We start from the raw sequence: 70,459 nt of genomic DNA on the forward strand, positions 1-70,459 counted from the left end.
AGACCCACGGGGAAGCCTGATTTTGAATTTGCTCCTGGGAACTAGAAGGCAGCACTGTATGGGAAGATCAACCTATATTCTTGAACTAGGGTCCTGGGTTCAGAGTTCTGAGGAGAGCTTGCTTTCAGCTGCAGCCTGTTCTGCTAAGTGTGTGTGGCCTCTGATGCCCCCCACCCCAAGTCATACTTAATTTATTACATTGCTCTCCTACCTCCCAGTTTGAACCCAGAACCTCAAGCATGCCAGGAAACATCTCTCCCACCTGTTTCCCCAGCCCAGACTGACCTTGAGTTGTAGCCCAGGCAGGTGACCCTCCTGCCTCCGATTTCTGATACTTGCTTATAATGACAATCATATACACCTGACTTCATGACTTGTCAGTGTGTGGAGTAGTGGAGTATAGGCTTGTATTGGCCTGTGAGGTTGGGGCTGCTCACCGTGTGTGTGTGTGTGTGTGTGTGTGTGTGTGTGTGTGTGTGTATGTGTGCATGTGTGTGCGTGTGTGTGTGTGTGTGTGTGTGTGTGTGTTCTCGTGCTAGGGGTTGATGTATGGTGTCTTCCTCTATCACCCCCTATCTTGTGTGGGTTTTGTTGTTGTTGTTTTGGTTTGTTTTGTTTTTTTCCAGACAGGGTTTCTCTGTGTAGCTCTGACTGTCCCGGAACTCACTCTGTAGACCGGACTGTCCTTGAAGTCAGAGATCTGCCTGTCTCTGCCTCCCAAATGCTGGGATTAAAGGCATGCTCCACCACGGCCCGGCCCTCTGCCTTGTTTTTGTTTGTTTGTTTGTTTGTTTTTTGAGACAAGGCCTCCTTTGTAGTCCTGGCTGTCCTGGAACTCACACTGTAGACCAGGCTGGCCTCGAATTCCCAGTAATCCTGCCTCAGCTTCTCTAGGGCTGGGATTAAAGGTTTGTGCCACCCATACCCTGGTTTCCACCTTGTTCTTAAGAGTCAGGCTCTCTCACAGGACCTGGAACTGACCTCAGTCTTATTGGCTAATCAGCGACTCTTCTCAACCCTCATAATTTATTTTCAAAACATAAATCCAGATTTCATTTGGGATCCATTGTTTTAGAGACTTTGTGGTAGCTCTTAACATGCACCCTTTTTAAAAGCAACCATCCATCTGGGGGGACTGCAGGATATCTATGTGAATTTAGGGCCAGCTAGAAAATTTAGGCCCTAGGCCTATTTCCAATCAGGAACTTCGGAACTGGTGTAATACTACGTCTGCAGCAACTCTTTTTACTAAAAACTGTGAGTGGCAGGAGGCATCACACTCCAACGAAGTTGAAGGAACCTTACACGGTCCTATGCCGGGCAGGGTATGTGTGGGTGGGAACCTCTCGCCGCGCACGCGCACTCGCGCTTAGGGTGGCCGGCGCACGCGCACAGGTCTACTCCCCGCGAAATGGAGCGGGTGTTGGTGGACGCGCTTCTAAGGCAGAGTCAGGAGCCCGGCGCGTTGTTGGGCGCGCTGTGCGGCGGGGAGGCGAGTGCGGAGCGGGCCGAGACCCTGCGCCTGGTGCTGCAGCGGCTGGAGGAGCGCGGCGCGGGCGCCGGTGCGCTGGCCAAGGCGGCACACGAGGTGGCCAGGGACCATCTGGTGCCCTTACTGCTCGCGTCCCAGGGCGGAGGGCCTGCGAGGCCCCGCGTGCTCCGAGCGGCGAGTGCGGCGCTGCGCTCCTGTGCGCGCCTGGCAGGACCGGAACTGGCAGTCACTCTGGCCGAAGAAGCGCTGAGCGAGCTACCGGGCGCTCCAGCCGTGGAGCTGCTGGCCGCCGTGGCGCCGTGTTTACGCGCGCCGGAGGATGCCCCGCTGCTGCGTCGCCTGGGGCGCGCGTCTGTGGAGCTGGCGCTGGCCGGGGACGCGCCGCCGGCCGTGGGAGCGCGCCTGCTGCCCGCGCTGGCACAGAGCGCAGAACCGGCTCTGCGTGCGGCGTGGGACGCGCTGAGCTCCGTGGGACCGGGAGCTGAGGGCAGCACTGGGCCAGAACTGCTGGTACTGAGCGCACTGGCCGAGAAGCTGCTGCCCAACCATGAGCGCCACGGGGATCTCGACGCTCGTCTCTGCGGCCGCTTCTGGAGAACCGTCCAGGCGGGGCTGGGCCGCGCGCAGGACGGGCTCACGCGCAAGCGCGCGCGCTACCTGCTGCAGAAGGCTGTACAGGTGTCTGCAGAGCTGGCGGTGGACTGCTCCTGCGGCCCCCAGGACACAAAGGGTACCCACTTTTCTCTCTTTCTAAAAAAAAAAAAAAAAAAAAAATAGTGTGTGTGTTTGTGCGCGCGCGCGCGCGTGTGCCTGTGTAAGTTTATGTGCACCACGTGCGTATGCTTGGGAGGGCATCAAATCCCCTTGAGCTGGAGTTAAAGGCAATTGTGAACTACCTGATGTGTGTGCTGGGAGCCAAACTCCAGTCCTCTAGTAGAACATCAAGTGCTCTTAACCCCTGAACCATCTCTCCAGACTGGCACCTACTTATCTCTTTGCCCTAGCCACACTCTGCTTCCTCAAACCAGCCTTCAAGGGGCGTCCACCTCATCCTGAGCGGATTTGACACTTGCATGCGGTACCCTACACCGGCCTCCTCCTGCACTTTGGGAAGAGTGGACCAGTGAAGGTTAAGATACCGCACACGAGGTAGCATGTTCTGTGTAAGACCAAGCCTGCTCCACGCCTTTACATCCTGATAGAAAAAAAGGTTGACATCCGTATCAAACTGAAAGAAGGGTGCTGTGTAACCCAAGTTAATGTTTGAAACTCGAGGTACAGAATTAAATATTAATCCCTTGACATTCCCTTTAAGAATATTAGGAACAGGGTTTGTTAGTGCTTTCTAAACATCACCCTTAAGTCATCGTGTGTGTGCACACAGGCCTAAAGTCAACAGGTGTTTTCCTTGATTATTCTCCATTTTATTTTTGGGTCAGGGTCTCTCTCTCTCTGAATCTGGAACTCAGGATTCAGATGCTTTCTTTCTGAAGTCTGGAATTGTGCTCCCTCATGGTCTCTGCACATTTGTGGTTTTGCTCCATCTTTGCTGTCTCTGCAGGGATGCTCTCTTGGGGCCTCCTGCATTCAAAGCAGAGCTGGGACTGTAAACAGCTTGGTTTTGTCTTTACGGCTTGAGTGATAGTTTGCTCAGGTCCAGCTTCTGTGGGGGAGACATTTCCATCCACATTTTAAAGGCTTCCATCCATCCATCTAGAAGCTGGAGGTGCTACTCTTGTTGTTTTGAAGTTGAGATAATTCTGGATCCTGCTCAAGGGCAGTCTGTGACTTCTCTATAGGGTACCAGGGGTTTAGGGTCCTGGCATCCTGGAACCTCCTTTTTTATCCATGTGCACCTACACAGTCTGGAAGGCAATGAGCTTTGATTTGGGGAAGTTTTCTTGAGTAATCAGGTGGTTATTTCCTCCCTTGCTTCCTCTTTCCTTCTCCCTTCTTGACTTGGAACCTCCTGGACTTTACCATCCGTCTGTTTGTCTGTCTTAGTCACTTTTTCTATAGCTGGAATAGAGACTATGGCCAACAGCAACTTGTGGAGGAAAGGATTTATTTCAGAACACTTCCCTCAGGTCACACTCCATCACTGAGAGAAGTTAGCAGGAACCTGGAGACAGGAACCGAAGCAGAGATGATAGAGGGGTGCTGCTTATTGGCTTGCTCAGCCTGCTTTCTTAGACAACCTAGAACCACCTGCCCAGGTTTGGCACCACCCACAGAGAGCTGGACCATCCATCATCAATCATGAGTCAGAGATTTCCCCCAAAGGCTTGCCTACAGGCCAGCCAGATAGAGGCCGTTCTCAGTTGAGGCTTCCTCTTCCTGGGTGACTCTGGCTAGTATTGAGTCGACAAAGCCCAGCCCGCATTGAAACTTCTTCAATAGATTTTCTAGAATTTTGATGTTTCCTTCACTCACTGGTTAATTTCTTTGGTTTCCAGTCTTTTCTCTGCGTTTCTTGTTTCTATGGCCAGATTTTAAGTTTTCAGACTGTTTGGGGATAACCCCTTTCATTTTACATAGCATCCTGTTCTGATGTGTGTGAGCAGACCCCTCCATGGCTCAGCCCGGCTTATGATCTCCAGCCATAAGCAGAGTCTTGCTGCCTAGGATTTCAGGTTGTTTATTTTTTTTCCTTTTGGTGGGGGGGGGGTGGTGTTTCAAGGTAAATCAAATTATTTCTTGGCTTTCCCAGTCAACTAAACTTTCTTTTTCCCCCAGAGTCAGCTTAAAATTTCAAATTTTAAGTTTTGTTCCTTTGTTTGTTCCTACATTATTTTTGTTTTTGTTGTTTCAGTTTTGTTGGGATTAGCCTCTGCGAAGTCCTTTACTGTAGAGTCTTGGGGAAGAAAGTAGAGTTTGGGCATCCATAACAGTAATCTTAAGGAAACAAAGCACTGTTAGACAGGCATGGTGGTACATGCTTGGCATCCCAGGGGAGGCAGGAGGTCCTGGAGTTCAAAGCCATCCTTGACTATAGAGTAATTTCTAGGCTATCCTGGGAGATTTTTGTCTTTAAAAACTCTCAGCCCAAATAAACAGAAACAAAATTTTAAACTCAGAGTAGCCAAAAAAAAAAAAAAAAAAAAAGCAAACAACAACAAAACCAAACCAAAATTAAATTTAAAATTTCTTTCTGAGTTTCCCAAGCTTTTAAAGTCTGTTCCCAGGGCTGGAGAGATGGCTCAGCGGTTAAGAGCACTGACTGTTCTTTCAGAGGTCCTGAGTTCAATTCCCAGTGACCATATGGTGGCTCACAACCATCTGTAATGGGATCTGATGCCCTCTTCTGGTGTGTCTGAAGAGAGCGACAGTGTACTCACATACATAAAATAAATAAATAAATCTTTAAAAACCAAAACCAAAATACATTTTAAAAGAAGAAGAAGGAGGAGGAGGAGGAGGAGGAGGGGGAGGAGGAGGGGGAGGGGGAAAGTCTGTTCCCTTCATGATTGGTGATCGCACTATTTGGTAACATTAGAATTAAGTTAAGAACTGTTGTTATGAAGGACTTAACCAAGTAGCTAAAAGAACTGTTTCTCCCCCCCCCCCCCTTTTTTAAAATTCTGTTAGGTCCGAGCCTATTCTGGTGGTCTGAGAAGAAAAAAGATGAGCTCCTAAAGTTTTGGGAGAACTATATCTTGATCATGGAAGTTTTGGAAGGAAACCAGGTACGCGCTCTCCTATCTTAGTGGATTTTATAGCCCATGGGTCTTTCCCAGGCATTCACAGGAAGGCTGGCTTATGTAAGCATGGCCAATTCCTTTGTTTTCTGGCATAAATACAATTTAAGATAGCATGTAAGTTATTTCAGGAAATGAAAGAATGCTTTCAGTGGATTCACATGATTGCTCAAAATTTAGTCTCACTTAACTTCCCTTGGTATTCTCCAACTGTTATGTTGTGGGGTAGCCCATCCTGTTACCAAGTGTAGACTACTGGGTCCATGCCCGGGCTTTTGGATTTAGTTCATCTGGAGGAAGGCCTGAGAGTGTGAACTTTGGATGAGTTTCTAAGTGATAACCTTGCAGCTTCCCTGGTGTAGAGAGCAGTAGTCTGTTAAGGTCCCTTTCGGTAAGAATGTCAATATGTAAGGGCTCCTGTCTATAGGGTTCTTAGAGGTTCCCGTCTAAAAGAATCCCATTCTGTAAGGTTCCTCAGATGTAAGAGTCTCCATCTATAAGGCTCCTGTGTGTAAGGGCTTCTGTGTGTGGTTCTCCATCAGTAAGCTGCAGACCATGGGTCAGATAAGACATTAGTGGGTTAGCTAGCCATGGAGTCAGTGTGAGGTGTATGTCCACAGTACCATACCCCTGTCTGGGCTAAGCATATAGAGATACAGGCTGGGGAAATGGAATTCTTTCTAAATTCAAATATACTTCTAGGGTTGCATCAATAGGTTGATCCATAAGACTTATTTATTTTAGAAATTTAGATTTAAAGTTATTTTGAAATATGTGAAGTCAAACTCTAGCTGAGTTGTCACAGCATGGTCTAAGAGACACAGGAGCACCGAGCTCTGAATCCAATCTGCTCCCCGTGTGTGACCCCGGACAACCGCAGGAACTAGGGGCAAGTTTCTGTGCCTTTTCTGCCTTTAGTGTTCCAGCCTTGCCCGTCTCCTGGGTCAGTCGAGGATCACAGGGTCTGAGTTAGGATATTCCCCGTGGAAATCTTCACGGCATCGAAACTGGGGGGCTATACTGTGTTCCCCAGCTTTGCCTGCTCAGCCTCACAGATGTGGATCCTGCTTTAATTCAGACCTGGGAGAAGCAGGCTCCTGACACCTGTTTTTGACATGGTTACAAGAGAAGGACTACCGTGATGTGAACAGGAAGCGTTCCCTGAGGTTTTAAAGGCGTAATGTGTGATTTTTCATGAGATTCTTTGCTTTTGTTTTTAGATCCATGTCATAAAGCCAGTCTTACCAAAGCTAAACAGTCTGTTTGAATGCGCAGTGTCAGAGGAGAATGGTAACGACGACTTTCTGGTTCTGTTTATTTGCTTTAATAACATCGATAGTTCCCTGATCTTATAACTAACCATTATTTATCATAGAGGATTTGGGAAAACCACTGAACAGTGAGGAGGGAACAGGATCATGTTGTCATAGCACCAGCAAATAGTATTGGCCTTTGGTGTTGAGGGTTCGCTCTGTGTTCACGCTGCACCCTCAATCTGTCTCTTTAGAATATAGCTTTAAATGGCTTCAGTTATTTAAATACAATTAGTTTTTTTAAAAAGCAGTTTATTATAAAATTTCAAAAGATTTCCTTTCTTTAGAGAAAGGAAAGAATATGTATGATGAACCAGGAGCCTGACTCTGTCAAAGCAGAAACACACAGTGGGTGGCCTGCATTGGTCAAAGCAGAAGCACACAGTAGGTGGCCTACCTCTGTCAAAGCAGATGCACACAGTGGGCAGCCTCGGCTCCTGGGTCATGTGCATCCTCTGCTGATACCTCTCCAGTAGCTCAGCCTTCCTTCATTTCATCTGTAAATCTCAGTGTCTGTCCTTAACTGTCCTTAGTGGCCCAGTAGGTAAAGGGCTTGTGGTGCAAGCATGAGGACCAGAGTTTAGATCATCAGTGCCAGTGTAAAGACCTTGTGGGTCTGATTACCCACCTGTAATCCCAGCATTCCTGAGGCAGACACAGGGAGCCCTGGGTGAGCTGACTGGGTAGATGAGCCAAATCTGCAATCTCTGGGCTCATCAAAAGACCTTGCCTCCATATATAAGATGGGGAGGGATCAAGAAAGACACTTGACGTCAACCTCTGGCCTCTACACACATGGTGCCTATACACATGTACACGTACCCCTACACACACACACAAATACACACAAATAAGAAATCGCTAATGTTTTTGTGATAGAGCTGGTTTTTTTTTGTAAATAATAGCCTTTAGATATGAATGCATGCTTTTAACTGCTTCCCAACCTTATTGTCTTAATATACCTTTTAAATATATAGACACACATCTATCTTTTGTTTATTAGACTGACGGGGTTAGTTTTTGATAAGTATTTTGAAGTTCCTAGGAAGAAGACATTCAAGGCTAGGACTTTAAATGTGTCTTGAACCCTTTTCACCCCTGAGTCGGGGCGTGGGGGTGGGGGATGTTTGAGAAGATGCATAGCAAACCTGGAGCCTCCCAAAGTGGCTCTGTGAGCTTAAGCTTAGGCCAATGATACAGCTAAATGCAGGCCAGGGTCTTTCTATCTGTAGGAGCAGGAAGGTGCTGTGTCACGTGTTTATGCACGAGGACGAAGGAGGGGGGCTGGTGCCTGCCCTGGGTAATACCTCACTGATAGTTTGACCCCTTTGGAATTGGGCTTTATTCTGTCAAAGGCCGTGGCTGTTTTCTGACTCAGTTTTCACAGACCAAAAGCCTCTCTTGAACGGAGCCCCACCATTTTTTTTTCTTGAATGCTTGCTGTTAAAGTGATGCTCTCATTCTGTGCTTTGCCCATAGCTCTTGGCAAACCAGACCAAGTAGCATTGACTGGTTTTGGAATTTACCATTGCCAGAGAGTGAAAAGGCAGGTTGGGGTAGATTACCAACAAGCAATAGGCCAACGTAGTTACAGAAGACCGGGAGATTAAAAAATGATGGTCTTTCTAACATGGTTAAATACAGGCTAGTTTAAGAATCAGAAACACCTTATAGAGGTACACATTTATTCCGTTCCTCTTTTTCCTTTAGATTCATTTTTATTGATGTGAATGTGTGTGTATTCCTGGGTGATATACCACATGCCTGCAAGTGCCCTTGGAGGCCAGAAGAAGGTATTAGCTTTGCCGGTGCCGGAGTTACAAGTGGGTGTGAGCCGCCTGACATGGGAGCTGAGAATCGAGCCCCAGTGCTCTGGAAGAGTGGTGTGCACTCCTAACCACTGAGCCATCTCTCCAGCTCCTCATTCTGTCTTTTGTTGTGGACTCAATTATATTCGTTTAACAGTCAGTGACTGTGTGCAAGCATGGGAGTGAGGTGGGAGAGGGAAACAATATTTTCTTTCTTTTTAAAAACTATTTATTTATTTTTATGTATGTGAGTACACGGTTGCTGTCTTCAAACACACCAGAAGAGGGCATCAGATCTCATTACAGAGGGTTGTGAGCCACCATATGGTTGCTGGGATCTGAACTCAGAACTTCTCAAAAGCAGTCAGTGCTCGTAACCACTGAGCCATCTCTCCAGCACGAAACAGTATTTTCTACCATATATATATATATATATATATATATATATATATATATATGCACATACATACGTATATATACATATATACACACATATATACGTATATGTACATATATGTGTGTATATATATATACATACACACACATATACATATACATATATATTTTTTTTTTCATGAAACAGTTTTGGCTCTAGGTCCTATAAAGAGAAGAGAGAAGGGACCAAAATGAGTTCATGTGAAGGGGAGGTTAGGTCTGACATGGGGGTGACACATGACCTCAGAGCTAGGAGCTGGCCAGCCCTGTGCTGGGAGCTCTGTGAGGATAGTGGGGATACTGAGAAAAGCAGGTCTACAGAGGCAGGAAGGCCAGTGTCCACCTGTGCCTTGTTCAGAGTTTCAGCATGGTAGGAAGCAGCTATTCAAGGGTTTTAAGTAGGGGGGGAGTGTGACGGTTTTAGATTCATGTATGCAATGGCCTCAAGTGGGGTGGGGGGAGGATGCAGTGAGCCACTCCGATGTAAAGTCCCATCTGTACACACAGGGACGTGCTTTCATGAGTACTGTGCTGGCTGCAGCAGCTGGCTGCATCCAGAATGCTGAACACCCAGGTGACTGAGTTCTGCGAGCTCTGTGTGTGTCATTAACAAGCTCACTGCCACGGCGCTCTCATGCTCTTAGTGTGGCTGTCTTGTACACGCATCTACTTATCAGCAGCCTACAGTCTCCGTGCAGAGATCTAAAGCAGAATCATATGTCAGCATTGGGTTCTTGTTCCCACAGGATGCTGGCTCTTCCATCCCTCCTGGCACACGTGCATCTACAAAAGAATGTTTGAAAGTGAGAATAAAATTCTGGCCAAAGAAGGCGTGATCCACTTCTTGGAGCTGTATGAAGTGAAATCGCTTCCTTATTCCCCGGAACTCTCAGAGGTAATGGCTTCTCATCTTCTTCCAATCCTTACCTTCATCAGAACATAGAGGGTAAAGGCATGCCTCTGTCACATGCATCAGAACATGGTAAACACATGCCTCTGTCACATGCATCAGAACAGGGGAGGTAAAGGCATGGCTCTGCCATATGCATCAGAACATAGTAAACATATGTCTCACATGTGTCAGAACACAGGAGGTAAAGGCATGCCTCTGACACACATGTCAGAACATGGTAAGCACATATCTCTATCACATGTGTCAGAACATATGAGGTAAAAGGCATGCCTCTGTCACATGTGTCAGAACAGGGGCGGTAAAGGCATGCCTCTGTCACATGCACCAGAACACGGTAAAAACACATGTCTCTATCACATGTGTCAGAACAGGGGAGGTAAAGGCATGCCTCTGTCACATGCACCAGAACATGGTAAACACATGTCTCTGTCACATGTGTCAGAACATGGTAAACACATGTCTCTATCACATGTGTCAGAACATATGAGGTAAAAAGGCATGCCTCTGTCACATGTGTCAGAACAGGGGAGGTAAAGGCATGCCTCTGTCACATGCACCAGAACATGGTAAACACATGTCTCTATCACACTCAGGAGGTAAAGACATGCCTCTGACACACATGTCAGAACATGCAGGAATAGGAGCTGGAGGCAAGGGAGGGAGAAAGCAGAGTCCCTTGCATGGAGGCTGGGAGGCAGCGCGGTGGCGGAATGTGGTGGAGGAGCTTCAGAGAGCCTGTGATACAGACAGGGAAAGCATGCCAGGCCTTGGCCAGTGAAAAGGAGATACAAAAGAAGGAAGAAGGAATGCTATGCTTTTCTGAGTTAGGACTCGGAGGGGTGGGCAGGCCACGGGGCTGAGCCTCTGGGAGCGGGTACGTCCAGGTGAGCGTGTGTCAAGTTCTGCTCTCTGAGACGGTGTCTCATGTGTCATCTGTCCTTTAAAGCTCTCTGTGTGGTCGAGGATGGTTCTGAACTTGGTTCCTTTTGCCTCCACTTCCTGAGTGCTGGGATTGTGTGCACACCACCACACCCAGCTTATGTGGTGCTAGGGACTGATCCACAGCTTCCAGCATGCTAGGTGAATGCTGTGGCAGCTGAGCCGTGTCCCCAGGCTCTGTCTTCCTGTCACCTTTTCTGTTTGGGGAAAGCTGAACGGTGGTCACATTAGTCAGGGTTCTTTAGAAGGACAGAATGATAGCATGAATAAATACTGAAGGGAAATTTATTAGATTGGCTTACATTAGTGGCTGTCCGCTAGCTGGGGAGGTGTGAGGGTGTGTACCTCAGAAGTCTAATCTGGTATGGAAGGCCCAGATGCTTCTCGAAGAGCCACTGAGCATGTCTGCTGGAAGCTCAGAGAAGCTGGGCTGTGATGGAGGAAAGAATGGCGGCGGCAGTGACAGCCACAGTAGCAGCTACAGGGTTGTTGAACTCACAAGTGAGAGGTGAAGACAGGCAGGCAAACTTGGTGTCCTCTCTGTACCTGGGTGGTTGCTGAAAAGGTGCTGTCCATATCCAGGGAGGGACCTCTGCTTCAGGTAATCCAATCAGAACTGCCTCACAAGGTGTGCCAGAGAGTTGCCACGTGGCTGAGTCTTGATCCCAACAGACTCAACAGTGGTTACCTTCACAGTGGGCTCATCTGAGTCATTTCTCAGCTGCTGTCTCACAGAGTTTACAGTCTGGCAGGGAAGCTCTCAGTGATGCTGCCCTGGAGCTACGTGTGGGGAAACCCTGCTAACTAAGGTCGAAGTCCACCATGTTCCTCTGAATCGCTGCAGTATGGGAGACTCCCTTCATTAGAAGAGCTTCTCCTTTTCTGACCTCATCCGGGGAACTTTACGTCCCTCACACTTGCCTCTACCAGAGGAATGTCAGGCAACCTCAATGAGTTTATAGGATCTATTTATTTCTCCTGACAAAACCTGTTCAGCCCGCACCTGATATTCCTGAAATGCTTCCCCATGCTCATGAGGCATTCCAGGTACTGGCCTTGCCCATCCTGGATGTGCCCCCCAAAACTTGATAAGCCTTCAGTCACCCTAAGTAAAGTTGATCTGCCTCCTGATAGCTGGTCCTGGTGTGGTCATTCACCTTACATACTCACAGGACTTCCGAATCCCCTGTTCGAGGTGGATAGTAAGAGGGCAGGGAGACCCACACTGTCTGTGTGTCCTTTGCCATCTTTTGTCTGAGCTCTGTCTCTGCCTCTGCACCCCAGCAGCCTCACACAGCTGGGCCCTGTGGCTCCCTCCCCTTAGAGCCGATGGCTAGACTTGCATTAGGGTCCTCTTCACCAACCTGCTTTTTCTGTCTGAACTCCATAGTACAGTACCTGAGATGCATTCTGGCCCCTGCACTTTAGGTAAGCCGGGGCTTTTTGACCGGTGTCTAGGAGTGTTTTGGGGAATGTTAATCCCTCCAGGTCTCAGCACAGTCTGTTCAGTCTTCTTTCGAGGAATCTTTGTTTCCTTGTCACTATCTGCATTCCCTACCTAGTTCCTCATCAAGCTTCGTTGTCCCTGGCCCACCCCCCAAGGCCCTGCAGGTAGCTGCATTCTGTCTGTGCCCACAGGTCCCTCCTCGCATGAACCTGCTCTGCTCCTCAGATCTCCTGAATCCCTGTGTAGAGCAAATGCAGGTCCTGCCCCCTTGCTGCAGCTGGACATTTACGACAGCTCCCTGACTTTTCCCTTTGTAGTTTATTACTGGCCCGCTGATGGATGCCCTCTCAGAGAGCTGTCTGTACAGCAGGTAAGTGCCATGCTATGTGTTGTTGCTGTGGGGCTCGGAATCAAGCCCAGTGCTTTGTGCACTCTAGGCCATTGGCACACCTATTCTCTTCCCTAGCGGCAGTGCTGTGCATCTCAGCACATACTTGGTGCTGTGAACCAAACTTTTTTATTTTGACTTAGTTTACAGTTTTCTAGAAGAGTTTGTGGCTACTGCTGTATAATCAGCACATGCTAATGTCCGATGGAATTTTCTTAGTTGTTTCCTTGTGTGTGTGTGTCTGCTAAAATGACTTACCCTCCTGTATGTTTCATCTGTCTGTCTGTCTGTCTGTCCATACCTCCCTCCTTTCCTCCTTTCCTCCCTTCTTCTCTCCCTCTCTTCCTTCCTCTCCCACCTTTTCTTCATCCCTCATTCTTTCCCTTTCTCCTTCGCTCCTTCCCCCCTCTTCCCTCCTCCTTCTCTGTGCCTCTCTTTCTCCCTCCTTCCTTCCTTCCCTCCTCCCTCATTCCCTCCCTCCTCCCTCATTCCTTCTCCCCTCCTTTCCTCCCTCCCTCTCTTTCTTCCTGGTTCCCTCTTTCCTCTTCCCTCTTCCTTCTCTTCTTTGTCCCTCCCTCCCTCCCTCCTCTCTCATTCCTCCCCCTCCTTCCCTCCCTCCCTCCCTCCCTCCCTCCCTCCCTCCCTCCCTCTTCTCAGTCCGTCCCTCCCTTTGTATTAAGAACCTGAGTTCACTCAGTGTGCCTGCTGTCAGACCCACTCCCCACAGCCCATTTTCTTTTTGGTATCTGACAGTGGCCACCATGGCTCATAGAGGTCTGCTCATTCACCTTGGAAAAGGTTAGCTAGCAGAATCTCGTTCGTTTTGTACCTTAGCCTTGTTTGGGGAGTTATCTATCACCTCAAATTGTCCTTTCAGGTCTCCCCTGCTTTTAGAGTTATGATGGCTTTCTGATTCTCATCACTTAATTCACAATTCTAAGTAAATTTCACTTAGGATGCCCCTAAAAAGAAAATCATCCCATTCCCCACCCTTTTCTTTAAAAATGCTAGCATCTGCCCAACTTACAGGAATATATTGATTCCCAGTGTCTGATGAGTAAGTATTGAAAGCATAAAATGGATTGCTGTGATGGAGTTTTGAGTCTCCGGTGAGTCATGTTGGCTGGAGTTCCACATCTGTGAGGCAGTGTGGAATCAGCACATGGCCTCTATGCTTTGGGAGAGTCGGTGCATACATTTATCACAATACCTCCTGGTTCTCTGTTGGGTTCAGTTAGCAGATAACACACAGCCAAACCCCACCATGGCCAAGTCTGTGTTCATGATTAAACACTACTGCTGTGTCACCCCTAATATTGTCTTCACTGTGAATGCTCTGTTACTTTAGACCTGAAGATGGGAAGTCACTGAATTACCTGTTGGGAACGATAAAGTGCAGTTTAAGTTGACCGTTTTTTGTTTTTTATAATGACCCCAGACTGATGTGTGTGATAAAGGAAGGAGAGAATCGTTATCATCAAAGGTCGTCACAGCCCTTCAATCTAACCGTCTGGAGTCCTGCTCCTTCTATGCAAACATCCAGATGTTTCCATGTTCAAAGAATCTCCAAATATTACTGGAAAATAAAACTCTGGTCCAGGGAGAAAAGAGCTGTCCAATTACTTTATTGCTGAGAACCAGGGTCATGTTGCATTTAGACTAACACCCAAATGTGCGTTTGTGAATGGATTTTAAGTTCATGTTTTTCTCCCTCTCTCTTGGTCCGCAGGTCCCCAGGGCAGCCGTTGGGAAGTGACTCTCCCCTGGGATTAAAGCTGCAGAAGTTTCTAGTCACTTATACTTCCCTTCTTCCAGAAGAAACAAAGAGTATGTCAGTAGAGATTTGAATTTACGTTTTAACTTTTAGCATGTTTTGGTACGGGTACCAAGTGCCATGTAACAGTTAGGATCAGCGCCATGCAGGTATCTGAGCACTGCTCTTGTGGTCTGTATACTGTCTTCTCCTCAAGCATCAGCAAGCAAGGTTGAACAAATAACTGGGCTCTAGAAAAAGTACTGGACAGTACCCAGCCCACGCTGGGTTCTCCTTTTCAGCAGAAAGATGTAGCTATGTAGCTAAGGAGCGCACATTTGTATACCACTGTGTCCTAGAGTCAGTGAACTTTCCTGGGTTGGGGCTTACTTTTTTTTGAGCCAAGTTTGGAAGTGGACATAAAGCAGTGAGCCTCTTGGTGCCGGGTGGCAGAGGACTTATTCCTCTTGGAGTTATATTGTCATACTGGTCTTTGTGACTTACTGACCTTAGGTATGGATTTTCTTTTTCTCTTATATTTACTCTACAAATTGCTTCACAAGATGACCAGTGGTGTCATCTATGCAAATGAGGTAAATATGGTCTGCAGTATCTTGTGATTAAGGTGGATCGTCTTTTTTTATTTATTATATCTAAGTACACTGTTGTTGTCTTCAGACACTCAGAAGAGGGAGTCAGATCTCATTACAGATGGTTGTGAGCCACCATGTGGTCGCTGGGATTTGAACTCAGGACTTTCAGAAGAGCAGTGGGTGCTCTTAACCACTGTGCCATCTCTTCAGCCCCAAAGTGGATCATCTCAGTGACTCTTTATAAAGTAGTTTCTTGAGAGGACAGTGGAATTGCTAGCTTTGGGTACCTGGGTTCCAGCCTCCTGGGTCTGCATATTGGCAGTATGAATGGCATGCCCAGCAGGGCGCCCTCTGGTGGCTGCCTGCCTGGTGTTGGTGGTAGGGGCCAGGAAGTGTGTGGGGTCAGTGTGAAGGAAAGCCTAAGACAGGGTTTATTGGGTCTGATTAGTGCAGCCATATGAAAACAGAAAACTTACCCACAGTTCCTTGTGGCTCCTCCACTCACCACTTCATAGAGAATATCATGTCTAGTTTTATGCTGCTTGCTTTGGAAGAAACAAAATAGATTATGTTTCAAGAAGCCTCTGGAATCATTCCCCCCCCCCCCCAAGACGATCTCACTAAGTAGCTCCAGCTGTCCTAGAACTCCTATATAGACCAGGCTGGTCTCGAACTCTGATCCACCTGCCTCTGCCTCCTCCTGAAAGCTGGGATCAAAGGTGTACTTCACCATGTCTGGCTGCTTCTAGGATTTCTTGATGAGAGAAAACAGTGCAATGAACAGATGCCAGAGGAGGAGAAAGCACCAACCCCTTGTGTCTCAGAATAGGACGTCAGCCATGGAATGAGACCCAAGAGAGGCATGGAATGGCCTTCCAGTGTGCCCAGGAGCTGGGGGCTGCCCTGGCAGTGGTTCTGGCCTTGTCTTGAGCAGCTCAGAAAAGTGGTTCCCATAAGCTAAAGCTTTATCTCGTGGTTGTTCATGCCTGCAATCCCAGTACAGGGGAGATCGAGGCAGATCATTGGTGTTTGTTATATTTAAAATTAGACAACTAACTCACTGTCTGTTTCCAAAATACTTCCCTCATTGCCAGAGGGGACCCCAGGCCCTGAGCTGGTCCTCACACACCAGCTTTCTCACAGCCTCTGCTGCATGTCTGTCTGTTGGCCTGTGCACATGTCTCCCTGCTGTATGCGTGCCGTGGTCTCGTGCAGGGAACTGAGCACTTGCTGGCCTCTTCATCGACCCGGTTTGTGTAGCCTGAGCTTTGTTTCTGTGGCTGAATCAAATTTCATCCTCACCGCATGGTGGGCTCTTCCTGTTTTTTTGTTTTTTTTTTTTTTAAATCCATTGCTCAGCAGGCATCTGTGTTCTCAGTGCAGGAGCCTGTATGGAGTCCTCCTAGTCACACAGCTAGAAGGGGGTTTTCAGGGTCACATTCCCTCCCCACCCTGACTCCACCCATCCACATCCCCACCAGTAGCGTGAGGAGTTCATTTTTCCCAGATCCTCCCAACATGTCGATATTCTTTTTTAGCCATCCTAGTGGGTCTGAGGTTTGTTTATGTTTCCTTATTGACTAAGGAAGCCAAGGACTTTTTCTGTGTGCTTATGGTGACGATAACGGTTTCAAACCGTTTCTTCCAGGTTGTTTCCTGTTAAAGTTCATTCAGAGGATGGCAGACAGACACTGGTGTGCAGTGCCGGTTTTGTTCCTGTCCAGGGCTTTGGCAAGCATACCCAGCTGTAAGGCCCTGGGTGGAGAGGGTCTTCTTGCCCTCAGGTAATTTACTCATGGTGTGTTCATTTGTTTGCTATGTAGTGTGTGTGAGAAAAATTGATATTTTTTATTTATATCCCATAACATATGGACTTAGGTTTTGACAACTTAAGGCTAGGGGTTTTTTTTGTTGTTGTTGTTTGTTTGTTTGCTGTTTTAAATTTAAGGACAAATATCAAATCATGATATTGACTATAAAGTGGTTTTTTTTTGTTTTTTGTTTTTTGTTTTGTTTTTTCTAGACAGGGTTTCTCTGTGTAGCCCTGGCTATCCTGGAACTCACTTTGTAGACCAGGCTGGCCTTGAACTCAGAAATCTGCCTGCCTCTGCCTCCCAAGTGCTGGGATTAAAGGCGTGCACCACCATACCTGGCAAAAGTATTTAAATATACATGAAATTTTTACTTTAAAAACATTTTAAAGTAAGTACTTTACTTTATGTCCTTTTGTTTGTTTGGTTTGATTCTCTCTCTCTCTCTCTCTCCTTCCTTCCTTCCTTCCTTCCTTCCTTCCTTCCTTCAAGACATAGATTCTCACTGTGTAGCCCAGGCTGGCTTTTGATTCACACAAATCCTCCAGTCTCACTTTCACAAGTGCTGAGAGATTACAGACATGAGGTATCATATCCAGTCTATCATTATTTTTAAAAGAAAGTTCATATTAGAATTGAATGGTATCTGGGTGTGGTGGCTCCCACTTGTAATCCAGGACTTAAGAAAATACTGGAGAGGAAACACAAGCCTGGGGCGGGTCTGGTCTAGAAGTTAGAAGTCTGGATCACATAGTGAGATTTTGTCTCAAGTTATAAAGAAAAACAAAAGTTGTGTTCTGCATAAGACCATGGTGGGTAACTGGCTCTGCAGCTCTTCTGGTGTTGGCCACTCCTGGTGACAGCCACTCCTTGGTGTCTTCTACTCCTGCTGTTTCCTGTTGACTGCTACTCCTGGTGATAGCAACTCCTGGTGACAGCCACTTGGTGCTAGCCACTCCCGATGACGGCCACTCCTGGTGATGGTCACTTTGTGTGTAGTAAGTCGTAGGCTGTGTAAGTCAGTGATAGTGGGTGATCAGACTTCTCCCGGCACTTACTGGTGTCCTTGTTTTGAACCAGGGATGTTCTCCAGTGCACCATGATCACACACCAGGTCCTCCTGAGAGGAGCAGCTCAGTGCTACCTTCTTCAGACAGCCATGCGTCTGGTGGATGTGGTGAGTGTGCCTGTGTGTACAGACTTACAGCTACCCGTACACACGAGTCATCCAGCCTGTGGCGGTGCTTGTCAAAAGGCCTCCTGACCGTGTTGGCCCTTGGTGTCCAGATGGAACTTGGACTTGGGAATGACTGGCACCACCCCAGGTGGCCGAAGTGGTGTGGTGTGGTGTGTGCAGGTTGTGTTGGTACTTGTGACATGGTTGGGTTGTGTTGAACAGTGGTTTGCTGTCTGGGGCTTGGGAATGCCAGCATTTGTGAGGCCTGGGCTGATGCAGAACCAGGTGCCAGGACAAACCTGGCCTCAGGGCCCTAGTCTACTTTCCTGGAGTTTTTCACAAACAATCTCACAGCCTGGTAGAGGGTCTGGGACCCAAGGTCTAGAGCCAGAGTCAGCACATGGCTGCATAGGACAGAGCGGTGAACATGGGGCGTCTTTACAGGCTAATGTGACCCCTGTTTAACCTTGGGATGCTTTGTTAGAGCAGCCTCAACACATCAGACGGTACAAATGCACATGCCATGTTGCAAATGGACTTCACTTAAACCCCACCCCACCCCACCCCCACCCCAGAGCTGTGTGTGCCCGACCAGGCCAGGTGCAGGGTCTTAATTCAGAATCTGTGATCTTTGGGCTAAGGAACACAGCTTTTTCTTCAGTTGGAGGTTCTTTTTGTTGCTTCAAAAGAATCTTTTTTTTTTTATTAGTAGTAATTAATTTTTATCGACAGTATGTTTTTTAAAAGATTCTCATTTTTTTCCTCAAAGATAATAGCCAATTTAAAAGAAAATGTACATTTAAAAAAATGTTACCCACTCTATAGGCAGAAGGATTGCCTGAGTTTGATACAACCTGGGGATAGATTATTCAGCCCAGGCTAGTCAAGACTACAAAGTGAGACTCTGTTTCAAACACTCCCCCCCACCAAAAAGAGTAAGAAAATACATATGTGTACACTTAAAAAAAAGGATTGACTTTTGATATAATAATAGATTGCCACTGAGTAGTCCCATTTATTTATTTATTTATTTAGGCATGAGTCTGTGTGGGGCATGCAATATGTATGCATGAATGTATGTGCGCATGTGTGTGTAGACAGATCCTTTCTGTTGCCCTTCACTTACTGAGGCTGCATCTCTTGCCAATTCTAGTAGTCTGCCTGCTAGGCTTGTCCAGGGATCCCTTGTCTCTGCCTCACAAGTTGTCACAGAGTTGGTCACCAACTTTGTTCAGTATTTATGTGGGTTCTGAGAATCTGAACTCTGGCCCTCACGCTATACACTGGCCGGGTCTTCCCAGCTCCTGGACTTCTTTTGAAACAATGTAACTTCTTGTCTCTTAACTGAAGACATCCTGCTTTAGTTGACTTGATGTTTCAACAAAGCTGTGATGTGACTCCAAACGTTTAAACTGAGCTTTTTCTACCTAGGAGAAAGTGTCTCTTTCTGACGTCTCAGCTTTTCTCTTGTCTCTGAGACAAGAGGAGTCTCTAGGACGTGGGACGGTGCTGTGGACAGAGGTAAGCTGAAAGCCAGCGGTTTGAAAGTTCTATAAAAGCCCCCTCTTCCCATGGAGCTGTCACTAACCACTATGAAATGCAACAGTTGCTTTCAAAATTATATTCCTCAGTGCCCCTCATACTTCAATGAATGGTGGCCCCATGAGATTGTATCAAGTTCTGATTTAAATTCAGTTTATGTGGAAGTCAGAAGATTGGATCAGGGAAATTAGAAATGCTTTGTTCTGTTACATTTTAAGAATAAAATAACCCTGCCATGGTTTTCCTGTGTAGCTCTGTGACTGGCTACGTGTCAATGAAAGATACTTTAAGCAGTCCTCACCTGGTGGCTCTGATGGACAGGAGGCGTCGTTAAATGCTTACGTGAAGAACCTAGTTCAGGAGTTCGTGAAGTCTCCGGGTTGGGAAAGTAAGTGTGAACTCTTCAGGGAAAGAATGTGCTCTGAAGTCACGGGCAGATTGACGTGTGAGCCATTGTGCTGTGTGAGTCTGAACTTCAGCCACAGGAGCAGAGCCGCTCCCTGCTGGCCCTGTGGGTTGGGAGACTTGGGGATATGTTGAACCAGTGTCAGTGTCGGTGTCAGGGGCTGCTCAAGTACCTGTGAGGACCCGCAGGGCAGGTGCGTGTGGGTTTCTAGTATGGAAACTCGTGCTGAGTGCAAATTATGCAAATAGGCATATTTTCATGATTTAGAAGCACCACGTTTATTGTGAACTGATGAACATGTTTATCTGATTGATGTGTGCGTACGAGTGTGCATGTATATGTTTGCATATGTCTGGCTGGGCACTGGTGCGTGCAGAGGCTGGGGCTTGTCATTTGCCCTCCTCTTTCTTTTTTTGAGGCTGGCTCTGACTGGCTGGCTGGGCTAGCAGCTTGAGGCAGGGTCTGATTGGTTGGCTAGTGTGGCTGAGGCGGGGTCTGATTGGCTAGTCTAGCTGGCAGGTTTCTCCTGGGGATATGCAGTTGATCTGATCTCCTGTCTGCCTGCAAGCACTGAGATTGCAGGTGGACCACCACCTCTGCCAGCTTTTACACAGCTGTTGGGAATCCAAACCTCAAACTCCTCATCCTTTTACAGCTGGGGCTTAACTGCCTGAGCCATCTTTCCAGTCCCCCCACCCCCACCCCCCAACCAGTTTTAGAGAGCGTACTTATTATTTCCATCACTCACTTGTAAAGACCTTTCTTCTCCTTTCCTTTATTCTTTTGCTCTTTCTGTGGTTCTGAGATTTAAAGCCCCGGCTGTGGGCAAGCTTGGGATGTGCTCTCTCACCGAGTCCTACTCCTGGCAGAGACTAGGCGAAGACTTGCAAGAACCATGTCAGCCTGCCGGAGGGAAGAATTCATAGAAACTCCTTCATCAGGATCCCTTTTACGTTTCTAATGCTTCCTCTTCATTAAGGACATTAGCAATAATAATTTGTGTGTGGGGGGGGCAGGGTATGTGCCTTTGGATCTGACACATCTGAGACTCCCTGCCTTTGTCTCAGATCACCATGTTTCATCTGGTTTTCTGACCCAGGAGTAAGTCTTAACCGACCAGGTAATTGTCGGTTGTAGAGTTCAACTACGTCAGCATCCTTTCCTGAGTGTCTCTCTCTGTGCTGTAGATTCTGAGGATCAAACTAGGTCATCAGGCTTGACTTCAAGCACCTTTATCCTTTGAACCATTTCTCAGGCCCTGAGAATGCGTCTTAAGCCCTACCTTTTGTTGTCTTACAGAAGAAAGCAGCTTCATGCCAGACTGGCTGGAAGCCAGGCTGACAGCGCTGATGGTCCTGTTGGCTGTGGACGTGGAAGAAGTGAAGACCAAGTTCAGGTCAGGGTTTCTTCAGTGCTAGGAGTGGTGGATGCATGGGGGAGAAAGAGGCTAGTTAGGTTTATCAGGGGCATTTAGACTTTTCAGAGATTGGTGGAGTCACTGACAGAGGCCAGAACCAGGACACTAGCCACACACTAAAGAAATGTTTAATTTACCAGCCCATTAATGGGTGTAGGGTCGGTCAGTGCTTGCAGGTTGGTAAACTAAATGTCAGATTTACAATTTAATGTTAAATTAGACAATGTATCGTTTTTATACTGGCACCAGAAAAATAGATGGTAAGATCCCAGTGTAAACTGTAAAGTGCCCTGATGGCAGTAAAAGTGGCAGTTAGGATGGGCTAGCCTCTGGGTACAGGGCAGAAGTGCCAGGGTTAAGTGGGACTTTGGCCTTATGTACCTCGACCTTGACAAACCACATCCCTTCTAGACAGTTGTAGTGCCAAAGGCATCCTTTGTAGCGTTTTTCATTTTGCATTTTTAAAAACAGTTAATGTGACATGTCTTTTACTAATTTATCCTTTTCTTTTTTTAATTTATTCATTGACAGTCATATGTGAACACGGATTTGGGTTTTTTTCTTCCCATTTCCATCTCTTCTCTTCTTGTTTGCTTTGCTGCAAAACCATTGGTCAGGACCTCAGCAGTTTATCACAGAGCTCAGTGGGCCCAGGCTTTGTGTCCCAACCCTGTGAGGGTTGCAAGGCCCAGACAGGTTCTGGGCATGTGCACCGTGCATGAAGTAACCTGTATGATCCCCGAGCTGACTTGCTCCACAAGTGCTAGGTGGGGCATCACCATGCTTTTGAGATGGCTGATGTGGGTGTCCTTTTACCATCTAGGGAAAAGCAGAGGACTCAGAACGTGTTGAGGATCTTCCTAGACCCCTGGCTGGATGCCCTAGGGAAGCTCGGCACCAATGCCTACATGCCCTTGCTGAGGACTGACCGGTGCCTCCAGCTGCTGGTGCGGTTGCTGCATTCTTGTGTGCCAAGACATCCCGGTGCCCAGGATGGTGAGGAGAGTGGGCTCTGCAATCGCTTGCTGGGGGTGTTTCTGGTGTTCAGAGTGAGAGTTTAAGCAACTTTGTGCTTTTTCTGCATGGTATTATTATTATTTTTTTTTTAAGGCTCCTGTTCATTCTGCAGGAACCCCTGGCTTCCATCTAGGGAAGACTCGCCTTTGCCCATGTTGTCTTGGCACAGTGGTTGAAGATTAGTTGACTGAAGTCGTGGGCCTGGAAACGTGGTGTTTTCTTGTTTGGGGGCTCCACAGAAATGGTGTCTGTGAGAAGTCCATGTGTCTTTTCCATGTAACATCCATCCAGGGGCGCGTTCCAGTGTGTGCTAACACCACAGCCCGCCCAGACTCCTCATGCTGGGCCTGTGGTATGGAGTTCTGGACTCTAGTGATTATCTTTCTAACAGTTGTTCATGAGCTCCTGGTATGTTTTGTGATAACACCGCTATCGTGTTAATAAAGCACCTTTTCTCCCACAGATGAGGTATCCACTGCCCTCCAGGGCTCCATCATGTCTGCTGCAGAGAGCGTGTCTCAGTTTGTGCTCAGGAGACTCACCATGAACGAGCTGCAGGACGTGAGTAACTTCGGGCTTCAGGAACTTCTCCTGCAGCCCGTCACAGCTGTGGCTTTCCCTTGTCCACACTCGCCAGATCACCCGGGAAAGGGACATTTCCTTGGTGTGACGGTTTCTCCAGAAACCACTCAGGGAAGCAGAGCCACCGTAAACTTCCTAACAGCCCAGTGTCGTGTGGTAAAATGCCCAGAAGCAGCAGTAGCTTAAGGGAGGATGGTTTATTTTGGCTCACAGTTTGATAGACTTGGATCTGTCATGGCAAGAAGAGATGGTTGATGGGACTGGGCGGGAGTGAGCTTCAGTGAGGACCGCAGGAGAGAGGGGTAACTGGCTACATCCTGTGGTAAACAGGAAGCAGTTAGATTCCAACCCTAAGGCCCACCCCCCCAGCAATCCACTTCCCCCAGTCAGATGGCAACTCCCAAGGTCTCACAGCCCCCAAACAGAGCCACTGCCTGGAGACAAGTGTTTAAACTCAGGAGCCCCCCAAAGTGTTCCCTACTCAAACCACTGCGCCTGGTTTCCATTCCATCTATGTTAGTGACTGTGACCTGAGCAGGCCTCAGTTTCCCCAGATGATATGTCTGTCCACTTACCGTGTTCAGAAAGTTTGACTATCTTGGATTTGAGGTCCTTGACTGGGACCTGGACCCAGATATTCTGAATGTCAGATTAAGGGTAGGACCAGGGCTGTGTGTGTGTGTGTGTGTGTGTGTGCGCGCGCGCATGCGCTCATAGGCTGAACTGCTGTTATTGTTTCTGAAGGGCCAGGCTGAAAGAGCTGGAGAAACTGGGTATTGGCACAAGACCTTTGCCAGCTTGGGCCCATCCACATCTGCTACGGAGGCAGGAAGGGCTCTCATGGTCCCACCCTTTCCTGGGGATTTCTCTGTGCTTAGCAGTTGCTGGGAGACGGAGATATTTCCATCAGGGGAATAGCCACTGGGAAGGTGCCTGTTCCCCCATAAGCAATCCATCAGCTATGCTCTTGAGACCTTGAGAAGGAGAGGTCATTGGAAAGAGGAGGGCCATTGGGAGTAGCCAGAAGACTGGAAAGGGAGATTCTGATGACTACACAAAATGCATTACAGAGGAATGAAAATACAAAGATACCCACTGAAATGTATATTGATACTTACTTTAAAAAAAGAATTCACTGAATAGTGTCTGCCTCCCAAGGCTTCCTCATCGATGTAGTTTCAGATGCTGTGCTGTGAAAGTGTCATGCTGGGACACTGTAAAGAAGGACATCTTAGCTTACACACAGACATCCTGGGCACTGCATGATGGGATGGCTTTCTCTTCAGTGTCCCCTTAGTACAGGGATTGCTTCCTGCCTGAATTCTGCTTGTGAGAAGTCACAGATCCCAACGTCCTTACGTGTCCTGATATTTGTTGTAGGTGGCGGATCTGGACCGATGTCAGCTCTACCTGACGGTGTTGTCTGAGCTCATCAGTCTCCAGGTTAAGCTGGGCTGGAAAGCAGGCAACCCCATCAGCCGGGTCCTTTCTCCTTTGAAAAACGCATGTGTTCGCCATCTGCAGGAGGCTGAGGACAGACAGGTAATCCTCCTGGGCTGGTGTGTGGTTATGTCCAGGAAGGAATACCTATTTGATTGCTCCGTAATATTTTGTAATTACAAGGATTTCCTAAATCGGATTGTTGAGATTCTGCCTGTATGTGCTAATACTATGTGTGAGAGTATAGCTGGAACACATCTGAGCTTTGAATGTGTGTATGTGTGTATCTGATCTTTCTCTTTTTCTTCCTCTCCCCTCCCCTCCTTCCCTCCTTCTCCCCTTTCTCTCCTTACTTCCATCTCTCCCTCTCCCCTTCCCTACTCCTCCCCTCTCCTTTGCCTCCCTCTTTTTTCCCTCCCTCCTTCCTTCCCTCCCTCCCTTCCCTTCCTTTCTTCCCTTCTCCTGGGGATTGAACCCAGGACCTCACACACCCTAAGCCAGGTCTAAATGTTTTTTCACTCATGACCCCTTTTCACTGAAAATTTTTCATAAACTTGGGTATATAGGTCTATAAAATGGGAACACAAATTAAGCATTCACAGATAATAAGTCATAAAGAAATTTATTTTAAAACAGTTCTTTGGTATGCATATAGTTTAGTTCTTTTTAAAGAAGAAAGCAAATTGTATATTAATGAGGTCAATATGATTGTCTAAGAGTATAATCCAAAGATATACTAATTTGTGATCACGTGTTGAAGAGCCATTGTAGGGACACACTAAAGTATCTGTTTTCTCAAATTGAGTCTATATTTCCGTAAAAGCTGAACTGTACATATAACACTGCCTATAAGATGCAGTAGTCTCAGTCTGCGCCCAGGCGTGTCTGGTACGTTCAGTGGCTCTCTGTGGTGTGAAGTCAAAGTGACAGTGTTTATGTTCAGAACCAAGGCCACCATGAAGTCCCACAATGATTGTGGACAAACAGAGCCACAACACCTTAGACTCATCACAGGTTTGGTTTTTCAGGTAATTTGGGGTCACCGTGTATTAAAAACCTGACTGTATCAGATTTTTTTCATGACCCCCACCTTTAGTTATCTAACACTCGTTGGGTCCCGACCTGTAGTTTAGAGTGCTTTTATGCTCAGCCCGTGCTTTATCACTGAACTGCATCAGGGCTCCCACCTCATCCTACTTAAACTATGAGATAGATTCTTCCTAGGTTACCCAGGCTGACCTTGAACTCACGATCCTCTTCCTTGGGCCTCCTGAGCAGCTGAATTTGTAGGCGTGTGACTTTGTACCCAGCAATTCTTCAGTCTTAAAATCACCCTGGTGCGGATATGGGAGACACCTAGGTCTTTTGCTCACCCTGGCCCAGTATAGAACCCTTTCATCTGCCTTAAATCACAGCTCCATGGTTGGCTTCCTGCCTTGACTTCCAGGCTAGTTGGTCCACTCTTCCCCTCTGTTCCCATTGTGTCCTGTGTTGCAGCTGGCCCAGGTAACCTCCTCGAGCTTCTCTGTCACGAACATGCGCTCTTTACTTACCTGGCAGAGATGACTTAAGGGAAGTCACCTCTTGCTTAGGGTGTAAGAGGGACCAGTGTTGTGGCGAGGGAGTGGTGCCGTGCCTCGGTGTCACTGGGGTTTGAGTGGAGCGCTTGACATCGCAGCAAACCAGGAAGAGCTCATACCAGAACTTCCTTCAAGGTTTACCCGCTAGTGACCTATTCACTAGGGTTCCACAATTCCCCAAACAGTACAACCAGCTGGCGACGTGTGCTCATGTGTGCCTGGGTGATTCTGACCTGGCCCTTCCAGGAGAGTGAATGGCAGCAGACTCTGTTGGACCAGGGTCCTTCTCCTTCCTTCATTTCCCTACTGCCTCTTGTGCCTACATAGTGGTGTTTATTTCCTTCTTTATTGTTTATGGAGTTGTTTATGCAGATATGTCTGCACTGGATTTTAACACCTGTAGGTATTTCTTAAACATAACAGAAAAGCAGAGTAGTTAAAAGCCCAACTTTAGAGGCTGGTCCCTGCATTTGGACCCTGACAAAGCCGGGACATTGTTATTCACAAGTAGCTGCTCTGTCCTATAAGAAAGTCTAGGCAGCTCTCATTGTAGAGGTCAAAGTTTCCATACCTGCTGCCATTTTAAACTCTGCAGAGAGCACACACTTGAACTTCTTTTATCCCACTGATGTTCGGCTGCAACGGGAAGGAAGGCAGGACGTGGAGTGTCGCTGAGGTGTCATAGCCTTGCAGCCTGGGTCACCTCAGACTGAGACTAGATTGCCTGGCTTCAGGGTCGTTTTGTCCTCTGCAGGAGCCGACCTTGAGTCATCAGGTACAGAGAGTGGTCAGCATGGCCGCCCTGGCAGCTCTGTGTGAGGCTGTGGACCAGCACCCAGTGCTGCAGCCTGACTCTCCCAATGCTGAGCCTGTGGACAGGTTCCTGTCAGCTCTTCCACTCAATCACGTGCTGCAGAAGCCCCGATCAGAGGAGCAGAGCATCCCTGTGCGTCCCCTGGAGAATGGCAGGTGAATGAGGAATGTCTTCGTTAAGGGTTAACAACAATCCAATGTTTGCTGCATTGGGGTTGTTGGAGATGCCTGATGATGCTTGTGGTGCAGTGGAGGTGGGGAGATGAGGCCCCGTTTTGGAGGGAAGGGCACCATTAAGGCTGTCCATCTCCCTTGTCAGAAACCTGCCGACCTTTCTGACTTAATTTTCAGCCAGTCTCTCAAGGTTGTGGAACTACGTTGTAAAAATTAATTCTGTGGGATTGCTTCAGAATTTAGTGGCTGTGCCGCTTGATGGTGACTGGGTGTATGCCTTGTCTCGGTCAGTTCTCTGTTGTTGTAACAGTTTCTCTGAGGCCAAGCAGCTTACAAAGAGACACTTAAAGGTTTTGGAGACTGAAAAGCTGATGAATGTGGTACCAGCATCTGGTCCTGGAGAGGCTCCGGAGAGCTTTACTCCTGACTGAAAAGCTGGAAGACACCCCCCCCCCCCCACCTCCCAGCCTCTGTCCATGGATTTGCAAGAGCCTGACCTCTTTCAAACCACCCGTCCATTTGCTCATAAAGAACCAGCCCCATATGCCAAAGAAGTGAAGTAAAGTTGGGAAACTGAGCCTTAGTATCTTGTCTTTTGATCTTTTCAGTGTCTTTGAAGAATCATTGTCTTCCAAAGGATGGGGGAAAGTAGTCGCACAGTATCTACATGATCAGTGGGTCTGCCTCTCCTTCCTGCTGAGAAAGTACCACCACCTCATTCCAAGCACGGAGAGTGACGTGCTGGAGGGCTTTCTCCCTGCTGCTGAGACCCCTGTACAGGCCTTGAAGGCAGCGCTGGACGTCCTCACCGTCCTCCCTGCCGGCCGCATCTTGCCTGTGTTCCGCTGCATGGAGGTGCTAGTTCCCAAGGTGAGATGGAGGAAGGAAGGGTGAGCGGGGCAATGATAAAGCAACAGTGTTGCGGTGGAGATTGACACTGTGCGTTTCCACCCCCTGCTACCAGCTCCTGACCGCTGAGGAGACACTCTGCATAGAGTCCTTTGATGTGGCTTGGAAAATTCTATCTTCCTTGAGCAACACACAGCTGACGTTCTGGCCTAATTTAAAGGCTTTTGTTCACTTTGTTTTCGACCAGGAGATTCTTACCATTGCCGCAAAACTCAAGGGCCAGGTGTACTTCAAAATAAAAGAGGTAACTTTTCTCTTTGAGGTTTGTGTGGTCAGTAGGACAAGAGAAGAAGTGCATCTGTAACCAAGTACTAGGGCTGCTGCCTTTGTTCCCAGAACGTGTGTTTGCATGAGGTGAGGAACTCTGGTGACAGGGACAGGAGGCTCAGATGGGGCCACCTCGCCTGCTGCTATGACAAGAAGGCCAACAGGACCAGAGTAGAGATTGGCTTTGGCTCACAGTTTTAGAGTTTATAGTCTATCATGACAGGGAAGCAGTGCAGCTGCCCCATCTGTAGTGGAAGGAGAGGGAAGCAGTGGCCCCTGCCACGCTCGTGCATCAGGAGGAAGAGAACAGACCAAAGCAGGACCACTTCGTACTTGTCAGAGGTGCCACCTCTCAAAATATCACCACCAGATGGGCAAAGGAGTCAGAACATCTGAGCTGTGGGGACACTTAACACCCAGATCTCGGCTTTCCATCATTTTCAAACAGTATTTAAGATCTTTAGTCACAGACAGGTATGGAGGCGCATGGCTTTAATCTTAACACTCAGGAGGCAGAGGCTGTGGATCTCTGAGTTCCAGGCCAGTCTTGTCTTCTACATAGTGAGTTCTAGGCCAGAGCTACATAGTGAGACCTCATCTCAAAACAATGAACACAAAACAAAACAACAACAACAAAAAACTTGACTCATTTGGCGAGTGAAGGGTTGGGAACTTGGGGACTAGAGAGATGGCTCAGCGGTTAAGAGCACTGACTGTTCTCCCAAAGGTCCTGAGTTCAAATCCCAGCCACCACATTGTGGCTCACAACCACCCATAATAAGATCTGACTCCCTCTTCTGGTGTGTCTGAAGACAGCTACAGTGTACTAAGATATAACATATAAATCTTTAAAAAGGGGTGGAGGGTGGGACTCAGGAGGCCTAACTCTCCATCTCTAAGAATTGGATGGCGTGGAAACACTATCCCTCCTGTAGGCTGGCATGAGCTTGGTGCTGAGCTGAGGGTATGCTTTGACACTGACAGAGACAGCAGGCACATGGCTGGTACCTTTTATTCTTGAATTATCATTTTTGAAATTCTTATGTAGAGAAATAAAGGATTTTACAGCCCACTGAATTTGAGGCTTCACGCTTTACCATTTACAGATTCAGCCAATAGTTAGGGATATTTGAAGGCCAGATGGCCAGAGAGATGGTTGAGTGCGTAAAGACAGTTGCCACTGAGCCTAAAAACCAGAGTTGGATTCCCCTCGTGTGGTCAGAGTCGAGAGCAGCTCCCAAATGTTAGCCTCTGCTCCTCATATGTGCGCTGTGCCATTTGTATGCTCCTCCCAAAATAAATGGATGTGAGCATTTTTAGATAACATTTTAAAAAAGAATATTTGAAAAAAATTTTGCATCAGTACTGAACAAATTTAGCCTTTTTGTTACTTGTAAAAATATAACAACTATTTCTACCGTATGAGATGTTGTCAGCAATCCAGAAATTACTAGGAGCAGACTGACAGCCTTTGGGTACTACAACATGACATCATTGTCTGTAGACATGTTGGGATATGGGTAGCTGTCCTAGGTCAGCTGCAGCCATGAGCCTGGGTTGCAGTCTTATCTAAAGTAGCTATGATGTTCCTACGTGGAGGCTCTACATTGTTTTATATGAACAGGGCTTGAAGCCTCTGTAGATTTTGCTCTCCAGGGACATTCTAGAGATATCCCCAGGGTCCCCAGGGCTATGAGAGATGCTGAACTTATATTTGTAGCCATTCCTTTAGAAGTGAGGATGCCCCAATGGGATTCTGTCCTGCTGGAGTTTCTGCTTGCTTCTGGTTCCTGTTTGTGGTCCATGATGCCCATCCCACCCTTCTGTCCACTGTGGGGCACATCATAAGACTGTGGCCTTGACCTCCTGGAGCACTGAAGTCCTAGTTTTGCAGGAAGGGGCTGCCTCCTCCTCCTCCTGAGACTCTCCTGGAGAGTTCTGGATGAATGAATCAGCCAGAAATGCTGGACCTTTTGTAGACTGACATGGAAAGCTGATGCATTTTGCATTTGATGCACAGGGTTTGGGGGCAGGCTGTGAGTTACTCTTCTCAGTCTTATGAGAAGGAAGGAGAGGGTTTTTGGTTTGGGGACACAGTCTATCGGGGGCAGCAGGAGCACGGGGCAGCTGTCACAGCGCATCCACAGTCAGGAAACGAAGATGGATGCTGGTGCTCAGCTCACTGTCTCCTTTGTATTCAATGCAGGCCCCAGGCTGCAGAATGCGCCATCACATTCAGAATGGATGTCTGGAAACACCCCCGTAGGCACTTAGAGACACCTGTCTCCTCATTGATTCAAAAATCTGTCAAGATCAATCATCCCAGGCTGGGAATCTTTAGGATCCAGGATCCATCATCTGAAAGCGCTACTTTGTAGCAAAACTATTATGCTGCTAATTTTAGTCTTTTTTTGTTTGTTTGTTTTGTTTTTTGAGTCAGGGTTTCTCTGTGTAGCCCTGGCTATCCTGGAACTCACTCTGTTGACCAGGCTGGCCTCAAACTCATAAATCTGCTTGCCTCTGCTTCCCAAGTGCTGGGATTAAAGGTGTGTGCCACCACTGCCTGGCACTAATTTTAGTCATTTACTGCTGATTTTAATTATCATTATGCTGTTAAGTTCTTTATAACTGACCTGGTCAAAGGTTAACCTGACTGTTGTGTCTCGTTTCAGATTATGTGCAAGATGATTGAAATGTCCTCCATAAAATCAGGTGTCTTCAATATTCTGATACGTCACTGCTGCCAGTCATGGCTAGGGGCTGCTTCCAGCGTGTCCCAGGGGTCATTCTCCAGTGCTAAGGATTACAGTGAACTTGTCCTGGAGGCTTGCGTGTTTGGAACAGTGTTTAGGCGCGATCAGAGGTAAAAATGCCGCAGTCTGCTTGTCACGCGTGGCTGGGGTTACATCTGTGTTGAGCATTCAACCGGGCTGTAGTATTAACTTTGGGGATTTCATGTGTTGAGCCTGTTTTCTTTTTCTCCTCACATTTTTAAGACTTATTCAGGATGTCCAAACCTTCATAGAAAACCTTGGACAAGGCTGTGCAGCAAACATCATCATTGAGAAGTAAGTGCAGCCTGTTTTTGTGTCTTGATGCAGGTGAGACATTCCGCTTGATTTAACCTCTGTGACGGTCTTTATTCATAACATTTTAAAAAGATTCATTTATTTTTATTTTATGTGTGTGAGTTTTTTGCCTGCATGAATATCAGTGCATGCTTACCTGGTGCCCTCCGAGCTTGGAAGCGAGCGTCAGGATTCCCTGGAAATGGAGTTAAAGAAGGTTGTGGCCCACCATGTGGGTCCTGGGAATTGAACCTGGGTTCTCTGAAAGTGTAGCTAGTTCTCTTAACTGCTGAGCTATCATTCTAGCTCTGTTATTCATAAATGAAAGTTTTCTCATTATATCTAGCTTAATGAATTGTCTGTATTACTACTATTGCTACTACTACTACTACGGCTAACTGTTTGACAAGCAACTTAAGAGAAGTCTGGGGAAATACAGCCCATCGTGACTTCAGGATTGGCTTATGGCTGTGGCATCCAGAGCTGGATAGCAAACAGAAATGGGAAGGGAAGCAGGGCCTTAAGACCCTCCCCCAGTGACTCACTTCCTCCAGCTAGGCCCCACCTCTCAAGGTTCCATGAACTCCATAATGGGGCCACCCCTTGCAAACATAGCTTCAACATATGAACCTGAGAGGGAATTTCCCATCCAAACCATAGCACAGGCCTTCAAAAATGTGTTTAAAGGATGCTAGAGAGATGGCTCAGCAGTTAAAAGCACTGGCTGCTCTTCCAGAGGTCCTGAGTTCAGTTGGTAGCTCACAACCGTCCATAATGGGATCTGATGCCCTTTTCTGGCATCCAGCTATACATGCAGATAGAGTACTTTTATACAGAAAATAAATAAAAATTTAAAATATAAAATAAAATTTTGGTGCTGGAGAGATGGCTCAGTGGTTAAGAGCACTGGTCATTCTTCCAGAGGACTCAGGTTTAAATTCCCAGCACCCACATAGCAGCTCACAACTATCTGTAACTCCAGTTCCAGAGGAACCAACATCCTCACACAGACATAAATGCAGGCAAAAATAACAATGCACATGAAATAAAACTAAAAAAATTAAGTTAAAAAATAATATTCTTTGCTCATATATTTTTTAAAAAATATTATTTATTAGTGTATATGAGTATGCTGTCACTCTCGTCAGACACAAGAGAAGAGGGCATCAGATTCCATTACAGATGGTTGTGAGCCACCATGTGGTTGCTAGGAATTGAACTCAGGACCTTTGGAAGAACAGCTAGTGCTCTTAACCGCTGAGTCATCTCTCCAGCCCCAGCCATCTTTCCAGCCCCTTGCTCACATATTTTATTTATATTTTCACTATTTACTAAGTTGCTACACTTTCAAAAATGTAATGTAGCCTACCTAGTTCAAGTAAAGACATGCCTTCAAATAATATAGGCCCCTCCTCCTCCTTAGGGGTTGGGCTTTGGGTGGAGAGGTGGAACAACATGTATACTTTATTCTTTAAACCTTTAGTTGGTTGTAAAATTTATAGAATTCAGTGTTACCATTTTAACAAGTAAATGCTATATAGAAAAATAGGGTAAATGAAAGGCCCTGAGTTTCTTTGTTTTGGGTTGTTTTGAAGCCTTTTCATTGAATAATTAACATAGAAAAGTTCATACCTAGTTAGTGTGTGTAGCCGGTGAGCGTGGGATAGCCATGAGGGTGTATTTCTAGGAAGATGGTTCTTATCTAATTGAACTTAAATGCATTTATTATTATGTGTTGGAGGAGGTGGGGCTTGTGCCGTGGCACATATATAGATGTCAGAGGACGACTCTGTACAGTTCTGTCCCTCCACCTCTATGTGGGTTTTGAGTGTGGAACTTTGGGCAGCCAGGCTTGCTTGTCAAAAGCATTCTTCCCATGAGCCATCTTACCAGCCCTAAATTGAATATTTTTGGAGCTTATCAAATACTTTTTATTCAAGTCTTATTTTCTCATCTTCTCTCATAAACCTGCATGTGTGTTTGAAATATGAAAAGATTACGAAATCATTTTATTGTGATTTTAGAGTTAAAGCCAACAGGTGATTGCTGTGAGTGTTTATAGCAAGTGTTCACTCCAGGGCTAGCTGTACTTTAAGTCATCTGCCATGCTTCCCTAAATGTGAGCAGTTATCATTGCTTCAAAGACTTTTACTTATGTGTCTCTATGTGCATTTGTTCATGTGCATGTGCGTACAGACACCTACAGAGCCCAGAGGAGGGTGTTGAGGGTGTTAGATCCCTGGAGTTGGAGTTCCAGGAGGTTGTGAGCTTCTTGATGTGGGTGCTGGGAACTGAACTCAGGTCCCGCAGGCAGCTAGTACATCTCTCCAGCCCAGTTAATGTTTTTCATTGTTTTCATTTGCTCGGCTGGTTTAACATAGAAGTCAGAGCGTCACTTTCAAGTGGGTATTGCCACGTGCTTATTGTTACATTAAAGTGATATCTATTAACATTGGAAGAGATCACCTGAGGTATGGAAAATACCAACAGTTTCACTTTGATGCAGATGGGCAGACATTCAGAGCACATGGGAAATACAGTATAGTGGGAGACAGAGACAGGCCATGGAGTTGTGAGCCCATACTCTTGTTTTTGTTCCTCTTTCTCACACTAGGGTCTGGGGATAGGGGTGTGTGTGTGTGTGTGTCTGTGTCTGTGTGTGTGCACACGTAGATCCTTGAGGTCTAGGTGGATCTGTGCCCATTCTGTGCTTTTTCTATGGAATACTCTGTTGTTGTCTGCTGTCTCCCAATTCAAAAAGACGTTCATTAAATCTAGGCCTATGTAATCTCAAGCCTGTTTCAGAGGAGGGCTTGGTACTTGCAATGGCTTTTGGTACAAAATGTGGACGCATATTTTTACCTCTAAAACATATTAACATAGTTTATCATTTTGTATTTTAAGTGCTAAGAGAGAAGATTATTACGTGAGAATCTGTGCCATCAAATTCTTGTGTCTGCTAGATGGCTCCGATGTGTCCCATAAGTTGTTCTTAGAAGCTCTTGCCATCAAGCTCTTGGATAAGGTAAGGAGGAGCCTTTATCCTGCTTCGAATTAATTCTGCTCTCAGCAGGTCATGGTCTAGAACTTGCCCTTTATTTGACCCAAACATGTGGAGACATGGAGTATTTCTAAACACCTTTTACCACATAAAGCCTGATGGTGTTGCTCTGTGGTTTTGATTAAGGCTTCGTTAGTTAGTACCTATCTACCTAAGCCTCCCAGGTTTGGTTCCCTTGGCCCTGTAGCCTTCACCTGTGTATCTTTGGTTGCCAGTCCAGACATGTTGCGTTTCCCATGTTACATGCACACACTATGTATGAGATTATGTAGACATCCAGGAAGGGGCAACCTGAGGGGATCTGAGAATCCCTCAAACACTGCTGTGTTCGTTACTTTTTTTTTTTTTTTTTTTGTCATGAAAAAAGACAGGAGAAACACACCTTAAGGAAGGATGGGTTTATGTTGGCTACTGGTTTGCAAAGTGCAGTCCACCATGACCAGGAAGGCTGAGGTAGCCACTATGAGCCCATGGTCAAGGAAGCAGAGAGAGGTGAATGTCCGTGTTCAGCTCACTGCCTCCTCTGGTCAGTCTAGGACCAAGCTCATCAAATCACACAGCCCACCCACATTTAGAGTGGGTCTTCCCACCTCAACCTAACCTAAAGCCTCTCTCACAGACATACTCAGCATCTTCTCTGACTTCAGTGACTCTACATGGTGTCCAGCTGCAGTGTTAACCAACACAGTTACCTGTCTTAAGACTCATCGCTGTCAGGCTCAGATCAGGTTCCTGGTGTTTCTGTGGGATTGATGAAAATTTCTTACTCATGGAGGTAAAAATGACCAGCTTTTCTGTGTCTGCCAGATCATCTGCCAAGTCACCTATGACCCTTACGGGTTCTGAAGGATGGGTTCCAGAAATCTGGGAGAAAACAGAAAGGATGGCATTGAGTGTAGTCAGTATGAAAGTGGAACCTGGGGCCTTGTATGTACCAGGTGATTGCTCTACCAAAGAGCTGTGTCCTGGTTCCTTTATTCCTCAAGTGGACAGAGTTCCATCCTGCTGCCTGACCTCACAGGCGCTTGAGCTAATATAGAACCTTAGTCACGGGTCTTACTTAAAACAGGACTGTTCACAAACTTTGTTTTCTGAATGGAGAAGGCCAGCTTTGGTATAGAAAACCTAGGAAGGATTTTTCATGGAGAACAAAAATGCCCTGTCCTTCCTTGTGGAAGCTGGATGTGGGGACTCTCTCAGAGGAAGCGGCGTTTCATTGGCTACCTCGAAGCTGGTTAGACCTGAAAGTAGAGGAGCTGAACTTTATCTAGAAAGGTCTCTGAGAAGTGAAGACATGCCCACCTTTGATGAAAATGACCCCAGAGATGCTTGACGGACTTTTCGTCTTAAAGGAAATGGACAATATGTATAACATTCTTCAGTGGCTTCTTGGGTCAGCAGTGACTTGGTGACAAAGGTCTCCCTCCAGGAGCTGAAGCTCTAGCTTGGTAGTAGAAAAGGAGTCCCTGGGTTCAGACCCTGGGAAGGTGGGCTGCTTGGCTGATTTTGTTGAAAGCCAGAAAGAAAAGCTCTGGGATGCAGGAGGACATGGTGCTGCCACCGTGTGTCTGGAGGTGGCATTGAACGATTGCCCTCTTAGTGACATTGGAATTGAACTGCAGCAGATTCAAATCCAAATAGGACAAAGGGGCAGAAACAGACATGTGTAGAATGCTGCTTTGTAATACTTTTCAGGTTTGAAGTTGTCTCTGATACTGTTCTTAGTCACAGATGTGGTAGGAGGCTTACCCTGACCGATTCCCACCCTGTCTCTTCAGGATGAGTCAGCATCCAGGTCCAGAACTCGATACCATGAGAACTCCCTCCAGCACCGGGTGAAGAACCGTGTGTGGCAGACTCTGCTTGTCCTCTTCCCTGCATTTGATCAGGTGTGATAGTTCTCATGTTCTGTGTCTTAGTTAGTGTTTCTGTTGCTGCAAAGAAATACCATGACCAAAAGCAAGTCGGGAAGGAAAGGGTTTATTGGGCTGTTCATCACCAAAGGAAGTCAGGACAGAAGCTCAAACACAGCAGAAACCAGGAGGAAGGAGTTGATGCAGAGGTCATAGATGAGTGCTGCTTACTGGCTTGCTTCCCCTGTTTTGCTCAGCCTGGTTTCTTAAAGAGCCAGGACCACCAGCCTAGGGATGGCACCGCCCACAGTGGGCTGGGCCCTCCCCTATTGATCACTAATTAAGAAAATGGCTTACAGCTGGATCTCATTTGGAGGCATTTCCTCAACTGAGGCTCCTTTCTCTCTTATGACTCTAGCTTTTTGTCAAGATGTAAAATTCCTTTCATTAAAAAAAAAAATCTGTGTATGAGTGAGGCAGAAACAAAGAGAGAGGGAGAATGAAGGGGAATATGAGAAAGAGACAGAGAGAAAGGAGCCTGACACAGAGAGCCTGACAGTCTGAGTTCAGTCCTTGGGACCTACATCATGGAAGGAGAGAACTGAGTCCCAAAAGTTGTCCTGACCTCTCCATATGTACACACACACCCATTCACCCATACCCATACACACACACACTAACTAAATATAGTTTAAAAATCTTATTTTTGACATTTTTCTACCAAAATTTTCTTACCAAATTTACCAAAAAAAAAAAATTCTTACTAAAAGACTCTACAAAAATCTTCTTTAAGATAAAAAAGTGTAGCTGGGCTTGGGGCGCACACCTTTAATCCCAGTGCTTGGGAGGCAGAGGCAGGTAGATTTTTGAGTTCAAGGCCAGCCTGGTCTACAAAGTGAGTTCCAGGACAGCCAGGGCTATACAGAGAAACCCTGTCTTGAAAACCCCCTCAAAAAAGAAAAAAAAAATAAAATAAAAAAGTATAACAGGCATTATTTTTAAGTAAGCCTATTAAATGTTATATAAAGTGTTTATGCAAATAAGTGCTTTCTCCCGATGTTTACATGTGCATCATGTGAAGAGGACAGGTGAGGGAGAGGTAAAGTTGGAGCTCAAGGTCTAGTCCAAAGAACAACTGGGAGTTGGGGTAGGGGTGGACATAGAGCTGAGAGACCAGAGCACAGGTTGATGGATGCATTCACTGTCTGGAGCTTTGCTCCTTATCCGGGTGTTTCTGAGCTGCTGGGTCTAAGCATGAAATAAGCTGCACATGAGTGCTGCCACTTAAGAACAAGGCTGAGCCCTGGGGTGATGATGGCTCAGTGGGAGGACTTGAGGTCACTCCGCAGTACCCACATGAAAATCCAAGCTTGGTAGCACACTGTCATCCCATTGCTTCGGAAGTGGAGATGGGAGGAGCCCTACAGCTTGCTGGTCAGCCAGTCTATCCAAATTGGAGAGACTCTGCCTCAGAAAATAAGGTGGAGAGTGACTGAGGAAAACACCTGACACTAATGACCTCTGGCCTCCTTCCATATGTATGTATCCATACTCACACCTGCACACGAGTCCATGCACATGTGAACATTTACATACAATGCACCACCCACAGAAATGAGGTAAGTTATATAACTTAGGAAAATTATTAGACTTCTGTATCTTTCCCTGTCAAAACCTAGATGATCAAAACCTTCATCATAGAATTGAGGTGTTCACTAGAAATGCTCTAGTACAAAGTCAGTCTTATATTTTATGTGAGTGAGTGTTTTTTGGCATGTGTCTGTGTACTGTCTGTGTACAGTGTCCACAGGAGAGGTGCCAGATCTCCTGGAACTGGAGTGACAAGTCTGCGCTCTGGGAAGTGCACCCAGGTCTTCAGCAAGAGCAGCCTTTTAACTGCTGAGCCATCTCTTCGGCCTCAGCTGAGGAGGGTTTTTTTTTTTTTTTTTTTTTTTTTTTATTGAAAAGTTAATAGTGTGTTAACAATTTAATGTATGCTTTCTCCTTTAGAACTTCTTACATGGGATTATTGATAAGGTCTTTCATGCTGGCTTCACCAACAATCAAGCGTCCATAAAATATTTTATTGAGTGGCTTATTATATTGATTCTTCATAAATTCCCTGAGTTTCTTCCAAAGTTCTGGGCGTGTTTTTCTTATGTAAGTAAAGATTTTCTTGCGCTGTTCTGAACTAGGAAAGGTTGTGGCTGTGGAGGTGCACCTCACTTCAGTGCCTGTTTCTGTCCCTTAGTGACTGTAATGTTGACACTGTAGTTTCTAAATGTGCATCCTGAGTGCAACTGGGCAACAGAAATCCCCCAAGTCTGTCTTGAGTGTGTTGTGATTTGTTCTAATTTTGACAAAGTAAAGGTGGGAAAGGCTTTTGCTATTAAGATGTAAGGGAGGCTGTGTATGGTGTTGCACACCTGTTATCCCAGCACTCGGGAGTCTGAGGCGTGGACATCAGAATTTCCAGACCAGCCTGGGCTGTGTAGTGAGGCACTGTCTGAGACAAAACAAAACAAAGAAGCAAAGCAAATGGACGCTGTGTAATACCAAGCCGTGTCCTGGCTTGATGCTAGAAATAAGGGAGGTGAGGAATGAATTGCTTCTTTCCCTTTGAAAAGAGCTTTAGAAGGGAAATTTCAAACAGCCAAAATAGAGGGTCTCTGAGGGTTTTACTGCTATGAACAGACACCATGACCCAGGCAACTCTTATAAGGACAAAATTGGGGCTGGCTTACAGGTTCAGAGGTTCAGTCAATTACCAAGGCAGGAACACCACAGTTTCCAGGTAGGCATGGTGCAGGATAAGCTGAGTGTTCTAATCTTAATCTGAAGGCCGCTAGGAGAGGGCCTGGCTTCCTGGCAGATGGGACAAGGGTCTTAAAGCTCATACCCATAGTGACACACTTCCTCCTCCAAAAAGGCCACACCTCCAGGTAGTGCCACTCTCTGGGCCAAGCATATTCCAATCGCCACAGAGGGTACAGAAGGAAACACTTGACACCTAGCCAAGGACAACCATCAGTTCATGACTGTTCTGTCTCATGTGAGCTGGCACCAACTCTCACCTCACCCCTCCCCACATCACTCCTTATAGCTCTGATAAAATTCTGACAAAAGCAACCTCAGGAAAAAGGGGTTCACTCTGGCTCACAGTTTGAGGGTGCAGACCGTCATGGTGGGTAAGGCATGGTGTCAGGAGTGTGAGGTCACGTTACATCTGTAGTCAGGAAGCAGGAAGGGATGAATGGTGATGCTCAGTTCATTTTCTCCCCCAACTAAGTTAACCTAACCTAGATCATCCCTCACCTGTGTGCCCGGAGTCTTGTCCCTTCTGTGACTCTAGGTCTAAACAGCTGACACTATTAACCTCACCTTGTTCTCATACTGTGTGAAAATCACATTTGATATGAGTGTTGGTGGCCGTAGTAGGCTCTTTGCCCTCCTGGATCCCATCCCTGTTACTATGATTGAGCATAAACACCCAGGTCACCCAGGTTTGGGTTGCTAGGATACTCAACACCTACCTAGCAATGTAAACAGCATCTGTGCTTGGTGGTTCTACACCCTGAGAGTCTTGATAGCCATATGTTTCTGCAAGGGCTAGGGCTCCAGATGGCATTTCTTCCCCATGGCTGTCACCATGTATGCAACAGCAGGACAGTCCCAAGGGTCAGTGAGACTCTCACCTCCTCTGCCCTGTGTCTTTATTTATCTTGTTCTTTTCACCAGCTTCCTCTATGTCCTGACCCAAGTCCCCACTCCTGTCCGGTAGGCCTGGCCCAGGGGCTTGGTACAGTGAGGCCATTCAGTGCTGTCTGACTGTTCGCTCAGCATTGCCTGCATTACCTTGGGCTGCAGGGAGTGCCCGTACGCAAGGCAAACTCAAGCTGCTTCCTCCTACCTCTGCTGGTCCAGGAGCCTCTGCTCACAGTTAAGCCCCAAATAATGATTTTTCTATCTCATCTTCTATCAGGGTGAAGAAAAAATTAAGGCAAGCATTTGTACATTTTTATCTGTTTTATCACATTTGGACATCATTGTTCAGAATATTCCAGAAAAGGTAAGTTTTGAATTATTTGCAAGGAGAATTTATGAACTTGGGATTCTAATATAAAAAAGATTGTATTTGTACAGTTTTGTTGTTGTTTGTTTCATGGTTAGTTGTCTTTGGAATGTGTTTCTTCCTTATTTTATTAGATACTAAAGAATTCCTTACAATGCCATTTGATCATACCCACCCCTCCCCCAGTCCTCCCAAACCACCCTCCTCTCTAACTGACCTTAAACTGTCAAGTGTCCTTAGGGGTTTAGCCCAGACTAACCCTGAACTTCTGATTGTCCTGCTACCACTTCTCAAGTACCCCATGCCTGCTTCTTAATTCTGACTCTGAGTGGTTCCAGGTGGCTGTTAGGGAGTTAAGAGCTCAGCACTTGATGGAGGAAGGTGGGTACCTCAGGTTCCCCGAAAGTGGGACTCCTATAGGGCGCTTCCTTACCTTTCAGCCTAGGTCAAGTAATAAGGTGGGGGTCACATTTCTAGAACATAATGACCCTGTCACACCAGCATGAAGATTGATGTCAACTTAGGTTGTAAGAGTGGGGGACATATTGTAGCCATTAGAAGAATGGGGACACTTAATACTGTTTTCCTTGAGACAGTTGTGAGTGCTTCTGAGCTCATTTGCCTGGGAGGAAGAAAGCCCCACAGCCAGGCTAGTGAAAGGCTGGCAAGAGCTGTCAGCCCTCCATTCTTTACAGCCTTCCTCATGCTGTCACACTTCCCCCTCAAGCTGTTTCTTCTGTCTTTGCAGAAGCTGGTTCTGAAGCAGGCTCTCACCGTTGCCCTCCAGTGGTGTCTGAGTCACAATTTCAGTGTTCGGCTCTATGCTCTCGTAGCCCTCAAGAAGGCCTGGCATCTGTGTAAAACACTGCAGTTTGAAGAGTGTGGCGCCTGGACCACAGTCATCGAGTGCAGCCTCAGCCAAGCAGAAAGCATGCACGGAGCAGGGTGAGGACGCCTCACCTGGTTGTTCTCTCCAGCAGAGCCTTAAGGAGCCTTGTTATCCTTTTCTCTGTCACTGTCCAACACTGGGCCAGATTGGGGTTTTATACTCATGGCTCCTACATAGCAGGCAGGCAGCCTGGAGGAAGCCAGACTGACTTCAGAGTGGCCCCTCACCCCTCTGCTGCCCACTTCCAGTTGAGCATTGCTTTCTGTGGTGAGGTCATGGCTGCCTGGTGAGCACTGAGCTGTTTTCTCTACCTGTGGATCCTAGATTAATGTCCTTGGTCCCTAAAAATATTTGGCTCAGATCATATATATATTATATTATTATTATTATAATATATATAATTATTATTATTAATAATAAAACTCCTAGTCCCAAATAGGGACACAGTCAGTGAGAATCAGGCATTCTGAGCTTTATGCTTTCTCTGTTCTCTAAGTGCACACCCCTCTTTGAGACCTCTGTGGCCGACACATACCTCAGCAGGCCAGGTAGACAGAGGTCCTGTCTTTATGTGGCTCAGTCAGGTAAAGAGGGCCATCAAGTAGTCACCCCAGTGCACAGGCCTTTCAGTAGTTGATAAGAATGCAGAGGGCACCATGGTGAATACATGTGACTTAGAGAAGTCCTTTGACCAACATCATCTGTGACTTCCAAAACAGCAGGAATTGGTGAGTGAAAAGAGATTTCTGGGTAAGAGAAGCAGCTTTAGGAATTAGAGATTGGTGGCAGGTGGGTCACTGGCCAGTTCTGGGGACAGAGGGCAAGTATCTAGGTATTCAAAGAACTGAAGAGTTAGGATGACAGTGACCAGTACCTGTAGGCCTTGACTTTGGGTAAGGTCCAGGGTAGTCTGCATAGTGAGAGGAAAACTGCTCACTCAGACCTGATGCTGGTGAGGGGATAAATGGACAGGAGCGAGGAGAGTGTGAGAGAAGACAGGCTCAGTGTAACAACACAGCTGGGGACTGCACCGGCAGCATGAGCAGGGATGGAACCTGGAGAGCAATGCGCTGAGTGCAGCAGTATGGATAGGAATGGAACCTGGACAGCAACGGGTATAGCACACAAGTGGCAGACACCTGTGACCTCTCTGCAGATGGTTGTCTGGGGTTCCTTATGTTTGTTTAGATGCTTGGAATGTTTAAAGTACTTCTTGTCATTCATTTTTTCGAAAACATGGGCAGTGAGGAAAGTGAGGTACAAGGAACTTATGTAGAAAATTCTTGTAAAGTATAAGAAGTCTCGTAGCCTGAAAGTGCTGCCCAGTTCCTGCCGGTGGTCCCAGTTCTAAATGGCTTGTTCTGTCACGTGACTTTTGCCTTTCACACCTGGTGGCTGGGTTTGCCTTGCTCATAGCTGGTGCATTTAGATTTTGTGGGTGGACACTGTTTAGCTGTGCTGTGTGTCTTCAGCGTGAAAACCACAGCCTACGTCAGATTCTAGGAGAGAAGGGTCCACTGCCAAAGACACAGGGACCCCAACCCCAGAGGTGATGGGTGTTTTGGGTCTGTATTATGTGATTGAGTTTGAGGCTAGCCTGGGCTACACAGTGGGAGTGTGTTCTCCACCTTCTTCATGTTCATGAACAATGCCTGTGTTTGACACTCAGAGACCCGGGTTTTATTCCTTTTGTTGTTTGGTTTTTGGGTTTGTTTGTTTTTGTATGATTTTGAAAGCATTATTTAGTTTTTCTGTTCATCCTTGAGTTCCATTTCAAAATATAAAACTCTGTGGGTAGCTGAGTGGTAGAACACATTCTGAAGGGCATGAGGCCTGGGTTCAAGCCCCAGTTCTGCAAAGAACAACAAAGCAAAACTGTTTTGTTTTTTGATTTTTGATAGAGTGTCTTGGCTATGTAGTTGAGGCTGGTTTATTCTCCTGGCAATCCTCTTGCCTGTTTACTGAGTGTTGGAATTGTGAGCACCACAGTGCCTAGTTTAAAGGGAGGAGGAGGAAGAGGAAGAGGAGGAGGAGGAGGAGAGAAGCAAACAAAAAAACTAGGCACAGTCGAATGTATTTGTAATCCCAGCACTTGGAGGTAGAGACATTCAAGATTGTCTTCAGATATCTGAGTTCAAGGCTATCCTCATGCACCTGAGACTCTATCTCAAAAACCACAGCCAACGTGAGAACATTTCTATGTGGCAGTTTATCTATGTGGCAGTTTAAAATACACACTGCATGCTGGGGACAGGGCTCAGGGGCAATGTGTTCACCTGGAATACACAAGGCCCCAGGGATTAATCCCCAGTAGCTCCTTGTTAGTGACTGATAAACAGCCATACGCAAGTTACAGAAGGAAGAGTTTGTCTTGGCTTATGGTTCTAGGGTGATGTGTTCACCATGCTGAGGATGCCTGACAGCAAGCAGCAGCAGGAGGAAGCTGAGAGATCACAACAGGGAACAGAACTGGAAATAGGGTGGAGGTGTGAACTTTCAAAGCCCGCCCTCAGTGATGTTCTTCCTCCAGCAAGGCCATAAACCTAAACTTCCCCAAACACCACCTACTGGGGACCAGGGGGTTCAAATATATAAGCCTGTGGGAACGTTTCTCATTAAACCACAACCTCAGAGGCAGGCAGACAGAGGCAGAACTAGAACATACATACATTAATGTTGGAGAGTATGTACTATGAGTCCGGGATAGAGAAATCTTTAAGGTACTGTACTGACTTCCTCTCCAGAGCTGTTTCCTCCCTGTCCTCCCCCTCAGGAATGCCAGGAAGAACTGGCAGCGCATCCAGGACCATTTCTTCTTCTCCACCTTTCACCCCCTGAAGGACTACTGTCTGGAGGTAAGCTGAGAGCACAGCATGTAGTCTGTCTGCTGTCTGCAGTCCTGATGCTCTTTCCTGCCCCAGCTGTTGAAGGCTGCGATGAGGTTCATCCTCTGTCCCCTTGACCCTGTGACGCTGTGAATGTGCTTGCGGTTCATCCCTCAGCAGTGACAACTGGCTAGTCATTTCTCACTTTCTATCTCTCTGGCAGTGTCTGGCTTGTAAACCTTGGAAGGGAATATTTAACTCTAAGCAAAAATCAGAACAGATTTCTGAAAGGAAGTGAGTGAGAGAACATGTGTGCAGGTGAGACTCTTTTGTACTGAAGCCCATTACCAATGCAAGAACAAAAGATCTCTTGTTAATGGCAGTTGATCCTTTTAGGTCTTGGGTAATGAAATGTATGGCAAATGGTGCTCCGCTTTGCTGAAAGTAGCAGAGTGCTTACGTAATTTTAAAAATTGCCAACATACACATTGCAGTTAAAATAAATGACATCAGAATGTAAATTCCTAAAATTTAGAGGACCAGGCATTCTTAAACCCTTTTCAGCTCCAGTTACAGCACTGTGCTACCTACCTAGCTCTGAAGGGAGAGTACCTGACCCGAGTGACTTTTCCTCTGGGGGGTCTATATTGGGAGCCTAGCTACACACACACATAAACACATATACACACATACATACATACATACATAGAAATACATACACACACACAAACGAACGAATGCTTTCTGTCACACTACCGATATCATTCTTCTCAAGATAAGACCTAGTAGGATTTTTCACTATCATACACTTTGTTGCTGCTTCTCGGCTCCAAGCCCACTCTGCTGATACCTTTCTAAGGACTCTCTAGCACCCCATCCACCTTTTCCAAGGCTGACCCCAAGCTCTGAGTTCTTTCTTCTTCCTCTCCCCACTGCCAGCCTTGCTTTCTGCTGTTCTTGTCTTCAGCAATACCAGGTAGAGTGGGCAAGCAGCAGTGGGAGCTATGTGTGTAGACTGCCAGGCCGGGAGCTCATGGTCCACCAGACTCTGTCACCAAGCCTTAGTGTTTGCAGCTGGGCTTAGGAGGCCCAACTGATAACCATTACTGTTCATCGTGATACCAGTTTAAATTTGCATAAATATGGCTAGCATGAAACAAACCATATTTGCCTTAGAACTACCCTGAAAGAAGCCATATCTGCCTTAAAACCACCCTTACATGTGCAGTGGGTGTCATTTTACTTTTAAGTTGCCTGTTACTTGGGGTTTTTTTTCTCTCACATGCCTTTCCATGGTTGAGAGTTCTTCAAGAGGGAGGAACAGAAGGTGGCTTTATAGGCTCCATTTTACCCACCTTCATACACATGATGAACCAAAGCTGACAAAGCCTTCACAGCTCACTCCATGTCACACAGTGAGTTACACTGTTGAGCCAGGATACAGGTTTTGGATGTCTGCAGTGTAACTGAGCATGGGATGAGTGTCTGGTGGCCAGGACACTGCCTTTAGGTCTATGCTTCTCTTTAGTGATAACGCCCTTTGAAGCATGGTGTGCTCTTGATAAGAGCATAGTAGTCACATGTCGTTAGTGCTGGAGAGGCCCTACATGCCCTTGGGGGGGGGTCCCTAAGTGAATCTCTGAATGTCCTAGGGCAGAGTGAAGCATACCTCCAGAGGTACGCAGGCCTGAGAGCCTGCAAGTTGAGGATGGCTTGAGAGAAGCACTAGCATTAATAAAACCTGGGGTTTTTTTTTTTGTTTGTTTGTTTTGTCTTTTTTGTTTGGTTTTTTCCCCCCTCTGTTTTTTAAGGAAAATAATAGATTTTACAACTCTCTTTTCAGACCATATTTTACACGCTCCCACGGCTCTCGGGTGTCACTGAAGAAGAGTGGATCGCCTTGGATAAATTTGCCAACTTCACAGACATCCCTTCCAATGCAGGGTCCCAGTGGTACCTGTCTGGGACTGCACTCGGTGAGCTGAGTCCAGGAGACTGGTCCCAGCAGGACCAAGGTAAGGGAGCTTCCTTTTACCCTGGTTCATTGGCGAGGGCTCCCAACTGCTGCTCTAGAACTGGTCTTGATTTTGTTTCACTGACCTGGGTCTCTGCCTCTACTTAGAGAAGTCAGGCACACGTGTGGCTTGGCTCTGACCAGGACTTTCAGCTGAATGCTCACTTTCCAGACAGCTCATCTTTCTATAATGATGGTGGCTTCCTTCAACAGAGCAGATCTCTGGATCCTGGTCCTTCTGGGTCTGGTTAGGCAAGCATTCTGTACTTTCCCCACAGCCTTCCCTCTTCCAGTGACAATCAGGGTTCCCTGTAAAGTCAGTGGCTCAGTGTGTCCAGGGCAGCCTCATTCTGCTGGCTCTTCCCTCAGTTTGCCCCCCTGTGGGCACCTGCATGCATGTGTTACATATACACACAATCGGGCTGTATACAAGTGTTAACAAGAAGAAAAGAATATTTAAAAAGTACGTCTGAAGATGCAAAGAGGATTGACTCGGGCTAAGTTACATGTAGGCACTATTATTTCTTCTCAGGTTCTACTTTGGGTGAAGCAGACAGCCATTCAGAGTGGGCTGATGTCCAGAAAAAAATCATCCCATGGGGACAAAGCGCTCTGGAATCAGACCTGGAGCTCGAGTTTCAGGATCGGGCTGCCAAGCTCGGAAAGTCCATTAGCAGACTGATCATTGTGGCCTCACTCATCGACAAGCCAACCAACCTGGGAGGTAAAGTCATCTACCCTTTGTGCCTGTCTGTTCCATACACAATCCTCTAGGCAGGCTTCAGAGGAAAGGCCGGGGTGGCGTGAACCTTGTGACATGCTGGAGACAGTCTTGGTAATGAGCCATTCTGTACAGGGCTGTGCAGGACCTGTGAGGTGTTCGGGGCTGCAGTACTTGTTGTCGGCAGCCTTCAGTGTGTCAGGGATAGACAGTTCCAGCACCTCAGCGTGTCTGCAGAGCAGTGGCTTCCTCTGGTGGAGGTGAGTGTGAAGTCGCTTATTGCGTTCTGTATTTGTGGAGATGTTTTGGCGTGTAGTGTCCTTGTGCCAGTTTCTCAGTGTAATACTTCAGTACTGAGTTCCAGGTTTGGTCTGTGACCTGCGGTCGTGTGGCAGTCCCCTTAGCCACCACTCAGCAGGCTGTGATGTGGAGGGAACCTTCCTGATGCTGTCTGGTGTTCTACATTCGCTTTAAAGCCCCATTGAGTTTTAACGCTTTGTCCGCTCTCTCATGTCACAATGGAATGGTTTCATAATCCGCTTTTCTGAAATTGCCACTAAGGTGAGACCATCCCAGCTGATGGATTATCTGCAGCAGAAAAAGGCGGAAGGCTACACTGTCATTGGCGTGGAGCAGACAGCGCAAAGTTCAGATCTGGCCCAGTACCGCTTCCCTGAGAAGTCGCTGCTGCTGTTGGGGTGAGCTGATTCTCTGGTCCATGTCACTTCTCTAGGATGTTTTATGATTTACCCAGGTTCCTGTCACACAGTTTCCTATGAGCTTATAGCATTTAAGGGGACCTGCTGGTTTTCCTTTTCTCACCTGGCTGTTTTTGTAATGCCCTTACTTACTGGAATCCAGGTTGACTTAATTTATCCTTCTCCAATAGTAACATTCAGAACTCCTAAAGAACATAACAGTAAAAGGTTCTTCCTGTAATACAGGGAAACTAACATGTCTTGCTCTATTTTTCTTCTGCAGAAACGAGCGGGAAGGAATCCCAGCCAACCTGATTCAGCAGCTGGATGTGTGTGTGGAGATTCCTCAGCAGGGCATCATCCGCTCACTAAATGTGCATGTGAGCGGGGCTCTGCTGATTTGGGAGTACACCAGACAGCAGCTGCTCGGGTGCGCGGGGCCACCATCCTGAAGGCTGGGCCTCACCTGCGATCTCTCATGGTGCTATGGTGGCTTATAACCTTCTGGACTAACGAAATATTCTGAGATGTCCTGGGATTTTCTTCTTGTCTCTAACCTTGCACCTCAATGCCAAAACCTTTTCATGTGCCTTAAAGTATATATCATTATATATATTGTCTCCTTTTTAACTAACCTTTTTAAATATTTTAAGCATTTATGGGATTTTTAAAAAGGAATTTTTAAGTTATGGTCTTCTTAGAAACTGGTATTGTCAGACTGGCAGAACTAAAGTTATTATTTATGGGCACCTGTGCCCTTCTGTTTTGAGAGGCTGCCTCCTCTTCCTGCTGCTACGCACCTGTGTATTCCTGCTGAGAGAGGGAGCACATGTGACAAGACGTGAGTCAGCGCCAATGATGTTCTTTATCTTCAGGTCCTGAGCTTCATTTCCGAAGCCACGGATTGAGCCCTGGTTGTTTGTGCTAGGGTTCAATGAGATTTTCCCTACATGGTTGTGTCTCTGAGGACTATCATCATCACCCCTGTGCCGCCGAGCCACTCCTGTGAATCCCTACTGAAAGCAAGAACAAAATCCATGAATGCTTTCTGTTCAGATAAGTGCATTATTCAATGGTGATCATTATCATTGTCCAGCAAGGAACTTGTTATCCCTGGAATCCTTTGAGTAATACTTAAATGTCTCCTGAAGTTTTGATCTGCAACAGTGTTTCAAACATAGACCACCACATCTCCACACCCCCACTTCCTCCAGATGCCACTCCTGTGGTCTGAGATAACCTACATAACCTACATTATCAGTCTGGCTTCTTTCAGGTAGCCGAGTGCATTCCCAGCTCATCCAGGTCTTTGCTTGTGTTGTTGGCATTCCATCCATCAATGGGATATAGTACTTCATCTCCTGCCATAGGCATCTGGTTTTAAATGACTTGAATGATGCTGCAGGCTTTGCTTTCAGTTCATTTGCTGAGGTAGCTAGGAGTGGGGCTGGTGGGTTTAAAGGTCAGCATGTTTGACTGAAAACCTCTGTAGAGGGCTTTCCTAGTTTACAGTATCACCAAGAGTGTCTTGTTCTGCATCCCTGTCATCACTTGGTATTGTCAGACTTTAATCGAAGCCATTCTAACTGGTATCTACTGACACATCAGTATGGCATTAATTTCCATTATTCTAATATTTAATGATAAGGAGGCTCCTTTTTCCCACTTTTTAAGTGGGATCAGTTTTCTTATCAAGAATCATGAGGGGTTTTTTTTTTTGTTTTTTAATTCTGGATTCAAGTTCTTTAAGAAATGTGTCTTGTGAATATTGTCTCCACATTTGTGAGCGCATCCTTAGGTATTTTCTTAATCATCTTGGAATAGACCCAGTTTTCCCTTCCCCAATCTACATAGTTATTTCTTCTTTGTCTTACTGAACTAGGTAGCAACCCAGGTATTGTCTGATCACTGAGGACATTTGAACAAAATGTTAACCCATTGATTAACTTCTTCCAACTTCATTGTGTAGTTTTTGTATTAAAGTGCTAACTGCCAGAAGCACACAGAATAACCTATCTTAGTTTTTATTTATTTTATGTGCAACTATATTTGCCTAATATGCAGCTTTCATTCCAAAGGGGGAAAGGAAAATAAACAATGTATTTTTATAATAAACTTTTTTATATAATGATTTCATGCTTTTTCTTAGAATAGATCCCTCACTTTAATTAAGGCAGTCCTTCATAGTTTTGATGATGAGATATTCTGCTATTCCAACAATTTAGTAACTGTTATTTACAGAGAACAAGTGCAGATACGCACTGTGACTCAAGCTGCTTTTGTCCTGGAGTCATTTCTGCAAGTCCAGAGGAGTAAATTCCACTTGTGTGAAAGTCCAGAAAGAGCCTAGGAATTTTCAGTCGACTGTGAAGTCTGGAATCCTCCTGCTTCAAATTTTTCCTTGAATTTTAAGTAGTCTCTTCTTTTGTCAAAATATTTTATCTATGGAGATAAAAAGGCCTGACATTAGAGCAAGTTACGCAGCTTAGGGAATCAAAAGCACAGATTTAACGTAGCATGTTACTCAGTATCAATGATACTGAAGCAGGATTGTAGTTTGTATTCTGGAATCCTGAGTCAGGAGTCTGGTACGCTTCTTAGAAGCCTGAAGAACCATGAGTCTATCCTTCATGGCTAGTGTTTCTGTTTAGTATCCAAACGACCTGGGAACTTATGAAACAGTTTTATGCACACTGGGGCCTAGTAGGTCAGGAAACTTTCAGTTTTACAGGTGATTGCTGGCTATAGGTTCAGTGTGTCGAATAAGTTATTAACCCTGGCATTTTTGTCAACTGTTTTATCTAGAAGCACACATATCTGGGGAGGCAGACAAATGACTAACTAGTCACATTATGAAGATTTGGGTTTTTTATTCACAGCCTCCTCTCTTCATGGGGTGTAATACTGACCCAGCACCTGTAGACAGGACAAATGCAGGACCCCCCCCCCTACATGTGCACTGTGAGACTAGAAAATGCTGCTCTTGTTAAAAGCCTTCAGTGTATGCCCTAATGGACCCCCCTGCCTTGTTCACTGAGAAACCGTGTTCTCTACGTAACAGGCAGATTTGTCCCTTACAGTTCCATCTGGAAGAATGGCGCACCCTCTGGCCCAGAGTATCAAAGGTAGCCCTGACTGCCAACCCAGGTGTAGGTTTCAAACAGTTTCTGAACACAATGTTCAATCTTTAACTTCATGGGAAACAGGACTCCAGTTCAGAGTGGGTAAGGAACCGTTTGTATACAGCTCCACTAAGCCTGTCACAACACTGCTTCATCTGAAGCCTCATCCCTCCCCTTAAGTCCCTTTGGTTTGATGGCCTCTGTCCCTCTGTTGTGTCATAAATCTGATGGTCAGTCTTGAACTGACTGCACTAGAATGGGTGTTACATAAAGGATATAAGACTAAAAAGCATATGATAGCCCTCACATTTTGTGGCAAATCATTATTGTAACATCTGTCAGGAATCAATGCCCCAAGAGACAACTACATTTAAAGGTAATTAGGCATTCCATCCCAACTTAAATGGGGTGGGGCAAGCCTTACCTTCTTACAGGACTGACTGACTGATCAGAACTTGAGTGACTACAGAGAGGTTTGATTGCTGCCAGGTCTGTCTTTAGCTCTCTTAATCCCTTGCCCTCTTCTGTGACTGACATACACACCCTGGTGACAGGTGAAACCTGTAATGCTTTAACAGACCACTGGCTTCCACCAACCAGAAGGCTTCCTTTGCTGTAACAAACTTACCTTTTGTTTCCACCGTTTGTTCTGTTCCATAAGATTGCATAACACTTCTGCCAAGTGGTAGCTGGGGAAAACCTCATACTCAGTTCCTGAACCAGTCACTCATATCTGGCTACAAGACAGACTAGCCCTTGAAGCGAGAGCAGTATTTTGGTGTTGACAACAGCTTGTCCAGAACTCAGCATCTCTTGGGGTGTTTCTCCTCCTGAACCTGTGGATGCACCAGCCACCCAGAGCCCTGGTTCTCTTGTCCCTGTATAGCACAAGCCCACATCTTTCTCATAGGCCTGCTGTAGAGCAGAGTACACGTACACTTCAGGATCTTAGTTCAAATCCTCTCTCCACTACAGAGGCTGCCTCATCCTGGAGAAATGTTTCTCCTCTGATGCATGACTCCCGCGGCATAAATCTGGATGCAAGACCTCCCAAGGCTGAATTAAAAATCCTAGCGAATGAATCCAAGTGTCTCTCTCACATGGGACACTTCCCATGATCCTCCATTTCCTCCCCAACCTCTCACGCAGGTGTGTCTTTGGACACACCTCTCAGTCTTTATAGGAGTCAACACATAGGAGTCGACAGAGGCTGGGACAAGGTGAAGAGAGGGAAGAACTGATACTGAGTGAGCCAGCCTGCTTAATATGACCGGGCTCGAGGGGAGGAGCTGTGAGAAAGGCTATGGACGCCTGCAGAAGTCACAGCGCTGTACCACCAGGTCCCTTCTCCAGAGTCTGGTAGCGCTGTCATTTTCTCCAGTAATACCAACTAACTGGTGACTTCCAACGCGTGACCTTGCTCCTCAAAACCCACCCTAAGGTGAGGGTGCACGCAGGGATGTGTTGCACCCCGCGGGACTTACCCACTGCTGGGGGCAGCTGGCCTCGAACGAGCTCCTCAGCTTCTGACACCGGGCCGCGTCCTCTGCGTTGTCGTCCAGGCAGCGCCAGTACAGGTCGCGCGCGCCCCAGCATGCCTGCCTTTCCTTCATGGACGGGGCTGCCATTCCTGCCTGCAGTGGTCACGCGGGAAGCCACGCAACATGCGACCGGGGCTCAGCCTACGTGGGAGCGTGGTGCGGACTGTGTGGTTCCCGCACGGCTGTGTCGCCCTCCAGGTCCACCGACCGCACTGGGAAACTCACTGCGGAAAGTACCCGCCGCCGATTGACCTGTCCCGGCCTCCGTTTGCAAGTGGAAGGGCGGGACTTCCGGCCGAGTCCTTTTCCCCGGCGGGTAATTTCCGGCCCCAGGGGGTGTGGCCTGTGGGCGGAAACTTGTGTCTGATTGGTACCGCCCTCTGTAGCTGCGGCTGCCCAGATTGGCTGAAGAGGGACCCGGAATTGGTGGATGCGGCCAAGCCAGCACTAAGCTCAGTCCTCAGAGTGTGGTGTGAAGGAGATAGCTCACCGGAGAGGAGAGCGCCGACTCCGGGTGAGGGTGAAGCTGAGGTTGGCCGTGCTAGAGGTTCCCTGTGCTTTCTATCAATGTCAGGTTATAAGAAGTAGCCGGGCGTGGTGGCGCACACCTTTAATCCCAGCACTTGTGGGGCAGAGGCAGGCGGATTTCTGAGTTCGAGGCCAGCCTGGTCTACAAAGTGAGTTCCAGGACAGCCAGGGCTACACAGAGAAACCCTGTCTCGTATATTTATCTCATTTTATCGATATGGCTGCAATTATGACTGTGCATAATGGTACATCAAGAGCAGGCATGAATGAAATGGGAAATAAAAGCAGTGATGGTCGCAGCCAGCCACAGCTGTCTGTATATCTCTTCCCGACTGTCATGATCAAGAATTCATTGGAAACTGAAATAACAGTAGCAATTTCAGTAGTGAAGTTTAGCTCTGTAGATGACAAGAAAGTGAGGATCTTATAAACAAATGAAGTTTAACAAAGTGTACAGTCTCTAGAGAGATGGTGCTAGTAGAAATTTAAATTTGCACTGAAAATCCTTCTACAGATAAATTCCAGATAGTCCTCCAGGAGGTTCCTCTCGACTTTTACTAATTAAATCCTACCTGTATTCTTGCTACTGTTAACTTGCACTAGTTACAGAACCTCCCCAACTCTGAAATAACAAACTCTTTGGAACTCATTGATTTAAAAGAGAGAGGAAGAGGAGGGAGGGGGATAAGATGGTGTGATAATGCTTTATATGTCTCACTTAACTAAGAGGGTTTGCTGTAGAAGGATTAATGTACATGACTATGGGAGCCATCCAAGACTCTGTTGAAAGTGTTAGACATTATACATTGTATGTTCCTCTGTGTCTTTCCAATATATTAAAAAAAAAAAAAGTCCTATTCAAACAGCATCATGAAATGGATAGAAAAGACAAGTTGCAGTGCAGGCATTCACTATACCTACAAACCGTAAGACATAGAAACCTTTTTCCTTTTCTAAAGGTGCACAAGACAGATGCAACACTGCTGAGAAAATGAGCAGTCTATGCAGATACTGAATCCTCATTGGTTACCACAGCAGACTATGCAAATACTGATGTCCTCATTGGTTAGCACAGCAATCTATGGAGATACTGACAGACATCCTCACTTGTAACCACAGCAATATATGCAGATACTGATATTCCCACTGGTAACCACAGCAATAAATGCAGATACTGATATTCTCACTGGTAACCACAGCAATATATGCAGATGCTAACATCCTCATTGGTAATCATAGCAATATATGCAGATACTGATATTCTCACTGGTAACCACAGTAATATATGAAGATACTCACTGGTAACCACAGCAATATATGCAGATACTGATATTCTCACTGGTAACCACAGCCAATAAATGCAGATACTCATATCCACTACAGTATTAAGGATAAATACATAAATAGTAAATCCATAAAGGGCAGCAAAGATTATCACAACTGTTTCTAGGGCTGGGAGAGATTTGATCGGGAAGGGCACACAGAGACTGAATGTGAAGCCTTTGGGTTCTGCTCCTAGACGTTTGCTTTCTAAGCACTCTTTTAGCCATGCACATGTTTTGTTTATGTTTTTCTGCATGAATGTGTGTGCCCAGGTTTTAATAGAATGAGTAATTGGCCCAAGAGAGTTGATCATTGTTGTAATTGATCTACAGAAAGATAATAACAGCCATTATAGAGAGCTTGATTACTAAATTTTAATGTGTTTACCATCTTATATGTTCTTTCTGGCCAAAAGTCAGCCCAGGAGAATCCTGGCCTAAAGTATAGGCCCAAGAAGGGTTATCATTGTTGGGATTGATCTACAGGAAGAAAATTATGACCACCATATAAAATATGATTATTGAATTTAATGTGTTTACCATATCTGTTCTTGGGCAGTGTTTAGTGCTAAATACCACTCATGCAGCCACACAGTTCTTCCATGTCTGTGATGAGACTGAGGCAGAGAGGAGACATACTGCCAAAATGAGTGTACTGCAGTCGGGTTCCTGACTTATCCCCTCAGGAGATTCAACCACCAAAAAGGAATCTAGAGGTTTGAGTGGACAACAGCAAAGTCCACGTGCACATTATCAAAATGTTGCAGACAACAGGGCCAGTAAAAGAATGTAAGTGTCACAAGAAGGTGGCAGGTGTGCAGTTGCCCAGCCCGGGTATAAAATGGAGAGCCAGTGAAGAGAGGTCAAGGGCAAGGGTGGAAGGCAGGCCGTGCTGGCAGCTCCAGCCACAAGAAATTGTGCGAGTCACCCAGTCTGAACCGAGTGGATCCCCAAACTCCTGGTGGGTAGGGCAGGACAGACTCAGTCGTACTGAAAACAAGGGTGTTGTTTTTCTGTCGCTGCCCACAGACTTTTATTTATACTCTGCTTTTCAAAGCAGTTATCAGAGACACCTACTCAGGAACACAAATGGGGCAGATTCCTTTGACTTCAGTGTTGCTACACACCCTTCTGAACACCAGGTCCATCTGTCCTGGTGTTCTCCTCCTGTTAACTGGAGATGTGCTGCAAGGTTTCACCTCCCCTCCCCTCTCCTCCTCTCCCCTCCCCTCCCCTCCCTTCCCCTCCTTCTCTTTGTCTCCCCCCCCCCCCCAGCCCTTATTTTCCTTGGCGAGTTGATCTAACCTCACAGCTTCAGTTACTATTTCTGTCAGAAAAGCAAGACCAGGTTTGGGCCTTAAAATAAACATTCCTTTTTCAGGTCCCCAGTGGACAGCTCCACTAATTTGTTTTTGAAACGTCTGCACTGGGTCTGTCTATTCATCTCCTGTCTTTCATCTATCATTTACCCCCTATTATTAAATCATCCATTGACTCTCTATCCCTATTATTTGTGCGTATCTAGCATCTGTTGTTGCTCTGTTTCTACTTTTGTCTCTGTGTATCTAGCTGGCTATTAATTATGCAAGCATGTACATTTTATTATGTGTATGTTTTTACCCATTCATTAATCCAGTCATATGCATAGCTTGCTTTGTGCTGTTTACTCAAATTCACAGCTGTTGCCAGCCTGACATTATCTGTTGCTACTGAAAGCAGCCGATTACAGCATACCACCTGACTGTGGGCTCTACTACTACTTTTCTGATTTATTTCTAGCACTTGTTGCTATGGTTTGGATATGGTGTGAATGTGCGTAGAGGGCTAAGGTTCATGTATTGAATGATCGATCTCTTGTACGGTGGTGTTAGGAAGTGGTGTGATATTTAAGATGTGGGGCCTGGTGGAATGCTGTTGGGGACGTGGCCAAGTCAAGGACCACAGAGCCTCCCACCCATGAAGGAATGTCAAAATGTGTTCCCTCCTGATCTATATGCGAGTGTGGACAGTGTGTGCAAGAAATGTCCACCATAGCTCCACACCCAGGTATTTACAGCTTGAAAGACTGCGACCCTACAGACTCTTCTCTCTAAACCTGTCCCTTTGATCCGGCTGTATGCTTTCCTCCCAGTCGATCTGAGCAATGACCCTGCCTGTCTGTAAGCTACAATAATAAACACGCCGAGTTTTCTCCATCTGAGAACCCAGTCCAGCACCCTGTCTGTCTGTGTGTATGTGAAGCTGTCTGTCATTTCTTCATTCCCTTACTGCCCAGTCAGGTCCAACTCCCTGGATCCTTGATGGACACAGCAGAATGCCATCAGACCACTTGATGGGTACACTGTCCTCTTGAGGGATGAAGGTAGCTCTCGTGAGTCCCTGGGCAGTTCTCACATGTGAACTATCGTAAGAGAGAGACCCACCCCTCCCTGTCCTGGCACCATCTCTCACCTGTGATCTTTCCATTCTATCTGCCATGGTGCAGAGCACACATCTCACACACAGGACTTTCATTCTCCCACACTGTCAGCTAAATAAAAGGCTTTCTTTATGAATTACATTGTATTTTGTTACAACAGTGGAAAATAGACAGGTGCAGTCCTAACAGCTCACAGCTGGCTCTTTGGGCATATAAACAGTGTTGATTTTCAACGTGTAGCTTCCTTCTTCATTAGTATTCCTGGGCTTGAATTTCACTAACTTGGCAGCTCTTGGCATCCACACACCCACCTTCTGGAGCGTTTCCTTGCTGCCTTTCTCCCCAGTCCTTGACTTTCCTCATTGTGTGTCACTTGGTTTTAGTTTTAGCTCTTAAACATAGAGTTCAGTGCCTTTGAAACTCTTATGTGAGGGTCCCTGACTGTTTTTGTTTGTTCTTATTTTTTGACAGAATCTTGTGTACAGCCCATACTGTCCTGTGGAGCAGGCTGGCCTTGAACTCCTGATTCTCCTGCCTCCACCTTCTAAGTGTGGGGATTACAGACATGCCTGTGCACCACATTCAGCCTGGGTCTCTGCTCTTGGTGGTGACCGTAACCTATCTCATTTTCACTGACTCTGGAAATGTTTGGAATTATCCCAGCATTTAGCTAGGTTTTGGTAGGTTTCAGGCAGGAGTTTGAAGGGCTCATGTTGCTTACAGCTTGTATATAGAAGTTGGGAGTCCTCCTTAGAATGGGGAACAAAATACCCACTAAAGGAGTTACAGAGACAAAGTTTGGAGCTAAGATGTAAGGATGGACTATCCAGAGACTACCCCACCCAGGGATCCATCCCATAATCAGCCACCAAACCCAGACACTATTGCATATGCCAACAAGATTTTGCTGAAGGGACCCTGTTATAGCTGTCTCATATAAGGCTATGCCAGTCCCTGACAAATACAGAAGTGGATGCTCACAGTCATCTATAAGATGGAACACAGGGCCCCCAATGAAGAAGCTAGAGAAAGTACCCAAGAGCTGAAGGGGTCTGAAACCCTATAGGTAGAACAACAATATGAACTAACCAGTACCCCCAGAGCTTGTATCTCTAGCTGCATATGTAGCAGAAGATGGCCTAGTTGGACATCACTGGGAAGAGAGGCCCCTTGGTCTTGCAAATTTTATATGCCCCAATACAGGGGAATGCCAGGACCAAGAAGCGAGAGTGGGTGGGTAGGAGAGCAGGACGGAGGGAGGGTATAGGGAACTTTCAGGATAGCATTTGAAATGTATATAAAGAAAATATCTAATAAAAAATAAATAAATGAAAAGAAAATAAGTTGGGAGTCATGCTGAGACACAGTGTGTTCTGTCTTCTGTTTTGACAAATGGATGTTCACAGGGCAACATTAAAAATGTGTAAAAGCATTAGTGTTTAATAACTAAAAATTGCCAAATATCAAAGTTGTTTATCTGAGTTAAATTAATATTGCCATATCTAAGAGTCTTGTCATTGGGTCACCAATATTTAATAATGTGATAATTTATCTAGAGAGACATGTTTACTCTTCAAAATATGTTTTCCTTCATTTTAGAAAAAAATTCATATCGCTAAAAGAAAGTTTCACACAAATCTAAAATAATAATATATCCAATAATAAAATAATGTGTTCAAAGTATTTAAAACTCATACATTCAGAGAAATATAAATTGAAGTAAATGTAAACTGAAAAAGCTAAAGTTTGATACATATTTTTACATTATACTGATAAAATATTCAAACAAATCATCAAAATATAAAAGGCAAAATGGACAATAAAATCAGTTTATGAAATGGGAGTGAATAATAGAGTTTTATGTAGAATTTTATGAAATTTAGTTAAATATTAGATATTTTTATAAAATGTTATGATGTGTTTGCTCTTGCAGTGCCTCCCTCCCAGGGCACCTGTTGTGGACATCACAGTACCACAGACCTGCAGATTCCTGGCTGGGGATGCTAGCTCACATCTGCTCTGCTTTGCCTTCATCTTAAACAGACATGGCTCCTCCCAGGTTAACGTGTTTGCATTGCAAACCCCCTAGGATTTAAACCTGGGACACAGGCCCTGGCTGCTGTCCTTCCATTGCCCCAGCTCTGAGCTGAACAGCTCTCTCAGGAGGGAGTCCACAGCCCCAGCACTGTTCCGTTCTAGAGCACCATGTTTGTTTGGAGTCATGCAGGGTATGATGCCAATCTTGCCCACACTCAGTAGACACTTAACCCTGTAGTTTCTATCTCTTCCATTTCTTTTCTACCCTCTGGAACCCTTCAGCATTTCTGACCTTTGGATTTTCAGAACCTTAGGTGGGAGAGAAAATAAGTACTTACGCTGTCATCTCCAGTTAATCTCTTTCCAAAACACCGTAGGGATGGTGACAGGAAACACAGCTGCCCAGCATTAGGGCTGAACATGGTGAACAGGTGAACCAACCAGCGACCCTCCACAGGCTCAGGCTGCCCACTCTGCCTCTTCTCTCAGGGTCTCCCCACTGTGGCTCCATGCTTGCCACCACCTCTCTGCCTCCAGTACCCAGCATGCTATTTCTTCCAACTGTAAATAAAATGGGCCCATTCCTTTATAGTCCACCTGACTCCTTTCTAGCCACAAAACACACAGTTAATGTGAGCTTCTTCACATGTGTGGCAATTACTTGGTTCCAAAATGAGGACAGTGAATGACAATTAAAACTGTACATGTGAAGCCTCGGTCCTGTCAGCCCACATTAGAGAAACTCCCTCAGCAGTGGCCTTGTGGCTAGAAGCTAGAGCACTGTCCTTTTTGGGTGGTGAAGCCCGTGTCCAGTCAGCTCTAGATGCTCATTGTATTTGTGCTTATTCTATTTTTAGTCAACCACAAACCCAAGACTTGGAGTTTTCATCCCATTTCATTTTTCTCAAATTGTTTTGGACAGAGAGGATTTAAGTATTTAGTTATTTGATCTATAACTGCTTCAAGAAACCAATTGGAATAGCTCCTGCCTTACATTTGGAAGTTAATCAAAGCACACCTGAGATGCCAAATCTTGTAAGTTTAGACTCCATTTTAGAGAACCTGACCTAAGTTTGAACTCAGGTAAACCACAGACTGGTACCTAACATTAGTTTCTAAGTCGCCCCCCCAACAAAACCCAAACCTAGCCCTGGTCTCTAAGCTAATCCCCAACAAAACCAGTGTTTCCAGGTTACACCTTCAACAAGACCAGTGTCTCCAGGTTATAAGCCCACACCCTGCTTAATGACCACCAAAGCAGAGGGGAGCAGAATTGAAGTTTATGATATGACTCCCAGCACCAGCCAATTTTGTGAAAGGCCACAGTTAGATGCTTACACAGGTACTCCCTGCTTGCTGCTTACTATAAAGCCTTACCCTGATAGAAATTCAGGGCTCCCCCCACACACACACACAACCACCAAAACTGTCCTGCATCACAGCTGTGCATTTGGGGGCGGGAGGGGGGGATTGCTGAGCTAGCTCGAACAGAATAAAGACCCTGCTGTGAGTTGCATCAGATCAGCTCCTGTCTGTTTTCTTGGGGATCACTAACATTCCCCTGGCACTACAGGGCCAAGGTGCCAAGACCATGAACACAGGCAACAAAGACAGTGTCTTAGTTAGGTTTTACTGCTGTGAACAAACACCATGACCAAGGCAACTCCTATAAAAACAACATTTAGTTGGGGCTGGCTCACAGGTTCAAAGATTCAGTCCAGTATCATCAAGGTAGAAGCAGGGCAGCATCCAGGCAGGCATGGTGCAGGAGAAACTGAGAGTTCTACATCTTCACCTGAAGGCTGCTAGTGGAAGACTGGCTTGCAGGCAGCTATGGTGAAGGTCTTAAGCCCATGCCCACAGTGACACACCTACTCCAACAAGGCCACACCTTCTAATCCTGCCACTCCCTGGGCCAAGCATATACAAACCATCACATTTCACTCCCTGGCCCCCATAGGCTTGTTCAAACATGTCTGTGGGGGCCATACCTAAGCATAGCAAAATGAAAAAATACATTTAGTCCCACTTCCAAAGTCCCTATAGTCTATAGCAGTCTCAACAATGTTAAAAGTCCAAAGTTCAAAGTCTCTTCTGAGATTCATCCAGTCACTTACCTGTAATTCCCAAAGACAGGAAACCATGTGGGCAAACTCCAAACTCTGCGTCTCCAAGGCTGATGTCAAAGTGGTCTTCAGATCTCCAACTCCTTTTTCATCTTTGTTGATTGCAACAAACTTCTTTCTCCTGGGCTGGTTCTACTCCCTGTTAGCAGCTTTCCTTAGAAGACAGCCCATAGTTCTGGCATCTCGAATATCTTGGGGTCTCCAAGGCAACTTCAATGTTACAGTTTCTTGTTCCAATGTCTGGGATCCTTCAAAGGGCTGGCATCACTTCTCCAGCTCTGTCCTCTGTAGCACTCTAAGCTCAGGTTGATCCACTCCACTGCTGTTGTTCTTGGTGATCATCCCTGGTACTGGTATATCCAATACACTGGGGTCTCCCATTGCAACTAGACTTCACTATTAGCCTCTCATAGGCTCTCTTTATGGTGCCAAGCCTTGACTCCTTTGCATGACCCCTTCAGTCCTGGGTCATCAACTACAACTGAGACTGCACCTTCACCAATGGCCTTCCATGGCCTCTCACAGTGCCAAGCCTCAGCTGCTCTTCATGACTCCTTCATGCCTTCAAAACCAGTACCACCTGGGTGATTCACACATTACCAAGTACAGCTGTAGCAGGAGGTACAACCTTGGCTATCTCTGGAACATAGCTTCTCTGTGCTCTCAGAAAACACTTCCCAAGTTTCACCCCAGAGACGCTGGTCTCTTTTAATCACCACTAATTTCTTAGCTCCATCTAACTAGCATCAGTGGTCCCAGTAGTTCCTTTTATTCTGGACTCTAAAGCCAGAGTCAAATGACCAAAGCTGCTGAGTTCTACTGCTAGCAGGAGCTGGAACTTGGCTCCCCTTTTCTATTACATTATCACTAGCTTCCTGTTCCAACTCCTCACTGCCTAAGCTTGGCTGTTCTGGAACTTGCTCTGTAGACTGACTTTGAACTCGGAGATCAGCATGTCTCGTGGGATTAAAGGTGAATACCACCATGCCTGGATCTAAATTTAGCTGGGTAGGATCTTGCCCCAAAGTCCCACTCCCTTAATCTGCTATCTCCTAGAACTCAGGTTTGGACTCCATTTTACTCCCTGGTGCCCCTTTAATACCATATATTTTATATTTTTCCCTTTTTATCTTGCTATGCTTGTTTAAAATGTTCTTCATAAGACTTAACCAGAGAACAAAGTCTATGATGGGCATTGACAATTAATCTGAGACTCTTTACCTTAGCCCCAGGCAGACTCTTCTGACAAGGACAAAAAGCAGCCACATTCTTCACCAAAATATTACAAAAACAGTCTCTAAGCCACAGACTGAAACTCTCCACTGAAACCTTTTGGGCCAGGTCTGCACAATTCAAATCACTCTCAGTAAAGAAGTCTTCCATAGTCCTACTAGGATAGCCCATTAAGACCCATTTAAAGCATTCAACTGCTTTCTAAGTCCAAAGTCCCAAAATCTACCTTCTTCCAAACAAAAACATGGTCAGGCCTATCACAGCAATACCCCAGTGCCTGGTACCAACTTCTGTCTTAGTTAGGGTTTTACTGCTGTGAACAGACACCATGACCAAAGCAAGTCTTATAAAAAAAATAACATTTAGTTGGGGCTGGTTTACAGGTTCAGAGATTCAGTCCATTATCATCCAGGTAGAAGCAGGGCAGAATCCATGTACAGGAGGAGCTGAGAGTTCTACATCTTCATCTGAAGGCTGCTAGTGGAAGAGTGGCAGGACTTAAAGAAGCTAAAAATGAAGATTTCAGATGACCAAATCTACCCTTTCTCAGTATTCACCCCAAGACTCTCAAGTCAACATACTATAGAGATCTTGCACATCCGTGTTCACTGCACACTAGTTACACTACTCACAAGAGCTAAGTATGGGCCAACCCATGTATCCAACCACCCAGGAATGGATAAGGACAGTGTGTGCACATGACAGAATCAGTTTTATCCACGGAGAAGGAAGTTACACGTTTGTAGGTGAATGGATGAAACTGGAGACAGTCTTACTAAGTGAATTGTGTCAGTCTCAGGAAGGCCCATTCTTCACATGCCCTCATTTGTGCTCTAGACTTGACAGATACATAAAATTATATGTATTGATGGATAGCATGCAAGTAGGTGTGAAATCAGGGGGCAAAGGGGCTGAGGGGAGACAGGGTGGAGATAGGCTCAAAGATACTTTGCACTTGCACAAAAGTGCCTTACATAACTGTTCTTGTCAGCTTTCTGTTGCTGTGGTAAACACCATCAGATGACAGGTTACAGTCCATTGTTGAGGGAAGTTCAGGAGGGAGCTCAAGGGGGCTGGGGTGAGGGCGGGGGCAGGGTGGGAGCGGGGGCAGGGGCGGAAGCAGATACCACAGAGGGAAGACGGGGAGGGCTTGTTGTCTCTGGTTTGCTCAGCTACATTTCTTAAGTATCCCCAGTCCACCTAGCTAGAGATGACACGGCCCACAGTGACCTGAGCCCTCCTATGTCAACTAGCAATCAAATTGCCCACAGACGTGACGATCTGGGCAGCTCTTCAGTGCAGTTACCTTTTCTAGGCATATGCCAAGTTGTCTGTTGAAGATGTAACAGTAATGCTTTATAATACCTTAAAAAAAAATCAATGGAACAGTGGCATTTAGTCTTCTTGGACTGCAATAATAAAACTACCATAAATGACAGCTTATAAATATAATTTATTTCACAGTTCTGAAAGCTCAAATGTTAGAACTCAGATGAGTGACTGCTTAGGCCATGCCCTCCGAAGCTGTATTTCTCCCCACACACATTACTGAATCTGCACCCAGGCTCCAAGGGTACCAGAGTAGAGAGGTTGGAATGTTACAAATCCAGAGCCTAACCAAAATTTATCTAGGGCTATCTTTAGACTCCTTGATAGCTACTTGCTGCCCACCTCTGGGTCTGACCTAGCATTCTTATGAATGTTCTGTAAGTCCTTTGGAAAGTACAAACCGATCCCCAGATTCCAGCAGCCAGAAAGACTGTCATCAGGTAGAATCTGAGGCAAATAGCTGCAGTTTCCCTGATGCAAGTGACCTATTTGATGGTCCCACCAGTGGCTTTGAAAAGTGTCTTGATTTATGGCTTTCTTTATTTTGTTATGATCAAAACTTCATAAAATAGTAATACATTGGAACATGGCATTTAGGATAAATTGAATCTCTGTTCCTGGGCCATGGTCACTCATAATTGGCTCCAGAATAAAGTATCTCTTTATCTCTTTTGAGACAAGAGCTCCTTTGCTCTTGCTCTCTCACTCTCTCTCTCTCTTTTTCTTTTTGCATTGACATGGATAAATGTAATCCTTTTAGTGGCACTGCTGTTGCTATAAGACCTGGAAAATTTACAAGATCAGAGACGTGTTTGCTTTAATTTATTGGAGTAAAAATAAAAAGTTTCTAATGTGGCATAGGGAAATAATGAAACCGTTTCAATGTGTCTAAGAAGTATGAATTTTTTTGTCTAAGCAGCCCTGAATGTTCTGAAATTTTTAAAATAATCATCAAAGCGTGCCAGCATGGGCCCTTAGTCGCCTAGGCAATAGAACAGGTTTCCATGGAAACACATGAGTTTGTATCAAAGAAATACCTTGATTTTTAATGGTAGGAATGAGCTTCATCTAAGAATTACCTAAACTCATTGTGGGCTGCTTAGTCTCCCCTGGTCATCAAGCTCATAGCTGCGAATGAAAGATGCATATTTCCTAGTTAACTTTTACTGTCCAGCAACCAAAGGGCAGCTAGTTTTTAAGGGGGTCTCACATGTTAGTGTATATCTTCTTCCAAGGCCCAAGATTCTCTGCATCTTCATCTTCCACTATCTTGCCTTAGACACAGAAGCAGGGAGGGGATATGTGACTGATGACCCAGAGCTGAAGAATGGGATGGGGGAAAGCAGGAAGCAGACAGGCAGATGTTCATGGAACCCCATTTGGTACCATCCAGTCTTTGACCAAGGCAACAAGTCAATATCCTAGGTCCAGCTCCTTCAAGTGAATTCACATTTTAACTCATTTCAAACCCATGGACAATGACCTGCCCAGTGCTGTCCAAGGTGCTGAATCTTAGATTCTGTTGGGGGAAGCATCTCTCTCTATCTCTCTCTCTCTCTCTCTCCTCTCTCTAAACCTCTCTCTCTCGTGTGCACACGCACGCACGTGCACGTGCACACACACACACACACACACACACACTGCATCCTAACTAATGAAGTTCACATAATTTAAACCGCATGGTACTAATTAAAGAATTATGTAGGATGGGTTTGTGGAGAGTGATGGAGAATGCCATTTTGTAGATGTGAGAAATCTTTGTGATGAATCTCAGAGGAACTAAGAGAACAGGTATCAGGGACAGTGTTTTCTGGTTAGAGGGACAGCCCAGCCTGCAGTGGTGGAATGTGAATGAGGATAGAACAGTATGTGCTGGGAAGGGTGTGGGACTCAGCATCACCTGGTGGATGGAATTCCACCATCTTCCCTGACTGTAACTCCAGCCCAACGCTTCATCTATGGTCCTACCTAACTCATTTGACACTCATAAGTAATCAATAACCTTTGAAGTGATCAGTGTCAGCTCAGGACACCCAAAGCCAAGTTCTCAGCACAAAGGAGATTGATTGATTTGCCCCAGAGGGACAAAGGACAGAGAATAAAAGACAAAGACAGACGATAGAAGACGAGAGAAAAGGAGCATTTGTCTTGGACGGGGAGAGGGACATTTGTCCTGTAGAGGGTAGGACACAAAGGACTGCCTCTGGGAAGAGAGGAGACAGACTTGACCCATTGACAAATGGCAGTTTATAAAGGGAAAGGGGAAACCCTGTGTTAGGATGAGGTGTCTAATTTTAATTGGGCATGTTAATTATGTGATCCAAAGGGGGCTTTTGATTGCTGGACTTCAACACTTTGATAGCAAGATTTTGGCAGTCAGCCTCCAAATAAGGAGTTGGCCAAATAGGGAATACCTATTGGTAACGAGCTTTAGGAATATAATATAATAGTTTTTAGCAAGGCAGAGGGAATAAGGGAGAATGGCAAAGCCGACCAGAGCCATGCTTGCCACATTCAGGCTGCCCAGAGTCCCTTCATCTGGTATGGGAGCAATTGGGTTAAAAGAGAGAGCCAATTCAAAGGAAAGGGGTCTGAGAAGCTTTTCATACTGTCTCACAACAACAACAACAACAACAACAACAATGACAAAGTGGAAGGGCTGGAGGGTTGGCTCAGCAGTTGAGAATACTTGCTGTTCTTACAAAGGACCTAAGCTCAGTTCCCAGCACTCGCATAGGAGTTCATAACTATCTGTACCTCCATAGCACCAGGCGTGCAGGTGCTACACATGTATACACACAGGTAAAACACATGCACACATATATAAAATAAACAAACCTTAAAAATAAGCAAAGGAATGTAAGATCTGTGAACAGAAAGAAGACGGGATTCCGAGGACGAAAGAGTTAAGCAGGGATGGGGGCAGGGTGTGGCAAGGAAGGGATTAGTGGGTGGTTACCAAAGTGTGAAAAAGCCCATGGAAACCTAATACTTAAACTAATTTCAAAATACAAATTAAAAAACAACCCAGAAGCTCCTTTCTCTCGGCAATCCCATCTCCTGCTATGAAGACTCACAGTGAGGCCAGTGACCTTGTGTTCCTGGGGTTTTGCAAGTACCTTTGCTTCCCAGTAACCCCCTCCCCAGAGCAGCCTTCTCTGCCATGTTTCCAATTCATCCTCGGGCCCTGCTTCCCCTGATGGTGGGAGCTAGGATTCCCTGTTCACTGGGCACCCTCCACTCCTCTCCATTCTCAAGTTCCAGAAAGCATCCAGAGCTGCTTACCAGGAAGGACTTTCCTGATTTGCTTCAAGTGAAGAAGGATGACGCTGGGCTTCCTTTAATTAAAGCAACCTGGTCAGGCATCCCCATTTGTGGAGAACATGTTGAGAGCCAGTCCACCATACTTTGCCTCTTGGCTCTGTTGGGTTCCATTCTGGTGACTTTGAGTCACGGATCAATCTCTCTGGAACCTGTCTTTAAAGCCAGAATGAAGCAGCCAGAATGAAGCTAGTGTCCTGCAAGACTGCAGTATGGACTAATATGGTCAGCTGAGGGGAAATGTTCTCTGGAAACTGGAAACAAAGTATCCATAGAGTCTGAATAGACCACAAGCATCCTCCTCCTCTGCCTGGTCCCTAAGTGCTATTATTACACAGTGGCTTACTAACAGGGTATGTTGCCCAGGCATTAGACATTTTTTTGCTAATCTAGTCCTGTAGAAAAATGTTCTCATCTCTGCTCAGGCCTGAGACAAAAAGGACATAGAAGACTAGGTCATATGACCATTTCCAAAATGAAGTTGGGACATGCAGTCAGATCTCCTACTTAACAGCTATGCAGGCACTTAGGACCTGGCTTAATTGATAAAAGTTCCAGAAATACAAGCTCAATTACCTGAGGTTTAGATGGTTGGTTAGTTTCATTCTCCCTATGAAGCACGCTTCTTGTCCTGTGTCCCCAACAGGAACCCCACAAGGAAGGAGTCACATGGTAGTATCAGGATCCTGAACCAGGGTTTGAGGAGACCAGTCTGGACCCAGCATTTTTCTGCCCATCCATTTCCCATCCATGCCAAAGGCTGTGGCACACTGAAGGATGCCTGTGTGTCTGTGGCTCCTTTTCCATTTCGACTTGCCTCCACCTGGTCCAAGTGCGAATTCTCTGCCACAATCCTTCCCTCCTCCTCCATCCTCCTCTTCTTCATTAAGAAGTCTCCATTAAGAGGGAAGCCTGCCTGCCTCACTCAGGTTGTGCTCAGGAATGTCTGGCCATACCTTGATTTTCAAGAAACTAAAATTTCTGAAAATATTTTTACTACTGTTAAAGCTTTTGGAGATTTATGTTCTCTAAGACATGGAAGATACAGGGATAAGAGATTTGAAGGAAATCGAGAACAACGTTGCACATATTAGTGTGATACACTTATTGGGGATGCTAGGGCATTTAATACGTGACTCAGGAATTTAGAAGAGGTAAAAGCTTAAGATGTGCCCCTGAGAATCTCCACTCCACCAAAACGGCCTTTAAAATAAAATGTGTTGGGGCTTCATACGTGGCCCAGTTGGTGGAGTGCTTGCCTCGTGTGTATGAAGCCCTGGGTTCAATTTCCAGCATTATATAAACTAAACTAGCAAGGTAGCAGGCACCTATAATTCCAACATTCGGGAGATGGGAATGGGAGATTTAGGACTTCAGAGTTCTCCACTGCTACAAAGCATCCGAAGCCCAGGCTATCTGAGACTGTTATTTGTAAGGTGCTGCATATAGCTATTTTCCCTAATAGCCTGGACTGTTCAAGGCAAATGACTACAAGAATAAGCCCAATTGCCTGCATCCCATCTTTCTGGGGCTGACTAGATGGCAGCTATTTAGTCTAGTGCTGGTTCAGTGCATTGATGAGTTAGACTAGCTTGATACATGGCCCTTCCCTGATACCAAATTTGAATGTCAAGAAGGGTTTTCTAGAGGTTGCCTCAAATGGATGACTCTAATACGGTTTTCCCAAAGGGGTAAGTTAGCAAGCATAGCTTGAACCCACAGCAATGCTAGGGATTTGTTTTGGAATAGCAAATCAAAAAACAAGAAAGAAATTGGGCCAGGGACATGGCTCTGTGGTACAGTGCTCATGTCTGTTTGTTTGTCTGTCCATTATCTCTCATCCCTCATGATCATTTATCTATTGACTGTGTCAGTTATTTAACAATCAATCATCTGTCCACCTGTCAATCATTTATCTATGAAATTATTCTATCCTTAATCATCCTCTCTCCAAGCTCCTGCCTTGTGATTCTCTCTGATTTGTAAGCTTAAAACAACTCACTAAGTTCTCCTTGAGTTGCTTTGGTCATGGTGTTTCAGCCCAGCAATAGAAACACTAAATCAATGCCAACACCCGCTTTGTTACTAACTCATTCCCCAGGCGACAGGTCCCGGCCCAGGGATTCTCTCTTCGCCCTAGTCTCACTCATAGCCTTTGTCTTTGTAAGGTGCTTGCCCTATGTGTGAAAGGAGGAGGAGGTTGCTGCAGAAAAGCTAGATTCTAATATTCCATTCTTACAGGTAGGTAGGGATTCCTGCAAGAACTGGAGCTCGCCAGGCAGTCTAATCAGTGAGGCCCAGCCAGCGAAAGACCCCGTTTCAAATATACAAGATCAGAATGATGGAGGACACCGAAGACCCACATGAAGCCAAAACAGAGCTGGTCTGCTGGTACTACCTCTACTAGCCTATAGAGGGCAGGCCCTTCCCCAGTGGGGTGGCCTCTGTACCATCCGCTTCCTTAAATATTTCCCAGGTATACTATTTTTCTGTTATAGTCTTTCCCCAGTATCCCCAGTGGCTAAAACCATGTAGTTATCTCCTTTGCAAAATTAAATTTCCCACCCTATCCTCACACTTCAGCTCAGGACCCCGGTATTCCAAAAAGAGCAGAGTTTTAACCTCTTTACGCCATACCTCCTGTATTTTGTAGGCGTCTTTAAAAATATCATCTTCAGAACATATATCTATATAACCCTTCTTCTGCGTGAAGTCATGAGTGTTAAGCCTCGAAGCTGTCACCACCATCTGCCTCCAGAACCTTTTCATCTTCAAAGTGAAGCCCTGTACCATTAACCGCCAGTCCTCCCCAATCCTTAACAGACACTCTTCTTTCCACTTTCTGGCAGAAGACAGAGACATGCAGACCTCTGGCCGATCTAAAGAGCAAGCTTCAGGGCAGCCAAGCATATTGAAACCACCAGGGGGGTGGGGGGGGGGCGGTTACTGCTTTGTTTTTTGAGAGAAGGATTCTAAGATACTCTAGCTGGCCCAGAGCTCACTACATAGAGCAGGCTGGCCTCCAATTTGCAGTGATCCTCCTGCCGCCTCCGCCTCCTGACAGTTGGGATTATAGGTGAGCCACACACCTGCTTCCGTTCTGGTTGAATCTGACCATCCCGAGGATCTCAAAAGTAGAGTCATGCGGCACCTGTCTGTTTGTGTCGGGTTTGCTTCATACCACTCAAGCACCTCCCGAGCTACAGAGGTATTGCAGCAGGTGTGAGCGCTTCCCTTATTGAGTTCTAAGGCTGAATAGTTCTCCGCCACAGTATGAGCACACCGGATTTTGTTTATGCATACATACCTAAATCCACTCATTCAAACTTCTGCCTGTGAGCCACGCACCCGTGCCCGTCTACCCTTTGGTTATCATGAATAATGATGCTTTGAGTATAGGTGTGCAGACACCTTGTGGAGTGTTTGCTTCCAACTCTTTATTTTTTTTTTTTTGTAATTGAAATTTTTTTCATACAATATATTTCAGTTATGCTTTTCCCCTCCCCCAACTGCTTCCAGATCCTCTCCTCACCCAACTTCATGCCCTCTCTGACTCTTTAAAAAAAAAAAAAAGCAATCAACCCCTCCACCCCCGGAGGAACACAAAATAAAACACCCCAGGAAAACACACACACACACACAAAACCAAAAACAATCCATACAAGCAAAAGACTGACCAACTAGACAAAAAAGGTTTCTAAACAGAAGCAAAATGAGACAAAAAGTTTACAAAATTACCACGGTCTTTGATTTGTGTTGGCCAGTTACTGGTGAGCATGGTGCCTGCCCTGAGGCCCAAGGGTATCAGATAGCATCTTGTTAGGGTTGAGAGCCTTTGTCTATGTTCCCCTCTCAATGCTAGGACCCTGTCTAACTTTAACTTGGGCAGGCCTTGTACACGCTGCAAGTCTCTGGGTTCACATGTCTGTCAGTCCAGTTTCTTTGGAGATATCCATCATCCCTGGCTCTTAGAATCTTTTCATCTCCCTTACAGATCCTTGAGTCATGAGGGGAAGGCTTTGATTTAGGACAGAGTGCTCCAACGTCTCTCCTCTGCATCGTCCAGATGGAAGTCTATGTCAGTTCCCCTCTACTGCAAAAGAAGCTTCCAGTGGTGGCTGAGCAAGCCAACGGTCAGAGTGCCAGCCTGGGGTGGCCACTGGAGATCCCTGGGCCAGAAGGGAGGTCTGAGAGGGTCAGGAGGAAAGAGAGCTCCCAATCTTTTATCTTTTTAAAAAAATGTGTTTGTGGGTATCTTGTCTGTATGCATATATGTGCACCTCATGTGCTTGGTAACTGTGGAAGCCAGAAAAGGGCATCAGATCCCCTGGAACAGGACTTACAGACAGTCGTGGGCTGTCCTGTG

At 46.1% G+C, this 70,459-nt stretch overlaps 2 protein-coding genes across 3 annotated transcripts; one reads left to right on the forward strand and one right to left on the reverse strand.

Moving 5' to 3' along the window:
* Positions 1-1,395: 1,395 nt before the first annotated feature.
* Tarbp1 (tRNA guanosine 2 -O-methyltransferase TARBP1) lies at positions 1,396-49,322 on the forward strand. 2 transcript variants are annotated; one of them, XM_021170959.3, is made up of 30 exons: positions 1,396-2,222; positions 5,081-5,178; positions 6,411-6,480; positions 9,493-9,641; positions 12,363-12,415; positions 14,163-14,260; positions 16,428-16,563; positions 17,671-17,767; positions 19,199-19,288; positions 19,562-19,697; positions 21,015-21,111; positions 21,956-22,128; positions 22,613-22,710; positions 24,112-24,273; positions 26,506-26,720; positions 27,347-27,608; positions 27,703-27,891; positions 30,587-30,777; positions 30,911-30,982; positions 33,887-34,007; positions 35,822-35,932; positions 37,907-38,056; positions 39,879-39,965; positions 40,717-40,913; positions 43,631-43,712; positions 45,526-45,697; positions 46,229-46,420; positions 46,553-46,677; positions 46,979-47,115; positions 47,399-49,322. In XM_021170959.3, exons 1-30 carry the CDS (start codon positions 1,412-1,414, stop codon positions 47,565-47,567), a joined length of 4,740 nt encoding a protein of 1,579 aa, XP_021026618.1. In that variant the 5' UTR covers positions 1,396-1,411; the 3' UTR covers positions 47,568-49,322. The 2 variants fall into 2 exon arrangements, with proteins under 2 accessions (XP_021026618.1, XP_029336555.1); XM_029480695.2 differs by lacking the exons at positions 46,229-46,420; positions 46,553-46,677; positions 46,979-47,115; positions 47,399-49,322 and adding an exon at positions 43,906-44,000 and having other exon boundaries at positions 45,526-45,660.
* Positions 48,817-52,070, reverse strand: Coa6 (cytochrome c oxidase assembly factor 6). The gene is made up of 2 exons (XM_021170803.3): positions 51,722-52,070; positions 48,817-49,557 (listed from the first exon to the last, which is right to left on the reverse strand). The coding sequence occupies exons 1-2, from the start codon at positions 51,863-51,865 to the stop codon at positions 49,462-49,464; spliced, it is 240 nt and encodes a 79-aa protein (XP_021026462.1). The 5' UTR covers positions 51,866-52,070; the 3' UTR covers positions 48,817-49,461.
* Positions 52,071-70,459: the final 18,389 nt, after the last annotated feature.

This window comes from Mus caroli, unplaced genomic scaffold, assembly GCF_978045245.1.
Source record: "Mus caroli unplaced genomic scaffold, Mus_caroli_1 scaffold_10, whole genome shotgun sequence".
NCBI lineage: Eukaryota > Metazoa > Chordata > Mammalia > Rodentia > Muridae > Mus > Mus caroli.

Bases quoted from the DNA above. Each gene is read 5' to 3' on its own strand.
- Tarbp1 (XM_021170959.3), top strand. From the start codon at position 1,412: ATGGAGCGGGTGTTGGTGGACGCGCTTCTAAGGCAGAGTCAGGAGCCC. The intron at 14,261-16,427 runs GTATGTCAGTAG...CGTTTCTTCCAG, and splicing joins TCTTCCAGAAGAAACAAAGA to GTTGTTTCCTGTTAAAGTTC. The intron at 30,778-30,910 runs GTAAAAATGCCG...CACATTTTTAAG, and splicing joins GTGTTTAGGCGCGATCAGAG to ACTTATTCAGGATGTCCAAA.
- Coa6 (XM_021170803.3), bottom strand. From the start codon at position 51,865: ATGGCAGCCCCGTCCATGAAGGAAAGGCAGGCATGCTGGGGCGCGCGC. The intron at 49,558-51,721 runs GTAAGTCCCGCG...TTATCTCCATAG, and splicing joins CCAGCTGCCCCCAGCAGTGG to ATAAAATATTTTGACAAAAG.